This window comes from Triticum aestivum, chromosome 6A (genome assembly GCF_018294505.1).
Source record: "Triticum aestivum cultivar Chinese Spring chromosome 6A, IWGSC CS RefSeq v2.1, whole genome shotgun sequence".
NCBI classification, from domain to species: Eukaryota; Viridiplantae; Streptophyta; class Magnoliopsida; order Poales; family Poaceae; genus Triticum; species Triticum aestivum.
The window spans coordinates 505,512,856-505,584,944 of record NC_057809.1 but is presented as its reverse complement, the minus strand read 5'-3'; the positions used below and the strand labels follow the sequence as shown (position 1 = coordinate 505,584,944).

General features: G+C 46.5%; 2 protein-coding genes across 2 annotated transcripts; both read right to left on the bottom strand.

Annotated features, from left to right (window-relative positions):
- Nucleotides 1-49,598: 49,598 nt before the first annotated feature.
- Nucleotides 49,599-50,540, bottom strand: LOC123129664 (putative transcription factor bHLH086). Its single transcript, XM_044549736.1, has 2 exons — nt 49,917-50,540; nt 49,599-49,844 (listed from the first exon to the last, which is right to left on the bottom strand). The coding sequence occupies exons 1-2, from the start codon at nt 50,538-50,540 to the stop codon at nt 49,599-49,601; spliced, it is 870 nt and encodes a 289-aa protein (XP_044405671.1).
- A 17,634-nt stretch (nt 50,541-68,174) lies between these two features.
- LOC123130843 (putative transcription factor bHLH086) lies at nt 68,175-69,392 on the bottom strand. The gene is made up of 2 exons (XM_044550643.1): nt 68,681-69,392; nt 68,175-68,574 (listed from the first exon to the last, which is right to left on the bottom strand). Exons 1-2 carry the CDS (start codon nt 69,296-69,298, stop codon nt 68,335-68,337), a joined length of 858 nt encoding a protein of 285 aa, XP_044406578.1. The 5' UTR covers nt 69,299-69,392; the 3' UTR covers nt 68,175-68,334.
- Nucleotides 69,393-72,089: the final 2,697 nt, after the last annotated feature.

Genomic DNA, 72,089 nt, shown 5'->3' with positions numbered 1-72,089 from the left:
GACGTGATGAGATATAAATTGTTGTATGAGATGATCATGTTTTGTAAAAGTTATCGGCAACTGGCAGGAGCCTTATGGTTGTCGCTTTATTGTATGAAATGCAATCATCATGTAATTGCTTTACTTTATCACTAAGCGGTAGCGATAGTTGTATAAGCAATAGTTGGCGAGACGATCACGACGCTACGATGGAGATCAAGGTGTCAAGCCGGTGACAATGGAGATCATGATGGTGCTTTGGAGATGGAGATCAAAGGCACAAGATGATGATGGCCATATCATGTCACATATTTTGATTGCATGTGATGTTTATCCTTTATGCATCTTATTTTGCTTAGTTCAGCAGTAGCATGATAAGACGATCCCTCACTAAATTTAAAGGTATAAGTGTTCTCCCTGAGTATGCACCGTTGCTACAGTTCGTCGTGTTGAGACACCATGTGATGATCGGGTGTGATAAGCTCTACGTTCACATACAATAGGTGCAAGCCAGTTTTGGACGTGTAAAATACTCGGGTTAAACTTGACGAGCCTAGCATATACAGATATGGCCTCGGAACACTGAGACCGAAAGGTCGAATGTGAATCATATAGTAGATATGATCAACATAGTGATGTTCACCATTGAAAAATACTCCATCTAACGTGATGATAGAACATGCTTTAGTTGATATGGATCACGTGATAATTTAGATGACTAGAGGGATGTCTATCTAAGTGGGAGTTCTTAGTAATATGATTAATTAAACTTCAATTTATCATGAACTTAGTACCTAATAGTTTTTGCATATCTATGTTTTTGTAGATCAATGGCCCGTGCTACCATTCCCTTGAATTTTAATGTGTTCCTAGAGAAAGCTAAGTTGGAAGATGATGGTAGAAACTACACGGACTGGGTCCGTAACTTGAGGATTATCCTCATTGTTGTACAGAAGAATTACGTCCTAGAAGCACCGCTAGGTGCAAGACCCGGTGCAGGAGCAACTCCGGACGTTATGAACGTCTGGCAGAGGAAAGCTAATGACCACACGATAGTTCAGTGTGCCATGCTTTACGGCTTAGAATCGGGACTTCAAAGACGTTTTGAACGTCATGGAGAATATGAGATGTTCTAGGAGTTGAAGTTAATATTTCAAGCAAATGCTCGAGTTGAGAGATATGAAGTCTCCAACAAGTTCTATAGCTGCAAGATGGAGGAGAATAGTTCTGTCAGTGAACACATACTCAGAATGTCTGGGTAACATAACCACTTGACTCAGCTGGGAGTTAATCTTCCTGATGATAGTGTCATTGATAGAGTTCTTTAATCACTGCCACCAAGATATAAAGGCTTCGTGATGAACTATAATATGCAGGGGATGGAAAAGACAATTCCCGAGCTCTTCGCGATGCTATAGGCTACGGAGGTAGAAATCAAGAAGGAGCATCTAGTGTTGATGGTTAACAAGACCATTAGTTTCAAGAAAAAGGGCAAAGGGGAGAAGGGGAACTTCAAGAAGAACAGCCAGCAAGTTGCTGCTCAAGGGAAGAAGCCCAAGTTTGGACCTAAGCCTGAAACTGAGTGCTTCTACTGCAAAGTGACCGGTCACTGGAAGCAGAAGTACCCTAAGTATTTGGCAGATAAGAAGGATGGCAAAGTGAAAGGTATATTTGATCTACATGTTATTGATGTGTACCGTACTAATGCTCGTAGTAGTGTCTGGGTATTTGATACTGGTTTTTTAGCTCATATTTGCAACTCAAAACAGGGGCTATGGATTAAACAAAGATTGGCTAAGGACGAGGTGATGATGTGTGTAGGAAATGGTTCCAAAGTGGATGTGATCGTTGTCGGCACGCTACCTCCACATCTAGTGATACACATATTGATAGTATTGAAGCCAAAATATGCAAAGTTAATAATGATAGTGCAACTTATTTGTGGCACTGCCGTTTAGGTCATATTGGTGTAAAGCGCATGAAGAAACTCCATGTTGATGGACTTTTGGAATCACTTGATTATGGATCACTTGATGCTTGTGAACCATGCCTCATGGGCAAGATGACTAAGACTCCGTTCTCCGGAACAATGGAGCGATCAACTGACTTATTGGAAATAATACATACTAATGTATGCGGTCCGATGAGTGTTGAAGCTTGCGGCGGCTATCGTTATTTTCTGACCTTCACAGATGATTTGAGCAGATATGGGTATATTTACTTAATGAGACATAAGTCTGAAACAATTGAAAAGTTCAAAGAATTTTAGAGTGAAGTGGAAAATCATCATAACAAGAAAATAAAGTTTCTATGATCTGATCATGGAGGTGAATATTTGAGTTATGAGTTTGGTCTTCATTTGGAACAATGTGGAATAGTTTTGCAACTCACACCACCTGGAACACCACAGCGTAATGGTGTGTCCGAACGTCGTAACCATACTTTATTCGATATGGTGAGATCTATGATGTCTCTTACCGATTTACTGCTATCATTTTGGGGTTACGCTTTAGAGGCGGCTGCATTCACGTTAAATAGGGCACCATCTAAATCTGTTGAGACGACTCCATATGAACTGTGGTTTGGCAAGAAACCTAAGCTGTCGTTTCTTAAAGTTTGGGGCTGCGATGCTTATGTGAAAAAGCTTCAACCTGATAAGCTCGAACCCAAATCGGAGAAATGCGTCTTCATAGGATACCCAAAGGAGACTGTTGGGTACACCTTCTATCACAGATCCGAATGCAAGATATTCGTTGCTAAGAATGGATCCTTTCTAGAGAAGGAGTTTCTCTTGAAAGAAGTGAGTGGGAGGAAAGCCGAGCTTGATGAGGTAATTTTACCTTCTCCGGAATTGGAAAGTAGTTCAGGAAAGAAATCAGTTCCAGTGATTCCTACACCAATTAGTGAGGAAGCTAATTATGATGATCATGAAACTTCAAATCAAGTTACTACCGAACCTTGTAGGTCAACTAGAGTATGGTCCGCACCAGAGTGGTATGGTAATCCTGTTCTGGAAGTCATGTTACTAGACCATGACAAACATACGCACTATGAGGAAGCGATGATGAGCCCAGATTCCGTGAAATGGCTTGAGGCCATGAAATCTGAGATGGGATCCATGTATGAGAACAAAGTGTGGACTTTGGTTGACTAGCCCAATGATCAGCAAGCCATAGAGAATAAATGGATCCTCAAGAAGAAGACTGACGTTGACGGTAATGTTACTGTCTACAAAGCTCGACTTGTTGTGAAAGGTTTTTGACAAGTTCAAGGAGTAGACTATGATGAGACCTTCTCACCCGTAGCGACGCTTAAGTCTGTTCGAATCATGTTAGCAATTGCCGCATTTTATGATTATGAAATTTGGCAAATGGATGTCAAAACTGCATTCCTTAATGGATATCTTAAAGAAGAACTGCATATGATGCAACCAGAAGGTTTTGTCGATCCTAAAGGTGCTAACAAAGTGTACAAGATCCAGCGATCCATTTATGGACTGGTGCAAGCCTCTCAGAGTTGGAATATACACTTTGATAGTGTGATCAAGGCATATGGTTTTATGCAAACTTTTGGAGAAACCTGTATTAACAAGAAAGTGAGTGGGAGATCTGTAGCATTTCTAATATTATATGTGGATGACATATTGTTGATTGGAAATAATATAGAATTTCTGGATAGCATAAAAGGATACTTGAATAAGAATTTTTCAATGAAAGACCTCGGTGAAGCTGCTTATATATTGGTCATCAAGATCTATAGAGATAGATCAAGACACTTAATTGGACTTTCACAAAGCACGTACCTTGATAAAGTTTTGAAGAAGTTCAAAATGGGTCAGTCAAAGAAAGGGTTCTTGCCTATGTTACAAGGTGTGAAGTTGAGTCAGACTCAATGCCCAACCACTGCAGAAGATAGAGAGAAAATGAAAGTCATTCCCTATGCCTCAGCCATAGGTTCTATCATGTATGCAATGTTGTGTACCAGACCTGATGTGTGCCTTGCTATAAGTTTAGCAGGGAGGTACCAAAGTAATCCAGGAGTGGATCACTAGACAGCGGCCAAGAACATCCTGAAATACCTGAAAAGGACTAAGGATATGTTTCTCGTTTATGGAGGTGACAAAGAGCTTGCCGTAAATGGTTACGTTGATGCAAGCTTTGACACTGATCCGGATGACTCTAAGTCCCAAACCGGGTACGTATTTATATTGAATGGTGGAGCTGTTAGTTGGTGTAGTTCCAAACAGAGTGTCATGGCAGGATCTACGTGTGAAGCGGAGTGCATACCTGCTTTGGAAGCAGCAAATGAAGGAGTCTGCACTACAAAAAAAGACACATCCGTGACATTTTGGGCCGAACGAAATTTTTTTCTGTCATACTTATGACACTTCTATGACAATAATTGTGACAAAACACGGTATCATCATAGATGTGGTGGGGTCCTACTTTCATGACAAAAAATCATGACAGAAAATTGGCTTTTCTTCCTGGGCAGGTCGGAGACGCAACTGCATGACATTCTTTGGGCCGTCCATGACGGAAAAACCCATGGTATAAGTGAGGGACAGGAAAATATCGGGGTGTTCCCGTTTACGGTGGCTGGTCGGGGCCAAGCGATGCGCGTTTCTCTCGTACACGCACGCGCGTGGGTGCGAGGCGTTGGGCTCAAACTGAACCCAAGTGAGGCGTTGGGCTCTAAGTGAACCCGAGTGATTGCACTGCAGGCTACGCGTTACTGAACCCGAGCGATCAATCGATGGATGTTAACTGAACCCAATCGAGCGATTCCTTCGCTACTGCTGCTAACTGAAGCCGATCGATGCTGCCTCTGGATGAACAGTGAGCGTTGCTGGGGGTGGATGAATAGTTCCTGGTGGGGGTGGATGAACAGGACCCTGTGGTGTTGCCTCTGGATGAACAGGACCTCGATCGATCGAGCCGGTTGGGGCTGGATGAACAGGACCCCGTGGAGGGCAGGATGAAGAGGACCACCCCGTGGAGGGCAGGATGAACAGTAGACGATGGAGGGCTGGAGGAACAGTAGCCCATGGAGGGGTGGTTGAACAGGAGCCCGTGGAGAGGGTTGGTTGAACAGTAGCCGATGGAGTAGCGCGTAGTGGAGGCTGGATGAACAGGAGCCCGTGGATGAACAGTCGCAGGTGGAGGCTGGAGGAGGTCGACGGTGGATGAATAGTAGCCCGTGGAGGCTGGAGGGGGACGACGGTGGAGATGAACAGTATCCCGTGGAGTCCCATTTTGCGGAACGCCACACCCCTCCTGATGAACAGGACCCCCGTTTCGACCGTAGCGCTCCAACACAAGTCTGTTTCCTCCGTTTTGCGGTACGCCACACCCCTCCCGATCAATAGGACCCCTGTTTCGACCATAGGAGGTCTGTTTCCTCTGTTTTGCGGTACGCCAGACCCCTCCCGATGAATAGATCCCGTTTCACATGTGGCCGGTCGAACACAAGGCCGTTTCCTCCGTTCTGCGGTACGCCAGGCCTCATTTCCATCGGCTGTTCCGTCCAAGCCCTCCCGATGAACACGACTACGCATTCCGTTCCGACCCAGCCGGTTGGCTCCCCATGAACACGACGACGACGCTGTTTCTCCGTTTTGACCCAGCCATGTACACGAGCCCTGGCCGTACATACACGCGAGTAGGCGTTCGAGACCCCGCCCGTATGTACGTACGTGGCCGTATTTACTTTCTTGCACCCTGGCCGATGTACGTACGTGTACATGCTACGTGTGCCTCTACTACGACATGTGCGTGCCTCTACATCGACCAGTATGTACCTACACGTTCGCGACCAGAATGACAACGCTACGTGCGCTTCAACCAGGTGGGTCCCGACTGTCAGGCACTTCCTTGCGTGCGAAGATGTAGCTGGTGGATCCCAGTAGTCAGGGGGGTGAATCGTTTTTTTTGCCCGGGCGCACTTCCTTGCATGCGAAGATGTAGCTGGTGGGTCCCAGCAGTCAGGGGGAAATGTTTTTTTTGTGAAATACAGTGGCCCGTCCGGTGGGTCCTCGCTGTCAGGTGGAGGAATATTTATTCTGCGCGTAATAAGGAGGCACTTCCTTCCTGCGGCCGTGGACCCAGCTGTCAGCCTCTCCACGTATAGTACTCTCCCAATGGAAGTCGTTCCTTGACCATGTTGACCATGCCGCGCTGAGAGCACCCGGGCGGTGGATGACAGCGAGGCCTAGGAAGGGGACGACGCGAAGCCGGGGAAGACGCGGCAGTGGAAGCCCGCGCAGAGAGGAGTACGAGGGTTCACTGGTTCGGCTGTGGTGTGAGGCTGCCGTCGCCGCAGGGCCGGGCCAGCGGTGGGAATAGTAGGGGGCGGTGAGGCCTCCGCAGCAGCAGAGCCGGCCACGGGAGGCAGGAGCATGCGGCACGACCGGTGAGGGAGTCCTGGATTAGGGGGGTCTCCGGACAGCCGGACTATCTCCATTGGTTGGACTGTTAGACTATGAAGATACAAGATTGAAGACTTTGTCTCGTGTCCGGATGGGACTCTACTTGGCGTGGAAGGCAAGCTAGGCAATACGGATATGGATATCTCCTCCTTTGTAACCGACCTTGTGTAACCCTAACCCTCTCCGGTGTCTATATAAACCGAAGGGTTCTAGTCCGTAGGACAGCAATCACAACATACAATCATACCATAGGCTAGCTTCTCGGGTTTAGCCTCTCTAATCTCGTGGTAGATCTACTCTTGTACTACCCATATCATCAATATTAATCAAGCAGGACGTAGGGTTTTACCTCCATCAAGAGGGCCCGAACCTGGGTAAAACATCGTGTCCCCTGCCTCATGTTACCATCCGGCCTAGACGCACAGTTCGGGACCCCCTACCCGAGATCCGCCGGTTTTGACACCGACATTGGTGCTTTCATTGAGAGTTCCTCTATGTCGTCGCCGTTAGGCTTGATGGCTCCTACTATCATCAATAGTGATGCGGTCCAGGGTGAGACTTTTCTCCCCGGACAGATCTTCGTATTCGGCGGCTTTGCACTGCGGGCTAATTCGCTTGGCCATCTGGAGCAGATTGAAAGCTACGCCCCTGGCCATCAGGTCAGATTTGGAAGTTTGAACTACCCGGCCGACATCCGTAGAGACTTGATGTTTGATGGATTCGAGCCACAACCGGGCATGCAGCACTGTCGCGATGGGTATGACCTAGCTCTGCCGCCGAACAGTACCCCAGAGGCCGCGCCCGCATCAGCTTCGACCCTTAGTTCGAAGCCAACTGCGCCAATCGAGGATGGGTGGTTAGACAGCGCCTCAGGGGCTGCGGTCTCAACGGTGATCGAGCTGAACACCTGCCTAACCCTCTCGCAGCCCGTGACTCCAAGGTGCCGAACTCTTTCCCGGACTCCGAACCATCCGCGCCTCTGCCAATCGAATCCGATTAGGCTCCGATCATGGAATTCATCACCGCGGATATCTTTCAGCACTCGCCCTTCGGCGACATTCTGAATTCACTAAGGTCTCTCTCTTTGTCAGGAGAGCCCTGGCCGGATTATGGCCAATAGGATTGGGATGCGGACGACGAAGAAATTCGACGCCCACCCACCACCCACTTAATAGCCACTGTCGATGACTCAACCGACATGCTCGACTTCGACTCCGAGGACATCGACGGTATGGACGACGATGCGGGAGGCGAGGAGGAACCACCGCCCACAGGGCGCTGGACGTCCACTTCATCATATGATGTATACATGGTGGACACACCAAAAGAAGACGATGACGAGGAACGGAACGACGCACCGAAGGCTTGTTCCCTCGAGAAGTAGTCAAAGCGGCGGCGCAAGCGCCGCCCCAAATCCCGCCTCGGCAGAAATAACGATCATACAGACCCAGCGTTGGAGCAGGGCGAACCACTGCCGGACCACGACAATACGGGGAATCAAACTGAACAAACCAATTCTGTCAAAGATAATAGTCCGGACGACATAACGCCAGACAGGCACCCGGAGCAGCAAAATGCCCGTCAAAGGCTTGTTGCCACCGCAAGGAGTCTGAAAAAGCAGAAGCAAAGGCTCAAGGCTATGCAGGACACACTCCAAATCAGATGGAGTAAAGTACTCAACACAGCAGCGAAGTACAGCGACAATCGCCCAACCAAGAGCTACCCAAAGTGGAAGTTGCTACCTGAATTCGATGAGGAGGCCTCAGACCCCCCACAACCAAAAATCAAAATAGCCACCTGGCCGGATAGACGACCTCACGGCCAACATAGAGCGGCAAACAATGCCACTCACAAGACAATACGCGATCCACGCGAGGGCTCGCACCAAAAGGACGGCGCAACCAGATCCATCTATGGACCACGCAAGCGCGCCCTAGCATACAATGTAACACAAAAAACATTCGAACAACGTGGTACACCCAGATACAGGGGTGCCGTACACCCCCTATGTTTCACCAATGAGGTGCTGGACCATGAATTTCCAGAGAGATTCAAACCCGTAAACATAGAGGCATACGACAGAACAACCGACCCTGGGGTCTGGACTGAGGACTATATCCTCCATATCCATATGGCTCGAGGAGATGATCTCCAGGCCATTAAGTACTTACCCCTCAAGCTCAAAGGGCCAGCTTGTCACTGGCTTAAAGGCCTCCCCGAAAACTCCATCAGAAGCTGGGAAGAGCTCGAAGACGCTTTTCGAGCAAATTTTCAAGGGACTTATGTCCGACCTCCGGACGCGGACGATTTGAGTCATATAACTCAACAGCCCGGAGAGTCAGCCCGAAAACTTTGGAACAGGTTTCTTACTAAAAAGAACCAAATTGTCGACTGTTCGGACGATGAAGCCTTGGCAGCTTTTAAGCATAGCGTCCATGACGAATGGCTTGCCAGACACCTCAGCCAAGAAAAGCCAAGAACAATGGCAGCATTAACAAGCCTCATGACCCACTTTTGTGCGGGTGAGGACAGTTGGCTAGCCAGATGCAGCACCAGTGACCCCGGTACATCTGAAGTTAGAGATGGAAACGGGAAATCACGGCGCAACAGCAATAACAAACGCCGGAATAAAGAAGACAGCACGAAGAGCACGACAGTAAATGCTGGATTCAAAAGCTCTCGGCCAGGTCAATAAAAGCCGCCCTCTAAAGGCGCCAGAGACGAACTGTCCAACCTAAACAAAATTCTAGACCAAATATGTCAGATCCATAGCACCCCTGGTAAACCTGCTAATCATACCCACAGAGAATGTTCGGTCTTCAAGCAGTCCGGCAAGCTCAACGCCGTACACAAGGGGGAGGATACACCAAGCGAAGATGAGGATGAGCCTCTCAAGCAAGACACTGGGGAACAAAAGAAATTTCCCCCAGAAGTTAAAACAGTAAACGTGTTACACGTGATCAAGGGAAGAAACAAAATGGCACTCCCAGAAAAATATGCCCAAGGGCCTATCACCGCGGAGTCCTGCCACTGGTCGTCTCAACCGATCACTTTCGACCATCGTGATTACTCAGCAAGTATCCGGCGTGCAGGATGGGCTGCCCTGGTATTAGACCCAATAATTGATGGATACCACTTCACACGAGTCCTAATGGACGGTGGCAGCAATCTAAGCCTGATATATCAGGATACAATCCACGAAATGGGGATAGACCCAACAAAAATTTGCCATAGCAATACTACCTTTAAAGGAGTAATGCCAGGCCCAGGGGCTCATTGCACGGGCTCCCTGCTACTAAAAGTTATATTCGGCTTCCCCGATAACTTCCGTAGCGAACATTTAACCTTCCACATCGCTCCGTTCCAAAGTGAATATCAAGCACTACTCGGACGTGAAGCTTTCGCTCGCTTTAATGCAATACTGCACTATGCTTCCCTCACACTCAAGATGCCCAGCCCACGTGGCATCATTACAGTAAACGGAAGTACTAAGCGATCTTTGTGCGCCGAGGATAGTGCGGCTGCCTTGGCAGCCGCACACTAAAACGGCCTCACCAACTAAAGTATTTAACAGGTCATCACGACCTCGGACACGATTAGTCGAGTCCGGCACCGCTATATGTAATTTATATCGGATCAATGGTCACACCCCTATTACAAATACAAGGGGCTCAACGCGCGCAGACAAGTGGCAATTTTTACTCATCTTGAATTATATATGGTTTCTTTAAAAACTATCTTTTCGCACGACAACTTTTTCACCTAAGTTCCTCTCTTTTACAGATGATCATCGTGCTGCACCCGTCCAGGATACGGCACAACGGAGACACAGGCGCAGACGTGCAGCAGGGACCCGCTCCAAGGATTCTTTTTAGATTAAGACCCTGCGTAAACCTTTTTTACTGTCTCTTGTTGATACATATCCAACGAATTCTCAGCATAGTTGAGAAGGATGCTGACGTCTTGGCATGTGGCCACGTCAGCATAATGCACGTACCTGGACACAAGGGACTTCTTACGAAGGGCACTATTTAGGCCCGGTTTATACCATAAAGATCGAATACCATAGGGAGTGTTCGGCGTCGCGAGTTTGGCCTTATATGCATCAGCTCCAAATCATTGTCTTTGGGCAAATGTTGGGTTTGCCCGGCTCCTGTGTTTTGGTGCCTTACGTTCCGCTTTACCGGCTAAGGTAGCACCAGGAGAAGTATTGCGATTGTACACTGGTTCACCCGGACGAGCACCTCAGTATAGAAAGCCGAAAACTGACTGTCATGATATAGCGTGAGACTGGTCAACCACTCGATGACCTATCGGAATGTTAGAATTCCTCCGCCTTAACGAAGGGCCGTTTTCCGGCCAGGCATGTACGCACCCCGCGATCGGGAGAGTGCGGAGCCACCAGGGGCTATCTAGTAGCCCCACTGTCAAACTCCTATGGCTAAGTGAAAGTGTTAAAGCATTATAGTCTGGTTGCCTCGCTCGCTACGCTACCACCTCCTTAATAGGACCAAGACGTTGGGTTAAGTGTGAACACGCGTTTTTTTGCGAGCACCTCCGCATTATATGCGTGGGGGTTGAAGCCGACGGCTGCAATCTTTCAGGTTATACACATGTATACATAAACGGCCACACAGGAGGCATCATACTACTTTCAGGCAAAAGTATAAACATAGCCTTATAAAAACTTCATAAAAGCATTGTGTTTACAATGAGAATACATATCACTCAAACATAATAGTCTTCGAGCACTGGGCCTCTATCAAACGAGCACCCTCGAGAACCTCCTCGAAATAGTGCTCGGCAGCCACCCGGCATATGGCCGAACCCTGCGCCACAACAGTGGTAGCGTCCATCTCCGCCCAGTATGCTTTAACACGAGCAAGGGCCATCCGCGAGCCTTCTATGCACGCCAACCTCTTCATCGCATTAATGCGCGACACCGCACCAAGGAACTGCTGCACTAAGCTGAAATAGCTGTTCGGCTTTGGCTTTTCCGGCCATAGCTGATCCACAACAGACCTCATGGCGAGTCCGGACAACCTATTCAGTTCGGCCCATTCGGCTAGCTGGTCAGTCAATGAAAGCGGACACTCTAGAACGTGGAATTGCGACCAGAACAGCTTGTCCACTTCACGATCTGTCTGACCTTGGAAGTACTTGGCCGCATCGGCAGCACTCGCCGCTAAATCCATATACGCATCTGCCGAACTCCACAGCCGATCCAGAGGGGCATACAGTGGATCTTCGAACTTCCTCCGTAACATAAAGGGTTTCCCAGCCACAATATCCCCGGCTTGCCGCAGCTCCTCCTTCGCTCTCATAGCAGAATGGGTGTCTTTGTCCGCCGCCGTGGCCTTCTCAAGGTCCGTTGCCTTCGCTCAGTTTTCTTTTTCAAGGACCCGGCAATGGTCGGCAGTGTCTTTTAATTCTACGGCCATCTTCTCTTGGCTCTCGCAATGTGCGGCCTTCTCGGATTTGAACTCTTCGGCCGCCTTCAAAGCAGCGGCATTACTAATCCTTGCTTGTTCCTTGGCTCGGGCAAGTTCCGCCCGCAAGGTTTCCACGGTGGCAGCTCCATCTGCAGTCACAACATATTAAAGATACTGGCATCATGCTCCTCTTACTATGTGGCGTTCACCAGATAATAACACTTACCCTGTGCCTCGTCAAGCCTCTCGTTAACAAGCTCGATGTCGGCGTCTGCCGCATCCAGTTGTCGTTTTAATTTGGCAAACTCACTAGTCCGGCTAGCCACCGGAGCTTCCACCACCTGCACATAGGGGCAGTCTGGTTATTGCCTGAGAATATGATCCTCTATTTGCCGCCATTCTCGACGACAACTAGAATCTCAGGGGCTACTATCTACACAGGGCACACCTAACATGTGCAGTACTATCACATATTATCTCACGTACCTCAAAGCCTGTCAGTAGACTCATAAAGGCTTCATGTAATATGCTTTCGGCGGACGAGATTCTCTCCATCACCGTACCCATCAGCATATGGTGTTCTTCTGAGATGGTCGCTCGCCCCACCAACTCCCTCAGAACATCCGACCACACACCAGATGGTGCCGGACTCTTTTGTCTGCTCTCTTTGGGAGCCGGACGCTGGGGACTTCAGGGGTCTATGGGACTATCTTCTGGCCTCACCGGATCCGGAGAGGCCCTCCGCGATGACACTTCGGGGTCGCCCGCTTCTTGAGAAGAGGAGTTCGGGGCAGGCGTTTTGCTCTCCATCATCTCTGGAAGAAGATCCCCGAAGACGAGCTCATCTGAGAGGGGCTAAGGCCCGAACTGCAAGATATATGCGGTGGTTATTTTCTCAGAAAAAAAGATAGCATACCTTTACTATCAAAGTATTTTGGATCACTTACGACTCGTTGGAGGGCTGATCCCCCCGCGGACTTTGTGCGGCAAAAGCACCCCCCGAGGCAGGACCCTCTGTGGGAGACTTCTTCTCCCGTTTGGAGGCTTCGGGTTCCGGATCCTCGGAAGCAGTCCTTTTCCTCCCCCGGTTGTCCTCCTTCGTGGAGACGCTCATTCCCTCAGTTGGAACGGGCAACGATGGGGGCCCGCGTCCGCCCGTATTATCCCCCCCCCCCCGGTATCTTCCTTCAAGGGCTCCGGGCAAGGTGCGACCTCGAGCATCTTTTCCAATACCGGATTTTCCAAACCCTCAGGGAGGGGGGACAAACACCGAATCATCTTCACCTTTGTTAGCCAGTCCTGGTCAAAAAGCAAACTCTCAGAAATAACTTCGTTACGAATAAAAGACAGTGCGTTTGGCCAAGGGATTTCTTCCTTGTTCGGCGGCGCGGTTACTGCTCAGGCCCACGTCCTCGGTAATATTCGGACACTCTACTTGAGGTCCAAAGAATGACTTGTACATCTCCTCGTGCGTCAGGCTGAGGAAACTTTGAATGGCACGCGATCCCTCTGGGTTGAACTCCCACAAGCGAAGGGGCCGGTGTTTGCAAGGCTGGACTTGACGAACCAGCATAACTTGTATTACCACAATCAAATTAAAATCTCCCTCTAAGAGATCTCGGATGCGGCTTTGCAGTATAGGCACGTCCTTGGCTGGACCCCAGCTCAGACCTCTGCTAATCCATGACATCAGTTGTGGTGGGGGCCCGAGCGGAAAGCGGGGGCAACCGCCCACTTGGCACTTCTAGGAGCTGTGATGTAAAACCACTCCCGCTGCCATATTTCGGACACCTCTGGAAAGGAACCTTTCGGCCATGGAGCTCCTACCATCTTGCCTATTTATGCACCTCCGCACGCTGCATGTTGCCCCTCGATCATCTTCGACTTCACTTCAAAGGTCTTGAGCCACAAGCCAAAATGAGGGGTAATGCGGAGGAAGGCCTCACACACGACGACAAATGTCGAGATGTGGAGAAAGGAGTCTGGAGCTAGATCATGGAAATCTAGCCCGTAGTAGAACATCAAACCCCTGGCGAAGGGATCCAGAGTAAGGCCTAGGCCTCGGAGGAAGTGGGAGACGAACACGACGTTCTCGTTAGGTTCGGGAGTAGGGACGACCTGCCCTCGAGCAGGAAGCCGATGCGAAACCTCGACGGTCAGGTATCTAGCATCCCTCAACTTCTTGATGTCCTCTTCCGTCACGGAGGAGGGCATCCATCAGCCTTGAAGGCTGGATCCGGACATGATTGAAGATCCGGAGCACCTAACCTGGGCTTTGGGTGTTAGAACTCGAGGCGGGGGAAGGATTCGATTGAGCATGAGAGGGAAAAGCGAAAACCTTGACCCTTTATAAAGAGGGTGAATATCAAGCATCCTCTCCGTAGCCGTTTCGGACTTGCCTATAATCTAGGAGTCCTAGACATGGTTGGGTTACCCACGACCGCATTAATGAGAATCCCGTAATTGGGGGAACACGATCTCCGCTTCAACGAGACGTGTCAAGAAACCGCCTCACATTGTGTGTGGAGCTGGTTGAAAGAAACGGTTCGAATAATCACCGGGCCATGACATAACGGCATGCTGCCAAAACAATCCAGCAAATTAGATCTGCGAAAATATTATTCTCTCTATGGTGGAATGTGGGACTTATTTTGCAGGGTCGGACACTATCCTCGTATTCAAATTCTTCTGTGATGGAGAAGGAACCCGCCTTGCAATACCGAAGACAATACTGCGCGCTGGACTCATCGTCATTGAAGCCTGGTTCAGGGGCTACTGAGGGAGTCCTGGATTAGGGGGTCTCCGGATAGCCGGACTATCTCCATTGGCCGGACTGTTAGACTATGAAGATACAAGATTGAAGACTTCGTCTTGTGTCCGATGGGACTCTACTTGGCGTGGAAGGCAAGCTAGGCAATATGGATATGGATATCTCCTCCTTTGTAACCGATCTTGTGTAACCCTAACCCTCTCCGGTGTCTATATAAACCAAGGGTTCTAGTCCATAGGACAACAATCACAACATACAATCATACCATAGGCTAGCTTCTAGGGTTTAGCCTCTCTGATCTCGTGGTAGATCTACTCTTGTACTACCCATATCATCAATATAAATCAAGCTGGATGTAGGGTTTTACCTCCATCAAGAGGGCCCAAACCTGGGTAAAACATCGTGTCCCCTGCCTCCTATTACTGTTGGAAATATGCCCTATAGGCAATAATAAAAGTGTTATTATTATATTTCTTTGTTCATGATAATAGTCTTTTATTCATGCTATAACTGTATTATCCGGAAATCGTAATGCACGTGCGAATACATAGACCACAATATGTCCCTAGTGAGCCTCTAGTTGACTAGCTCGTTGTGATCAACAGATAGTCATGGTTTCCTGGCTATGGACATTGGATGTCGTTGATAACGGGATCACATCATTAGGAGAATGATGTGATGGACAAGACCCAATCCTAAGCATAGCACAAAGGTCGGTTAGTTCGTTTGCTAGAGCTTTTCCAATGTCAAGTATCTCTTCCTTAGACCATGAGATCGTGTAACTCCCGGATACCGTAGGAGTGCTTTGGGTGTACCAAACGTCACAACGTAACTGGGTGACTATAAAGGTGCATTACAGGTATCTCCGAAAGTGTCTGTTGGGTTGACACGGATCGAGACTGGGATTTGTCACTCCGTATGACGGAGAGGTATCTCTGGGCCCACTCGGTAATGCATCATCATAATGAGCTCAAGGTGACCAAGTGTTTGGTCACGGGATCATGCATTATGGTACGAGTAAAGTGACTTGCCGGTAACGAGACTAAATGAGGTATTGGGATACTGACGATCGAGTCTCGGGCATGTAACGTACCGATTGACAAAGGGAATTGCATACGGGATTGATTGAATCCTCGACATCGTGGTTCATCTGATGACAACATCGAGGAGCATGTGGGAGCCAACATGGGTATCCAGATCCCGCTGTTGGTTATTGACCTGAGAGCATCTCGGTCATGTCTGCATGTCTCCCGAACCCGTAGGGTCTACACACTTAGGGTTCGGTGACGCTAGGGTTATTAGGAAGACTTGTGTGTGATTACCGAATGTTGTTCGGAGTCCCGTATGAGATCCCGGACGTCATGAGGAGTTCCGGAATGATCCGGAGGTAAAGATTTATATATGGAAAGTTGTTAAACGGACTCCGGAAAGTTTCGGGGGCATACCGGTATTGTACCGGGGCCACCGGAAGGGTTCCGGGGGTCCACCGGGAGGGGCCACCCCTCCTGGGGGGGCCACATGGGCTGTGTGGGAGAGGGAGCCAGCCCTTGGTGGGCTGGGCGCGCCTCCCCACCTAGGCCCATGCGGCTAAGGCATGGGAGGGGGAAACCCTAAAGGGGGCGCCCCCCTAGCTTGGGGGCAAGCCTCCCCTCTTTCCCCTCTCCCTTTGGCCGCCGCCCCCCTCTAGGGTTTCCCCTAGAGGGCCGGCCCCCCTTGCCCCTTCCCCTATAAATAGAGGGGTGAGGGGAGGGCAGCCGAACCACAACTCAAGGCGCCGCCCCTCCCCTCCCCAACATCTCTCCTCCTCCGTACGTGCTTGGCGAAGCCTTGTCGGAGTACTGCTGCACCAACTACACCACGCCGTCGTGCTGCCGTTGGAGCTTTCTTCCTCATCCTCTCCTTCCTCCTTGCTGGATCAATATGAAGGAGACGTCGCCCGTACCGTACGTGTGTTGAACGCGGAGGTGCTGTCCGTTCAGCACTTGGTCATCGGTGATCCGAATCACGACGAGTACGACTCCATCATCACCATCCCCTTGAACGCTTCCGCACTCGATCTACAAGTGGTATGTAGATGCAAACTCACTCCCTTGACTCGTTGCTTAGATGAACTCATAGATGGATCTTGGTGAAACCGTAGGAAAAATTTTAATTTTCTGCAATGTTCCCCAACAGTGGCATCATGAGCTAGGTCTATGCGTAGTTCTCTATTGCACGAGTAGAACACAATTTTGTTGTGGGCGTGGATCTTTTCAACTTGCTTGCCGCTACTAGTCTTATCTTGCTTCAGCGGTATTGTGGGATGAAGCGGCCCGGACCAACCTTACACGTACGCTTACGTGAGACCGGTTCCACCGACTGACATGCACTAGTTGCATAAGGTGGCTGGCGGGTGGCTGTCTCTCCCACTTTAGTTGGAGCGGATTCGATGAAAAGGGTCCTTATGAAGGGTAAATAGAAGTTGACAAGATCACGTTGTGGTTATTCGTAGGTAAGAAAACGTTCTTGCTAGAACCCAATTGCAGCCACGTAAAAGATGCAACAAACAATTAGAGGACGTCTAACTTGTTTTTGCAGCAATTGTCATGTGATGTGATATGGCCAGAAGTTGTGATGAATGATGAATGATATATTGTGACGTATGAGATCATGTTCTTGTAATAGGAATCACGACTTGCATGTCGATGAGTATGACAACCGGCAGGAGCCATAGGAGTTGTCTTTATTTTGTATGACCTGCGTGTCATCGAAGAACGCCATGTAAACTACTTTACTTTATTGCTAAACGCGTTAGTCATAGAAGTAGAAGTAGTCGTTGGCATGACAACTTCATGAAGACACAATGATGGAGATCATAATGATGGAGATCATGGTGTCATGCCGGTGACAAGATGATCATGGAGCACCGAAGATGAAGATCAAAGGAGCTATATGATATTGGCCATATCATGTCACTACTTTATATAATTGCATGTGATGTTTATTATGTTTATGCATCTTGTTTACTTAGATCGACGGTAGTAAATAAGATGATCCCTTATAACAATTTCAAGAAAGTGTTCCCCCTAACTGTGCACCGTTGCTAAAGTTCGTCGTTTCGAAGCACCACGTGATGATCGGGTGTGATAGATCCTTACGTTCACATACAACGGGTGTAAGATAGTTTTACACATGCAAAACACTTAGGATTAACTTGACGAGCCTAGCATGTACAGACATGGCCTCGGAACAGGGAGACCGAAAGGTTGAACACGAGTCGTATGGAAGATACGATCAACATGAGAATGTTCACCGACGATGACTAGTCCGTCTCACGTGATGATCGGACACGGCCTAGTCGACTCGGATCGTGTAACACTTAGATGACTAGAGGGATGTCTAATCTGAGTGGGAGTTCATTCAATAATTTGATTAGATGAACTTAATTATCATGAACTTAGTCTAAAACCTTTTGCAAATATGTCTTATAGATCAAATGGACAACGCTCATGTCAACTTAAACTTCAACGCGTTCCTAGAGAAAACCAAGCTGAAAGATGATGGCAGCAACTATACGGACTGGGTCCGGAACCTGAGGATCATCCTCATAGCTGCCAGGAAACAATATGTCCTAGAAGGACCGCTAGGTGACGCTCCCGTCCCAGAGAACCAAGACATTATGAATGCTTGGCAGTCTCGTGCTGATGATTACTCCCTCGTTCAATGCGGCATGCTTTACAGCTTAGAACCGGGGCTCCAAAAGCGTTTTGAGCATCACGGAGCATATGAGATGTTCGAAGAGCTGAAACTAGTTTTCCAAGCTCACGCCCGGGTCAAGAGATATGACATCTCTGACAAGTTCTATAGTTGTAAGATGGAGGAAAATAGTTCTGTCAGTGAGCACATACTCAAGATGTCTGGGTTGCACAACCGTATGACCCAGCTGAATATTAACCTCCCTGATGAGGCGGTCATTGACAGAATTCTCCAGTCGCTCCCACCTAGCTACAAGAGCTTTGTGATGAACTACAATATGCAGGGGATGGTAAAGACCATTCCTGAAGTATTTTCCATGCTGAAGTCAGCAGAGGTTGAAATCAAGAAAGAACATCAAGTGTTGATGGTCAATAAGACCACTAAGTTCAAGAAGGACAAGGGTAAGAAGAACTTCAAGAAGGACGGCAAGGAGGTTGCCGCGCCAGGTAAGCCAGTTACCGGGAAGAAGTCAAAGAATGGACCCAAGCCTGAGACTGAGTGCTTTTATTGCAAGGGGAAGGGTCACTAGAAGCGGAACTGCCCCAAATACTTAGCGGATAAGAAGGCCGGCAACACTAAAGGTATATTTGATATACATGTAATTGATGTGTACCTTACCAGTACTCGTAGTAACTCCTGGGTATTTGATACCGGTGCCATTGCTCATATTTGTAACTCACAGCAGGAGCTGCGGAATAAGCAGAGACTGGCGAAGGACGAGGTGACGATGCGCGTCGGGAATGGTTCCAGAGTCGATGTGATCGCCGTCGGCACGCTACCTCTACATTTACCCACGGGATTAGTTTTGAACCTTAATAATTGTTATTTAGTGCCAAGTTTGAGCATGAACATTGTATCTGGATCTCGTTTAATACGAGATGGCTACTCATTTAAGTCTGAGAATAATGGTTGTTCGATTTATATGAGAGATATGTTTTATGGTCATGCTCCGATGGTCAATGGTTTATTCTTAATGAATCTCGAGCGTAATACTACACATATTCATAGCGTGAATACCAAAAGATGTAAAGTTGATAACGATAGTCCCACATACTTGTGGCACTGCCGCCTTGGTCACATTGGTGTCAAGCGCATGAAGAAGCTCCATGCTGATGGACTTTTAGAGTCTCTCGATTATGAATCATTTGACACATGCGAACCATGCCTCATGGGCAAGATGACCAAGACTCCGTTCTCCGGAACAATGGAGCGAGCAACCAACTTGTTGGAAATCATACATACCGATGTGTGCGGTCCAATGAGTGTTGAGGCTCACGGAGGATATCATTATGTTCTCACTCTCACTGATGACTTGAGTGGATATGGGTATGTCTACTTAATGAAACACAAGTCTGAGACCTTTGAAAAGTTCAAGGAATTTCAGAATGAGGTAGAGAATCAACGTGACCGAAAGATTAAATTCCTACGATCAGATCGTGGAGGAGAATACTTAAGTCACGAATTTGGTACACACTTAAGGAAATGTAGAATCGTTTCACAACTCACGCCGCCTGGAACACCTCAGCGTAACGGTGTGTCCAAACATCGTAATCGCACTCTATTAGATATGGTGCGGTCTATGATGTCTCTTACCAATTTACCACTATCATTTTGGGGATACGCTCTAGAGACAGCTACATTCACTTTAAATAGGGCACCGTTTAAATCCGTTGAGACGACACCGTATGAATTATGGTTTGGGAAGAAACCTAAGCTATCGTTTCTAAAAGTTTGGGGATGCGATGCTTATGTCAAGAAACTTCAACCTGAAAAGCTCGAACCCAAGTCGGAAAAATGCGTCTTCATAGGATACCCTAAGGAAACCATTGGGTATACCTTCTACTTAAGATCCGAGGGCAAGATCTTTGTTTCCAAGAACGGATCCTTTCTGGAAAAAGAGTTTCTCTCGAAAGAAGTAAGTGGGAGGATAGTAGAACTCGATGAAGTACTACCTCTTGAACGGGAAAGTAGTGCAGCCCAGGAAAATGTTCCTGTGATGCCTACACCAACTGAAGAGGAAAATAATGATGATCAAGGTACTTCGGATCAAGTTGCTACTGAACTTCGTAGGTCCACAAGGACACGTTCCGCACCAGAGTGGTACGGCAACCCTGTCCTGGAAATCATGTTGTTAGACAACGGTGAACCTTCGAACTATGAAGAAGCTATGGCGGGTCCAGATTCCAACAAATGGCTAGAAGCCATGAAATCCGAGATAGAATCCATGTATGAAAACAAAGTATGGACTTTGACTGACTTGCCTGATGATCGGCGAGCGATAGAAAACAAATGGATCTTTAAGAAGAAGATGGACGCGGATGGTAATGTTACCATCTATAAAGCTCGACTTGTCGCTAAGGGTCATCGGCAAGTTCAAGGGATTGACTACGATGAGACTTTCTCTCCCGTAGCGAAGCTTAAGTCCGTCTGAATCATGTTAGCAATTGCCGCATACTATGATTATGAGATATGGCAGATGGACGTCAAAACAGCATTCCTTAACGGTTATCTTAAGGAAGAAATGCATATGATGCAGCCGGAAGGTTTTGTCGATCCTAAGAACGCTAACAAAGTATGCAAGCTCCAGCGATCCATTTATGGGCTGGTGCAAGCATCTCGGAGTTGGAACATTCGCTTTGATGAGATGATCAAAGCGTTTGGGTTTATGCAGACTTATGGAGAAGCCTGCGTTTACAAGAAAGTGAGTGGGAGCTCTGTAGCATTTCTCATATTATATGTAGATGACATACTTTTGATGGGAAATGATATAGAATTCTTGGACAGCATTAAGGCCTACTTGAATAAGTGTTTTTCAATTAAGCACCTTGGAGAAGCTGCTTATATATTAGGCATCAAGATCTATAGAAATAGATCGAGACGCCTCATAGGTCTTTCACAAAGCACATACCTTGATAAGATTTTGAAGAAGTTCAAAATGGATCAGTCCAAGAAAGGGTTCTTGCCTGTATTGCAAGGTGTGAAATTGAGCTCAGCTCAATGCCCGACCACGGCAAAAGATAAAGAAGAGATGAGTGTCATCCCCTATGCTTCAGCCATAGGATCTATTATGTATGCCATGCTGTGTACCAGACCTGATGTAAACCTTGCCGTAAGTTTGGTAGGTAGGTACCAAAGTAATCCCGGCAAGGAACATTGGACAGCGGTCAAGAATATCCTGAAATACCTGAAAAGGACGAAGGACATGTTTCTCGTTTATGGAGGTGACGAAGAGCTCGTCGTAAAGGGTTACGTCGGCGCTAGCTTCGACACAGATCTGGATGACTCTAAGTCACAAACCGGATACGTGTATATGTTGAATGGTGGAGCAGTAAGCTGGTGCAGCTGCAAGCAGAGCGTGGTGACGGGATCTACATGTGAAGCGGAGTACATGGCAGCCTCGGAGGCAGCGCATGAAGCTATTTGGGTGAAGGACTTCATCACCGACCTAGGAGTCATACCCAATGCGTCGGGGCCGATCAAACTCTTCTGTGACAACACTGGAGCTATTGCCCTTGCCAAGGAGCCCAGGTTTCACAAGAAGACCAGGCACATCAAGCGTCGTTTCAACTCCATCCGTGAAAATGTTCAAGATGGAGACATAGAAATTTGCAAAGTACATACGGATCTGAATGTCGCAGATCCGTTGACTAAACCTCTCTCGCGAGCGAAACATGATCAACACCAGAACTCTATGGGTGTTCGATTCATCACAATGTAACTAGATTATTAACTCTAGTGCAAGTGGGAGACTGTTGGAAATATGCCCTAGAGGCAATAATAAAAGTGTTATTATTATATTTCTTTGTTCATGATAATAGTCTTTTATTCATGCTATAACTGTATTATCCGGAAATCGTAATACACGTGTGAATACATAGACCACAATATGTCCCTAGTGAGCCTCTAGTTGACTAGCTCGTTGTGATCAACAGATAGTCATGGTTTCCTGGCTATGGACATTGGATGTCGTTGATAACGGGATCACATCATTAGGAGAATGATGTGATGGACAAGACCCAATCCTAAGCATAGCACAAAGGTCGGTTAGTTCGTTTGCTAGAGCTTTTCCAATGTCAAGTATCTCTTCCTTAGACCATGAGATCGTGTAACTCCCGGATACCGTAGGAGTGCTTTGGGTGTACCAGACGTCACAACGTAAGTGGGTGACTATAAAGGTGCATTACAGGTATCTCCGAAAGTGTCTGTTGGGTTGACACGGATCGAGACTGGGATTTGTCACTCCGTATGACGGAGAGGTATCTCTGGGCCCACTCGGTAATGCATCATCATAATGAGCTCAAGGTGACCAAGTGTTTGGTCACGGGATCATGCATTACGGTACGAGTAAAGTGACTTGCCGGTAACGAGACTGAACGAGGTATTGGGATACTGACGATCGAGTCTCGGGCATGTAACGTACCGATTGACAAAGGGAATTGTATACGGGATTTATTGAATCCTCGACATCGTGGTTCATCCGATGACAACATCGAGGAGCATGTGGGAGCCAACATGGGTATCCAGATCCCGCTGTTGGTTATTGACCTGAGAGCATCTCGGTCATGTCTGCATGTCTCCCGAACCCATAGGGTCTACACACTTAAGGTTCGGTGACGCTAGGGTTATTAGGAAGACTTGTATGTGATTACCGAATGTTGTTCGGAGTCCCGGATGAGATCCCGGACGTCACGAGGAGTTCCGGAATGATCTGGAGGTAAAGATTTATATATGGAAAGTTGTTAAACGGACTCCGGAAAGTTTTGGGGGCATACCGGTATTGTACCGGGGCCACCGGAAGGGTTCCGAGGGTCCACCGGGAGGGGCCACCCCTCCCGGGGGGGCCACATGGGTTGTGTAGGAGAGGGAGCCAGCCCCTGGTGGGCTGGGCGCGCCTCCCCACCTAGGCACATGCGGCTAAGGCATGGGAGGGGGAAACCCTAAAGGGGGCGCCCCCCTAGCTTGGGGAGCAAGCCTCCCCTCTTTCCCCTCTCCCTTTGGCCGCTGCCCCCCTCTAGGGTTTCCCCTAGAGGGCCGGCCCCCCTTGCCCCTTCCCCTATAAATAGAGGGGTGAGGGGAGGGCAGCCGAACCACAACTCAAGGCGCAGCCCCTCCCCTCCCCAACATCTCTCCTCCTCCGTACGTGCTTGGCGAAGCCTTGTCGGAGTACTGCTGCACCAACTACACCACGCCGTCGTGCTGCCGTTGGAGCTGTCTTCCTCATCCTCTCCTTCCTCCTTGCTGGATCAAGACGAAGGAGACGTCGCCCGTACCATATGTGTGTTGAACGCGGAGGTGCTGTCCGTTCAGCACTTGGTCATCGGTGATCCGAATCACGACGAGTACGACTCCATCATCACCATCCCCTTGAACGCTTCCGCACTCGATCTACAAGTGGTATGTAGATGCAAACTCACTCCCTTGACTCGTTGCTTAGATGAACTCATAGATGGATCTTGGTGAAACCGTAGGAAAAAATTTAATTTTCTGCAACGTTCCCCAACAATTACCATCCGGCCTAGACACACAGTTCGGGACCCCCTACCCGAGATCCGCCGGTTTTGACACCGACAACCGGCGCTTCTTTGGATGGCTGGAGCAAGAAGACCAGAGGTTGAAGAAGCACTACGGCCGTTGGATGGACATCGTACGGTCACTGGAGCTAAAATCGTGCATATTAACTAAGTTGACAAAGCCCTCCCTCCCCGTCAACTTAGTAGGCCCACAAGTCAGCCTCCCACTATACTGGGTCCCAGCTAGCAGGGGGAGTATTCATTTTTTTGTGCGTGATAAGGAGGCACTTCCTTGCGTGCGAAGATATAGCTGGTGGGTCCGAGCTGTCAGCGGTGGGTCCCAGATGTCAGGTGGAGGAATCATTATTTTGCCCGTAATAAGGAGGCATTTCCTTGCATGCGGCCGTGACCTAGCTGTTAGCCTTTCCACGTACAGTCCACTTCAGATGCCTTCCGGTTGTTGACCATGTTGACCAGGCCGCGTCGAGAGCACCAGGGTGGTGGACAACGGCGAGGCCTAGGAAGGGAACGACACGAAGCCAAGGAAGACTCGACAATTGATTCCCATGCGGAGGGGAGTACGACTGTATGAGGGTTTACTGGTGTGTCTGTCGTCGCCGGAGAATAACAGCAGGTGTGGGTGAGTAGAGGGATGGCTAGGCCAGCAATGGGAGTACGGTGGGGCGGTGAGGCCTACGCGGCAGCACAGCCGGCCGCGGGGAGGAGAGGGCATGCAGTCCCGCCGGTGCTTGTTTGAGTGGCTGGAGTAGGAAGAGCAGAGATTGAAGAAGCACGACGGCCGCTGGATGGACATCCAACAGTCACTGCTTGTGTGTCAACCTTTTTTTAGGAAAGCCTCAAATCTGTGGAAAACATCATACAGCCCATCTGCCATTATTTCTAATAATTTACAACCCATTTGCTAATTCTTAAGGTTTTTTGGAGCCCATATTATTTTTGTTGCCATGGTTAAAAATTTATACAAAATTTTGCATATTTCGGTGCGGTCCGAACTGTTTTTAATCCCGAAATTTCGAGTCACGTTCAAACTGATTTAAAAAATAAATGTATATCAATAGAAAATCCAACAAATGGTCCACGCATAAAAATCAATGCAATTTAAAATCTCGAAATGAAAAAAAGAAATTTGAAACTAATTGCCGGTTTGATGTGTTTTAAAAATGTACAGCCCATTTCTCATTACTGATAGGCCATTTTCTCGGCAAGCCGAATGAAAGCTCTCCTCGTCTTAAAAGATTTGCAGCCCAACAGGCCTGACAAAGCGACCTACTTGGCAAATCACAAAAAACAGGGCTGTGATCATGGACCCAGCTGTCAGCCTCTCCACATACATTACTCTTCCGATGGCAGTCGTTTGTTGACCACATTGACCACGCCGCACCGAGAGCACCAAGGCTATGGACGACGGCGAGGCCTAGGAAGGGGATGACGCGGAGCCGGGGAAGACGCGGCAGCGGATGCCCACGCCGAGAGGAGTACGAGGGTTCACTGGTTCGGCTGCGGTGTGAGGTTGTCATCGCCGCGGGGCCTGGCTAGCGGTAGGAGTAGTAGGGGCGATGAGGCCTCAATGGCAGCACAGCCAGCCAGTGGTGGCAGGAGAAGGCGGTCTCGCCGGCGCTGGTTTGGGCGGCTGGTGCAAGAAGAGCAGCAATTAAAGAAGCAGTAGGACCGTTCGATTCAAATCCAACGGTTACTGCTGCTAGAATTGTTTGTTGACTAAGTTGACAAGCCCTGCATACACGTCAACTTAGTAGGCCGACAGGTCAGCCTCCCAACCGGTGCGCCCCAGGTATCAGTGGGAGGAATGATTTTTTTGCGTAATAAGGAGGCAGTTGATTGCGTGCGGCTAGGCCAGCGGAGGGAGTAGGGTGGGCCGGGGAAGCCTGCGCGGCATCATAGCGGGCCACAAGAGGAGGGAGCAGGCAGTCCCGCCGGCGCTAGTTTAGGCGGCTGGAGCAGGAAGAAGCACATCGGCCGTTGGATGGACATCCAACAATCACTGCTGCTAGAATCGTGTGTTGACTGACAAAGCCTTGCGTAAACAAGCCAGCCTCGAAATCTGTGGCATGTACATCCCATTTGCTATTATTTTTATAATTTTTACTCATTTTCTAATTCATATGGAATTTAGTGCAGCCCGTTTTCCATTTTTAGAATTTCTGCCCATTTTTTGGTCAGTACCAGGGTTAAAAAATTAACTAAATATGTCGGAAATTTTGAAAATTCACAAATTTTTGCTGGGGAACAAAATATTCTTAATCCAAAAATTAGTAGCCATGCTAAAACAAATTTAAAAATAAATTAGTACTATGTCATGTTAAATCCAATGAAATATGTATAGGATATCAGTGAAGAACAAAAACAAAAAAAGAAACTAATATCCCATTTGCTATACTTTTTTGGAATTTTTCAACCCCTTGTGATATTACTTTTAACAGACACTGACCATACTCTTTCGCCAGGCCGGAATGCATCCCTCCTCATCTTGAAAGATTTTCAGCCCGGTAAGTCAGAGAAAACAAATAGGCCTAGCTTGGGTATTCTTCAAAAAGAAATACTGGGCTACCTATTTTCCCAAAGAAAAAACTGCTGGGCTGGTCATGTTGTTAGATGGGCCACAGAGACCGCACAACCCAGTTTATAGCCTGCTCCTCCAAATTACTACTAAAAAAAGTTGTGCAACTCTGTCGTTAATTGACTATACGTTGAAAATGATGTGGGTCCCAGATATCAGCAGGGTGGATTAGAGTAAAAAAACGAGGGGTTCATCTAAGTAGTAAAAGAGGTGCTTGATTGTGTTCGGGAGTGGACCTGGTGGGTCCGTACTGTCATACTCACAACTACAGTCCTCTCCCGATTCACTATGTTGACAGGGACCGTTTCAAAAAAACTATGTTGACAGGGCCGGACGGCGGCGCCATGGCGAGGGCACCAAGGCGGAGGATAAAGTGCTGCCGCCAATGTGCTGGGCTGGGTTGGACACTCTTATTGAAAAATAGAAATGGATCGGATCTATTTATGACGTTGACTATGATTTGCATGGGTCCGCTGGTTGCAGGAATAAAATGCTGGGAGGAAGAAGACTGGTCGCTATCTTTGCCGAAGAATAATATCGACTGAATGTAACGACACTATCATAGGAAATAATATCCTCCTGTTAAATCATGAATTTAAAGAACTGGTGCATGAGCATTTAGCTTTATTTATTTATTTACTTATTTATGTTTAGGGGACCATGACCATGTACCTGGGCCGGATTCATGTGAGAGCCTCCCTTCCAGGTAATTATGGGCTTCTCTGTTGGGCCTTCATCAGTGGGCTGCATGTTATCAACAAGTAGAAAATGTGTTCCGTACAAAAATAGTATGCGCTACGTACGGTACCGGGCACTAAAGGATCAAACCGTGCAACGACTTCCAAAACATTGTGTTTGTCGTTCTAACAAAACATTTATTCAACCAACAGATGAAATATACTATTTGTTGTACATTGAAAACAGCAGCAGCAGCAACCAGGGCTGGGGGTGCAACAGAAGCAGTAAGCAGGCCAGAAGAGTGAAGACGCAGCTCTCTCTTCCAAACCAAACATCAGCCATCATTACAAAAGGGCTACCAAAAATGAACAAGTGTATGCATCAAACTAAATAAAGATCCTAATACACCAAATGTACGCATCTAACTAACTGGCTCAGTTAAATGTTACTATTCGTTAAGCTGTGGAGATTGGCTGGCGGCTTGTACCAGATGGGTGCCTGACGGGGGAAACTCCAGCCAGCATGTCGAAGTCTGATACTTGCGACCCTCTCTCCTACTTTGGGCTATAGAGCGTGGCGACACATATCAGGGTATGGTGCATGCAGAGACGCATGGTACGCTGTGTACACATAGTTTTGGCCGATGAACAAAACCGCGCTGCCATCATGATCCTTGCCGTCGGTTATCTCCTAGTTAATCGGATAATTCAGTCCGACAAACAGAGAGCGTGTACCAAGGCTACTTACCAACCTCCAGTCAAAAATTCCTGAAGGCCCAGAGAAGCTGGGATCCTGCTCAAAGACCTTGCAGTGACTGTGATTGTATTCCGCGAAACAACATGTCTGGTACGTGCGGACGATCATCAATCGTTCACCGTCGTCTGATCGAGCCAGGAACCACCTGCAACTGCCATGCTTCTTTTCTTTGAAAGGTTCTGGAATTAGGAAGGGTAGGGACACCAGGCGGCCTACAACATCATATCAAGTTGGAGTCAAATAACCCACAAAAAAAGTTGGAGTCCAATAAAAAGGGCTCTTAATGCAGTCAATCTGAAGAACAACATGTTATGAGCATGAATATGTTTTCAGTAAATGTTGACAGTAATATACGCAAGCCATCATGATATCATAGGAAAGTAACATAAAAAAGTTGGAGCCAAATAAAAAAGGGCTCTTTGATGTAGTCAATCTTAAGAACAGCATGTTATGAGCATGAATATTTTTCAGTAAATGTTGACAGTAATATAAGCAAACCATCATGATATCATAGGAAAGTAACATACTGCTGTAACAGCCATTTGTAGCGATGACTGGAGTAGGCCAGCAATATGTCTAGCCATAGAAGGAGTCAACAGCGTAAATGAAGCCCTTGTGTTCAATGGCATTGGAGAACCATGGAGGATGTATGATCCTGCGATGGACGTGCAGATTTATCCACTTACCACAGTGACCTGTCAGATAGGTGAGACCGTGGTTGAAGAACGCAATTAGCCTGAAGTCTTTATAATTCACAAATCTTGTGGGCACTTGGCATATTACAACCTTGAGCAAATCAAACTTGGTATCATGTTGGCTACTGTAAGATTCCGAGTATTCTGGGCCACGGTGCCAAAGCAGTGTAGTGTTAATCGAAGGAAGGGGGTCAATCGCCGGGTGTAGACCTCCACGAGCATCCAACTGTGGTGACCATGGATGAGCACCATCCAAGACGTATTCATGCTGACCCAGTACATACCGTTAATGGAGGGTGACGGGGATTGGATCACAGTAAAGGGGGTTGATGCTCACCACCCTACGATTGTTATGCTGTGTGACACGCTGTTTCTGAAGATCAGGCAGCATCAGCAAGCAAGGAGCTGGCTTAAAAAGCTCCGACCTGAGGGCTTTGAGTAAACGGTACAGCCCCGATGAGCACGCGGCGAGAGGCATGGTACTGATATTGTCCACACGCGAAACAATGAGCTTGGTTACCTCTGTGGGAACGAATTCCAGCCACTCTTTCAGCGGATGCTGCTCGGTTCTGCCATTGTTAGTGCTTGGGTTTCGGACGAGGGGGGAGGCGCCTTAGCGGGGATGGAAGAGCGGACAAAGATGGATAAGCGAATATGTGTTGTGGGAAGTGGACAGGTGATGATGGCTACAGCATGCCGCTTGACTTACGAGACACATACCAGCAGCGTAGGGTCATATCAAAGTCAGACAACTTGCTTGAGTGATCACAGTACTGGTACTCCCTACAGTACCTACTACTATTCCCTAACTTGCTTGAGTAGAGTAGTAGTGGAGTAGGAGTCGCTGGAGGATCAGCGCCGCCTGCTAGTCTCGGTGGAGGACGGCAGCGTCTTCCTCTTGATCGTGGCCACTGGCAAGGCCCGCATAGGCCGCCACCACGTATCTGTAGTGTGCGTCAGGGGCGACACCGCTAACGCTGACACTGACACGAGGCCGATGTACGGGTGCGTGCTCACTATTACTACCCCTTGGAGGTACATGGGCGGCAACACTAGCTACGTCAAGCTGACTTGGACTCTGCCGAGCTGGGACCTTCCCGCCGATGTGGACATGGAAGACGCATGGTATTATTTGACCCCCAACAATGTGCATGGGGACTCCAAGGAGGTCCACTTGGACATCTGCATTTCTAAGTTAAATGTTGATCACTAGTCTTCGCTCAATGTAATCCGTTGTCTAAGCATGTGGAGACTTCCATGCATGATCTTGCTCTATTGGAGTATCGCGCATGAATAAAAGTGTATCCATTTATGGTTTAGTCTAGAATCTTGCATGTATGAATTTTTACTACAGTACTGGTGAAAGACTTATGATGAACCATTTCTTACATATCCTCTGCCCCCTTCCAAGTCATCCTGATTTAATCCCTCCGTCTAGGTGTATAAGGGCATGGTTAATACTTAAATAGTATAGCCAACTGTTGACTATAAGAAAGTGCCATGTCATCTGTAGCCAACATGTATAACAATGGATACTCAAAAACTAATTCTTGAAGATCATTTCCTGCAAAGCACAATAAGAGTTATTTCTTCACAAGTTTTGGATGCAGGTTGAACAGTTGAACGCTTTTGTTTGCAAAAGATACTTTTTTATCTATTTCACCCGGATGTTTGTGAGCTCTAGAGATGAGATAATATCCGAACAAACCTATCGATACCCGTTACACGTGAGATGACCCCCACATCCTTTGTCAAATAAACAACTCCCCGATTAATGCATTTCACTCTTCCGTGGAACGCGGGGCACCTTACTATAGATTAGTATGACCAAAAATTGAACTAACATTATATATAGTACGATAAATGATGATGCATGTCACCTAAAATTATATCATTGAAAACTATGTTCAAATATGAATCAAACGATATTGTATTTGTTGACATGCACTAACATTTTGTTAGTTAAATCTTCAGTCAAATTCAATGGGGGATAAACCACGACCGATGTAGTAGTACTAGTGTAGAGGGTGGCGCTGCACGGGAGTCTCACCCCGCTCGTGATGCGGCAGTAAAGCCGTCATATCACAAAACCCAACCACTCTCAGTAATAAGTGGCCTGGTAAAATAAACGGACAACCAACCATCACATCCCTCCGTCTTTTTTGCATTTCATCTCTCTGCATTTACTTTCTCCGGTTCATCTCACACACTCGATCCCTAGCTACTACTCCTAGTATCCCTAGCTACTACTCCTAGGGCCAGTTCTTTTGGTGGCTTCCCCAGCTTTTCCCATAAGACTAGTCACAGTGGAGAGTAACATTAAGGCGCCTCACTCATTTATTTGGGCTTCTAAACTACTACTAGTAGTACCTCCATCCTGGTTTATTCCTCACCATTGTAATTTGTGCTAAATTTTGACCAAAGATTTAACTGATAAAATGTTAGTGCATGTGACATGCACTAACATTTCATTAGTTAAATTTATGATCAAAATTTGACACAGATTACAATGGGGACCAATAAACCAGGACGGAGGTAGTAGTTATGGGATTACTAATCTAGAAGCCTAAAAGAACTAGCCCCTGGTACTCCTACTAGTAGTAGTACTCAAGTTGGAATTCCAATTGCACGGCACAACTTGTTAGGCAAAAAATTCGATACAAGGTGTAGGAAGCGGTTTGGCAATTTGCATGCCTTTCCAACCAGTGAGATACTCCGTACAAAGTACGATAGAGAAATAACCACAGAGAAGGAAGCTAAAAGTAAACAATCAAACGAGCATTTTTGCATTTGTTTTGCATTGAATCGTTTCACAAGCTTGACTAGTGTTGTTTTTCTACTTTTACAAAAACCGCATCGTAATGTTAAAACGTGCATTTGCACGTACATAAGTAATAGTAGTACTCTCTCCGTCTAGGTGTAAAAAGGACCAGAGGGAGAATCATGCATGCGGAGTAGGCAAAAAAATTGCTCATTTATAGCCGGTCGAAGTCTCAAAGGGCGCGACCGCGCGAGGGAGGCGAAGGTCATGGGAGGCGCGACGGTTGACGGAATTAATTGAAGTTACACACAAGCCGTCATGGGCAGAAGCTATACCGTCAGGCCTACGATATGGGTCTAGTAGACATGACATCTAGTGGGTCCCGCATAGTTCTCGAGAACTCTTTGGGGGCTTGCAGCAGTTTATCCACCGGGCAAGCCAGCAACCCCACGCCGTTTGCACGCCCTACTCGTCCCCGTCTTCTACTAGTACAGTACCTTACAATAGTTCGCTCCAAGTTGTACCGTCCTTTCACATTACGGCAGTTCCACTAATCCTAACCCTCCTCCCAAATCCATGGCGTCCCAAATCTCCATGATTGGCGGTGAGTACAATGTTAGAACCATCACCGGCGATGAGTTCGACGTCATCTACACCCGTTCTTCCGCAACGGTGAAAGAATGCCTTGCTCGCTTCAAACGCATGTTCGAAAACTCAAATGATGAGTGGGTCACTGGGCTAGACGTTGAGTACACCACAATCCTGGGAAGCGAGAAGAAACTAAAGGAGGCAGAGAAGAAGAAGCCCGCCGTGATCCAGGTTTGTGTGCACGACTTATGCTTGGTCTACCACATATGCCATGCCGACGTTGAGTGTGAGGAATTTAAGAAGTTCCTCAAGGGCGGCCGAGTCATATTCGTTACTGTAGACTTTAGGAACGACAAGAAAATCCTGGGTCGGATAGGCCTCGTTGTAGGCGACCCCTTTGATCTCCAGACGGAAGGGCTGGTGTCCTCCTCTCAGCCTTCAATGCTGACCCTGGCAGCAGCCATGATTAATCGTTCGTACGCTAAACTAAAGAAACCTCATCACGAGTTTCGTCATGCATGGGAGTCAAAGACATTAGATGAAGATCACATCCTGTACGCAGCAATGGATGCCTACCTTTGTTTAAATATCTACAAGGGTTGGATGAAGAAGCAGAGCCCGGTGTTCGATTCAAGCAAAGAAGCGTCGGCGAAGAGGAAGAGGGACGAGGACAAAGTCGAGGACGTGGACTCGGACTCCGAGTAGGTGGCAGTGTCGTCGCTCATGCTGGTTCTACTGCAGTGTCAAGCAGACTACTACCTCCGTCTGGGATTATTGGTATGGCCGACCGAATCACCAGGACCAAGGCAGAGCGTAGGAGCATGCAAATTCCTCGATTCTTGTAGTTGTTAATTGGGCTTAGGCCTGCTGCCTTTGCATGCATTGGCTAGCTTCTACGCAAGCAACGGAAGAAGCACTGGTCCCGGGACAGATGCTTGCATGCAGCCAGCCTCCCTCACATGTAGCGACTGGCTCGTAATTAATGGAACGACAATCGATAGGAGCGGCCTAGTAAGAGCGGGTGCGGCTGTGTTTCTTAAGGGCCCTGTAAACCCGGACGGAGGTAGTAGTTTCTTAGTTTATTTTCAAGGGTGTGTTGTGCTAAGGCCCCAGCAGAACTATGTTTATGTTCTTTCTCGTTATTTGAACTCTTTAGTATGTACAGTAGTACTAGTACTATGTCTTACTACTATTCTTCTTGCAGTTGGTACTACTACTCGTATCTTCGTGTTCCTACTGTAGTTAATACGTTCGTACTAGTAGTATAATTTGGGTCAGTTGATTTGTGAAAGAAGTTCAACGGAGTGAAGGAAGAAGACGGCAGGGTGCCCATGATCTATCTTATGAGTGTTGGGTGTGGAATGCAGTTCGCCAGAAAAAATGGATCGTGCCCGGGGTTAAATGGATGGCGGGGGTCGGGGAGCATGGCGGTGGCACGCGGTTTAGGGTAGGGCTCGACGGTGGCCGCAGGTAGTTAGGCGTGTGGCGGGCTGAGAAGAAGAACCGTGCATCTATTTCGGAGGTTGAAGAAGCCCTTCTAGCCATCCATGTTGCATCAAATGGCTCACAAGAGTCGACTGGCCCAAATTACTCCTTCAGATTACAGGATCCACGTGGCATTCAAGGTCTCAAAGGTAGATTCCACATCCGCACCCGGTTTGCGGGCTCGACGCGCGTGCGACCGGCTTCCGTCGCGACAGCCATCATGCGGGCCTCCTCCGCGTGGGCGGAGACGACAATGACATGCTAGTTCCTCCTCGCCAGCATGCTGGAGCACGCACTCGTCCTCCTCTTCGCATCCTGCATGCATAGACGCGGCTCCACCAGCTGCTCGCATGCTTGGCAGCGTGGTGGCATCGAGAGGAGGGACTGCAGACGACGTGAGCGGGCGAGCCTTCGGCTTGGCGGAGACACGACGGTGATGGGCAAGAAATTGTTGGCCTGAGCAGGCGGGCACCGACATGTGCAACGGCGGCGGCATATTGATGAGTGCGCGTATGGGAACTTAGTTTAGTTTTATATAGGGTTGGTCAAACTTAAAACAAAACCGTACTAGTACACATAAACATTAGACTTAGGCAGCCCTTTTATTAGTTACCACAGCCATGATACGGAATCCTGTGTAAGCGCGTGAACCGTGGCCGCGCAGTCGATCGAACAGTGTGTCACCGTGTCGCGCTCGAAGGACATCTACCAAACCTTTTTGTGTGTGTGAAAACAATCCTCGAATATTACTCAACTTTTTTCCGGGAAAAGTTCTTGACGCTACAATATTTCCATATATTTGAATTTAGCTCCAGTTCGTGTCTATTTGGATTTGGACGTTTTAGGTGCGCCCTAGTTTTTTTAATACTGATGTTGGGGCTGTTTGGTTCCCAGCCACCGTTTGCCAAGCCAAAATTTGGCAGCCACAGTTTAGTTGGCATGTGTTTGGTTTTTGCCACACTTTATTGCCCCTATGGCCCACTTGTCATAGAGACAATGTTGCCACACTTGCCTAAGGTTAGTTCTTCAAAATGAGAGCCACAAGTTGGCAAGCCTAAGGGAATCTTGCCACACTTTTTGAGTGTATGTAATGTGGGACCCTAATGTGGCTTTCCTAAGGTGTGGCTTGAACCAAACACCCACCTAAGTTGGTCAAACTTGCCTAACCTTAGGTGTGGCAACCTTAGGCAAAATTAGTCTCAAACCAAACAACCCCTGTGTGTGTGACTGAGAGAGAATGTGGGTATGTGTCCATATGTGTGTTGTGGCGGATGGGCAATGTGGAGACGGTGTGCGTGTGATAGAGACATAGAGAGGTGTGAATGTGCAAATTATCATGCATGAGTGAGACATAGACAGATGCGGATACGATGTGTATACATGAGAGAACGGTCTTCTATTTTACTTGTGTGTGTGTGTGTGTGAGAGAGAGAGAGGAGCATCCATAACACAACAACCATCTCTCTCGATTCGTCCGTCCCTCGCACGATCGCATGTAACACATGCATCAACGCGCATATTTTGACACCCTCACCCGGCCCCTGCCCACCTCAAGGCCCACACATCGCTCTCTATCTCGCACGCACACATTTCTCTCCGTGAATACCCTATTTAGCAAGTAACTTTCCATCACATACACACACATTTCTCTCCTTAGGTTTGTTTTCTCTCAATATCTGACACACACACACACACAGACAGCACACATCACACACACACCCCTCCCCCGAGCACACAATTCATCCCCATCCAAGGTTATATGGCGACCACTCTCGCTTGTGCTTCTTTGCACCCCAGCATGCACAACACCTCAATCTTCAAAGAGGGAATCCAGGAGATTGAAGATGGCGACCACACTACGCTAGAGAATGTGGGGCCATTTGGAAGCAGGATGCTGTGACGACGGCTAACTGACTCCTCCCCCACCCTCTCTCTCGCACAAAATTACCAATCCCTCTCTCCCCCGCACAAATTTATCAATCCCTCAACCCACGAGATCCTTCCCCTCTCGTCCATGTTTTTCCAGCTCTCTCATCAAACATGTTGTCTCTTCTCCTTCCACCTGTACAGAATCCGGATGCACACGCATCTCACGTATATTACATGTCTCAATCTTTCTCATAGACCTAACTTCTTCCTCTCTCTTTCTCTATCTCCCTCTTTTTGTTTTGTTAGGTTTGTCTCCTACTCTCTCGTCCACATACATACAATCTTTCCCGCCCTATCTGCTCCATCTTCGCAAGCTCTCTCTGCACGTTTCATTCACACATTGGGATATGTTCAAAATGTTGCTTTTATAATGGCTGATGTAGAGTTATTGTTGGTTTTGTTGCATCCTACAAAGTAATAACTATGAAATGCATTTTGATTGTCATTTGACTGGGATTATGAGAGTTTGAGCATGTTGTGAAGTACTATGGACCTCATATACATCTTGGAATTCGACAATGATTGTAACTATTGAATTGTATAGACCATTACATTCGAAGTCAGTAGCCTAATATATTTATTTCACAATTTCAACAAATGATTAATTCGCTACATACTAAGAAAACAAATGTGTGCACCTTCCATTGTTATTTAAGTCTGCGTATTAGCACTGGTCAAAGTCAAGTTTAGTAAACTCTCAGAAAGTTTATAACAATAAATATTAACATATACAATAACAAGTAAATACCATTAGATTCATTATTGAATGTACTTTCACATCATACATATCTGTTATGGTAAATGTTTATATTTTTCTATAAACTTGGTCAAACTTTAGGAATTTGACTTCGGTCAAACCTTGTTGGAGATATGCCCTAGAGGCAATCATGTATGATAATATTTCCTATGTGTTTAGGAATAATAGTCCTTGGACATTATCAATGATGTGTATTAGCAAGTACATGACTTGTTCGTGGGACTATGCATTGTATGATGACTGTCCTAAAAGGTCCCTAGTCGAAGGGGATGTGCGGACGCGCAGCCAACTAGACTAGCATATGACACGGTCGATGGCTTGGTCTCACTATCCATGGAGCATTGGATGCTAACCGGATAATATGGACTTGGAAGGATCTGGTCGGATTCGACGTAGTCGGATCCGAGTCGAGATAAGGTCCGAGTCGGACAGACCCAACTATGAGACGTAGCGACATGTCATCTGTGAGTCTATAGTACAACATATGTTCTATGTCCTAAGACCTGAGTTGACGCATGTACTCGGGATGGTGACAGACTTGCTTTGGGCCGACCAAACGCTACTCCGTAACTAGGTAGTTATGAAGGTAGGTTTCGGGTTTGTCCAGAACCATGCTGCGAGACGTGGTCGAGCAAGATGGGATTTTCCCCTCCAATCAGGAGAGATATACTCTGGGCCCCTCGTGTGATCCGACCAGGATAAGCATGGCCATGTGACAAGGATTATGAGATAATCCAGTTTATGGTCGGCATCACTGGAACGAGAAAGAGGTCAGGCTAGCATAAGGATGACAGACTTGCCTTGAGCCCGACAACATATATCGTGTGGCAAAAGGAATGGAAGTATGATGTACAGGTTCGCCTAACCAGCTTCATAGTCTGTTTGGTGTTCGGCATGCCTTGCTAGAGGCCGCTACCAACTGTGCAGTTCGGCGACCAAGCCGGCTTGAACCTAAGGGGCCGCACGCTTAAGGGAAGGAACCTACGAGGTCGGATCTGAGGACACTGGTCGGATGTGATCCAAGCTGTATTTGGATTGTGGCCGAGTAGACTTATGGGCTTTAGGGTCCGTGTGAGGCCCAAGTGTTGAGCCCGCGATGGACGCCTATATAAAGTGGAGGTGCCGCACACTCACGCGGTTGATCGCTTTGGCGTTGTCACTAGGGTTTGCATGTGTTGCGAATAGACACCTCCACTCGCTGCCGGTTGTGTGATCGGACCTAGCAGTCCACCGCACGACGTTCCTCCTGCATGCGCAGATACCGTTAGAGGCGGTGCACTTCCGCTGCTCCGACGAACCTGTACGTGGGAACCGACTACCGGCTGTACGAGGGAAATCGGACGAGGAGGAGACGATCCACGCGGACGCGCTGCCCCAACTATTCTTCCGCTGCACGGCACTGCGCGTATAGTGGTAACGAACTGTGATCCATCTCCTGTAGCATGTTCTTGGTTGTTCTGCGCGTAGGAAAATTTCAATTTGCAGTCGACGCACCCTATCGTAGAACCCAACAGTGGTATCAGAGCAAGCATGCTATAGGATTTTGACTTAGATCGTATGCATATTAGATATGTGGAGGCGATAGATGAGATCTGTTGTTGTTGATGAGATCGGCTGTGTGCACGGTTGATGAGATCAACTGCACATGGGGATCGATGTGGCTATGTTTTCTGATGATCGGAGTCGATGAGGTCGTGACACAACCTACCCCTACCAGTCGGTATCCGCCATCGGGGTTAACAGTGAAACATAAATCCGTATCGGGGTCGCGATGTTCGATGAGATCGGTCAGATCAGAGAATTCGGCGTGATCGGAGTTCAGATGTGATCTGTGATTTCTGAAAACATCGGGCGCTGCCCGCACCCGTGAGGGGCGCTGCCCCTTTGAACCCCGCCCGCTAACCGGCTAGCGGGACCGCCGTGAGCGTAGCGCCTTGTATTTCGTACACGATCACTCAAACCGGTAGAATGCGATTCTACGCGTAACTTTATTTTGCAGGGTTTGTTGTGAATAGTATGGCTCATGTGTATGTGATGCATGTGTGTAAATTATACATAGCCTGCGTGTCATGTTTGTCAGACGGCAGGAGCCAAAGTGCTGTCATTTTATTGTATAACGACATGCTGTCGACTTATGACTCTATGTAAAATTCATTACTAGTTTTAGTATTTGGATAATAGAGATCAGGTCGGCGGCTTGGCGGCCCAGCGTGAGAAACAAGATGGAGTTTGTAGATGGTCATCGGAGTTGGAGCTGACCTGGAAGAACATCCATGAAGGAGCCATACTATTTCACAATATATGTTTTACTTGTGATTGTTATGCTTCTTTGTTTCTATGCATGTTAGAATGGTAGAAAGATCCCTCATGAATATCAAGTAAATTGCCATTCCCGATGTTGCACCTTCGCACGTCAAGTATGTCTAGTAGTGGGCTCATAAAATTGGGGTGCTGCTAGGTGTCCTTGAACTGAAGGGTTCGTGTCGGACACGGACATGCATTGCATTAGGTTAACTTGACAAGTCTATCAAAACGGTTTTGGGCCTTGTGGCAAAAGAGGTCGGGAGCCAGGGTATGAGATACCTACCTGACCGACAGGAGTCGTATAGAGATACGATTAGTAAGGAGTTTCTTAGCGGACAGGCATGTTGTCTAGCAGTGATGCTAAAGCTCACTAGTCACATGTGCTAGTCGGATCCTGAATCACTGAGAGTTTGCGGAGGGATGCTGACTTCATGGGAGTATTTCTGTTTAAGGCTAGAATTACTCTACATAAACACATTGCTTAGTGATTGCATATTTTTATGTTGTAGATCAATGGCACCACCTGCTCAACCCAACTTTGCATTGTAATCAATTCTGGAAAAGGATAAACTGAATGGAACAAACTTTACTACTTGGTATAGAAATTTGAGAATTGTTCTCAAGCATGATAAAAAGGAACATGTTCTAGAGGATCCGCTTCCAAAGGAACCTGCCGATAATGCTAGTACCACAACCAAGAATGCCTACCAGAAACTCGTTGATGAATCAAACGAGATCAGCTGCCTCATGCTGGCTAGTATGGAGCCCGATTTGCAGCAGCATTTCGAAGATGTTGGGGCTTTCGATATGATAGAGAGTCTCAAGAGCATGTTTTAGGTGCAGGCTAGGACCAAAAGGTTCAACGTCTGGCGATCCTTGATGGATTGTAAGCTGAAGGAAGGTGATCCACTAAGCCCGCTTGTGATCAAGATGATCGTATATGTGCACACTTTGGATCGGTTCGGCTTCCCACTCTTGGATGAGCTGGCTAGTGATGCAGTTCTGGGTTCTCTTCCGCCCAGCTATGGGACGTTCATCTCGAACTATCATATGCATGGCATGGATAAGAAGCTCACTGAATTGCATGGGATGCTCAAAGTGGCAGAGCGGGATAATAAGAAAGGCACGCATCAAGTGTTGATGGTGCAGAAATCGGCTAAGTTCAAGAAGAGTTGGTCCAAGAAAAGGGCTAAGGCAAAGGGCACGGAGATGGTAACCTCCGCCGCTGCGCCGAAGTCTGGACCGGACTCAAAGACCATTTGCTATCATTGCAAGGAAATTGGTCACTGGAAGAGGAACTGTAGCAAGTGGTTGCAAAGCATGGCAAGAAGGCCGGGAATGCTGCTTCAGGCAAAGGTACACTTGTTGCATATGTTATAGACATTTACCTTGTTGACATACCTAACAGCTCTTGGGTATTTGATACCGGATCGGTTGTTCACATTTGCAACTCGATGCAGGGGCTGGTAAGAACTAGGCGTGTGGCACAAGGGGAGATTGACATCAGGGTCGGAAACAAAGCAAGAGTTGCTGCGTTGGAGGTCGGCACGATGCAGCTCCAGCTTCCTTCTGGATTTATTTTGGAATTGAATAATTGTTATTACATTCCTGCACTTAGTCGGAACATTATTTCCGCCTCATGTTTGATGAGTCAGGGTTATGAATTCATTTCAAAGGACAATGGTTGTTCAATTTATTTGAATGGTATGTTCCACGGCTATGCACCCATTGTTGATGAGTTATTTATATTGAATCTAGAACAGGAACCGGTCTATAACGTGAATGTCAAGAGGCATAAACCTAATGAGATAAATCTGACATACTTCTGGCATTGCCGGCTTGGACACATTAGTCTAAAACGCATGAAGAAGCTCCATGATGATGGACTTCTAACTTCGACCGACTTTGGGTCGTTCGAGACATGCAAATCATGCTTGCTCGGCAAGATGACTAAGTCTCCTTTCGCAAAGAGTTGTGAGAGGGCATCCGAGCTGTTGGAAGTGATACACTGTGATGTGTGTGGACCAATGAGCACAACTGCCAGAGGTGGCTATCAGTACTTCGTGACTTTTACCGATGACTTGAGTAGATATGGATATATCTATTTGATGAGGAACAAGTCAGGGACTTTTGAAAAGTTCAAAGAGTTTCAAAACGAGGTTGAGAATCAGCTCGGTGAGACTATAAAACTTCTACGATCTGATCATGGAGGTGAGTACATGAGCCAGGAGTTTAATGATCATCTGAAAAGCAGAGGTATAGTACCTCAGCTCACACCTCCAGGTATGCCACAGAGAAATGGTGTATCAGAATGGAGGAATCGTACCTTGTTGGACATGGTTCGATCTATGATGAGCAAGTCGGATTTACCCTTGTCATTCTGGGGATACGCTCTATAAACTGCAGCTTTCACACTTAACAGGGTACCATCAAAATCCGTAGATAAGACGCCACATGAGATCTGGACCGGGAAGACTCCTAGTTTGTCTTTTCTAAAGATTTGGGGTTGTGAAGCATTTGTCAAGAAACTTATGTCAGACAAGCTTATTCCCAAGTTGGATAAATGCATATTCGTGGGATATCCGAGGGAAACCTTGGGGTATAGCTTCTACAACCGGAAAGAGAACAAAGTCTTTGTTGCTCGGAACAGGGTTTTCCTTTAGAAATAGTTTCTCAGTCGGGAAGCCAGTGGGAGGACGGTCCGACTCGAAGAAATTCGAGGACCACTCGGGGACGGCTCGGCTAGTGATGAGATCATACCGGAGTCGGTCAGGGAACCCGTAGTGGAAGAGGCATCGGAATCACGGAGGTCGGAAAGATTGCGCAAAGTGTGTGATGTATTGTTGCTAGAAAGTGATGAGCCGGCCACGTATGCGGAAGCGATGGTGAGCCCAGATTCCGAGGCATGGCTGGAGGCCATGAGATCCAAGTGAAAGTCCATGGATGAGAATCAAGTCTGGGACTTGGTTGATCCGCCGCCTAGCGTAACAGCCATTGGTTGCAAATGGGTCTTTAAGATGAAAACTGATGTGGATGGAAATGCTCAGATCCACAAAGCTCGGCTTGTCGCTAAGGGTTATGGAAAAGTTCAAGGAATTGACTACGACGAGACTTACTCGCCAGTAGCGATGCTGAAATTGGTGAGGATCGTACTAGCTATAGCTGCATATTTCAATTACAAGATATGGCAGATGGATGTCAAGATGACTTTCCTTAACGGAAATTTAACCGAGGACGTGTATCTGATATAGCCCGAGGGTTTTGTCGACCGACTAGCACTAGTAAGGTATGCAAGCTCAAGAGATCCATTTATGGGTTGAGGCAAGCATCTTGGAGTTGGAACATTCGTTTTGATGAGGTCGTCACTGGTTTCGGCTTCATCAAAAGCGAAGAGGACTCTTGTTTATACAAGAATTTAAGTGGGAGCTCGATAGTGTTTTTGATCTTATATGTGGATGACATACTACTGATCGGAAATGATATTTCAATGCTGAACTCGGTCAAGGAGTCATTGAATGGCAAGTTTTTGATGAAGGACCTTGGTGAGGCAATGTACATTTTAGGCATTAAGATCTATAGAGATAGACCAAGGAGGCTGCTCGGCTTAAGCCAGAGCACGTACATAGATAAAGTGTTGAAGCGGTTCAAAATGAGTGAGGCAAAGAAAGGGTTCTTGCCACTCTCACATGGTATAAGGCTAAGCGAGACTCAGAGTCCTTCGACATCTGATGAGCGAAGCAGGATGAGTAGGATTTTGTATGCCTCGACAATCGGATCCATCATGTATGCCATGATATGTACGCGGACCGATGTTGCTTTTGCAATAAGCCTAACAAGTAGATACCATGCCAACCCAGGTGAGAGTCACTAGGCAGCGGTAAAGACTACTTTGAAGTACCTGAAAAGGACTAAAGAGATGTTCCTAGTTTATGGAGGTGGGGAAGAGCTCATCGTAAGGGGTTACGCCGATGCTAGTTTCCAAACCGACAGAGATGATTGTCGATCACAGTCCGGATTCGTGTACGTCATGAACGGAGGAGCAGTGAGCTGGATGAGTTCCAAGCAAGATACGATGGCCAATTCTACTGTAGAAGGCGAATACATTGCGGCTTGTGAAGCTGCAAAGGAAGGTGTTTGGATCCGAAACTTTCTGGATGATCTTGGTATTTTCCCAGCCTCTGTAAAACCGTTGGACCTTTATTGTGATAATTCTGGTGCCATTGCACAAGCCAAGGAGCCGAGGAATCACCACAAGGTCAGAGACATAGATCAGAAATATCACCTGATATGAAAGATCGTAAAGAGTGGTGATGTAGAGTTATGCAAAATTCACACGGATGCAAATGTTGCGGATCCGTTGACTAAGCCACTTCCACAACCCAAGCATGAGGGGCACGTTAGAGCTATGGGCATTCGATGTCTATTTGATTAACTCTAGTGCAAGTGGGAGACTGTTGGAGATATGCCCTAGAGGCAATCATGTATGATGATATTTCCTATGTGTTTATGAATAAAGATGGTCCTTGGACATTATCAATGATGTGTATCAGCAAGTACATGACTTGTTTGTGGGACTATGCATTGTATGATGACTGTCCTAAAAGGTCCCTACTCGAAAGGGTTGTGTGGACGCGCAGCCAACTAGACTAGCATATGACACGGTCGATGGCTTGGTCTCACTAGCCATGGAGCATTGGATGCTAACCGGATAATATGGACTTGGAAGGATCTGGTCAGATTCGACGTAGTGGGATCCGAGTCAAGATAAGGTCCGAGTCGAACAGACCCAACTGTGAGACGTAGCGATATGTCATCTATGAGTCTCTAGTAGAACATATGTTCTATGTCCTAAGACCTGAGCTGACGCATGTACTCGGGATGGTGACAGACTTGCTTTGGGCCGACCAAACGCTACTCCGTAACTGGGTAGTTATAAAGGTAGGTTTCGGGTTTGTCCAGAACCATGTTGTGAGACGTGGTCGAGTAAGATGGGACTTGCCCCTCCGATCAGGAGAGATATACTCTGGGCCCCTCGTGTGATCCAACCAAGATAAGCATGGCCATGCGACAAGGATTATGAGATAATCCGGTTTGTGGTCGGCATCACTGGAACGAGAAAGAGGTCGGGCTAGCACAAGGATGACAGACTCGCCTTGAGCCCGACAACATATATCATGTGGCAAAAGGAATGGAAGTATGATGTACAGGTTTGCCTAACCAGCTTCATAATTTGTTTGGTGTTCGACATGCCTTGCTAGAGGCTGCTACCAACAGTGCAGTTCGGAGGTGATCTGAACTGCGACCAAGTCGGCTTGAACCTAAGGGGTCGCGCGCTTAAGGGAAGGAACCTACGAGGTCGGATCCGAGGACACTGGTCGGATGTGATCTGAGCTGTATTCGGATTGTGACCGAGTAGACTTGTGGGCTTTAGGGTCCATGCGAGGCCCAAGTGTTGAGCCCGCGACGGACGCCTATATAAAGTGGAAGTGCCGCACACTCACGAGGTTGATCGCTTCGGCGATGTCACTAGGGTTTGCATTTGTTGTGAATAGACACCTCCACTCGCCGCCGGTTGTGTGATCGGACCTAGCAGTCTGCCGCACGATGTTCCTCCTGCACGCGCGGATACCATTAGAGGCGGTGCACTTGCGCCGCTCCGGCGAACCTGTACGTGGGAACCGACTACCGGCTGTACGAGGGAAATCGGACGAGGTGGAGAGGATCCACGCGGACGCGCTGCCCCAACTCTTCTTCCGCTACATGGCACTGCGCGTCTAGTGGTAACGAACTGTGATCCATCTCCCGTAGCATGTTCTTGGTTGTTCTGCGCATTGGAAAATTTCAATTTGCAGTCGACGCACCCTATCATAGAACCCAACAAACCTAATATGCAGAGTTTACTAGTACTACTCGCTAGTTGCTTAGCCGAATCACCCAACACGCCACACGGGGAGTTCAGTGTCACAAAATTTTGAGGTCGGCGGGAAAATCTCCCGCGACCCTGATTCGAGTAGTGGGAAGTTACCATCATAGCCTTTGGAACAGGCCTACGGATGACAGTTGGTAGGGGGCTGTTTTCGTAACTTCAGGTTCACCCTACCCAGCCAACCCCACCCCGGCACCCAGAGTAGTACACCTGAATACTCCCCATTTTCTATCCCCACCACAAAATAGACTTCTCCACGGCACCACAGCCTCTGTGCTCCTCCCCTTCTACATCGGCGCACTCATCCACCGCAACGCATCTACCTCATCGACGACCTCGTATGCCGCACTGGAGCCGGTCCACCGTCGTCGTCGTACACATAGCCTCTTCCCCGGCACCATCTTCCATGGTCTCGGATCTGCTTCCCGGAAGCCGACGCCAAGCGCAAAAGCACCACCGTCGTGGACAATGAACTGACTCCCGTTGCTGACCATGACTCATAGAGGCCGCCGCGACCATCGTTCTCCTCCTCGATTGGTAATGTGTGTATTGAATCACTTAGCAGTACATGTGCAGTTCCAATTTTGTGCATACCTACCCTTCAAATTTCCTGGGTACTATTGTTCCCATAAAAGTAATTGGTTATAGCCTCCATTGTCCAACAGAATATCATCTTGTAATTGTGCGTCGCTCCTGTATCGCGCTGTGCTTGGGTAGGTATTTCATCTGCAACCAATAGTGTGGCAAATGATGGATAGTTTTTTAGAACTAGCAAGATGCACATGCGTTGCACGCATCAAGATGCATTTGTATGAGTAGTTTATCTTGTGGGAGAAAAGGATGAACGAGGGAATGCCTTATTTGCAAATGCGGAGAGGGATGTGGGTATCTTTTTGCAAAATTTCCACGGTTTCCTTCCTATCCTCGGATATAAATCGGATGGCCTATATTGCAGGATGGCAGGAACACCATCATCACCAACTCTATTGTTTATAAGAGTAGGGGAAAAGTAGAGAAAAAATAGAGAGTAGAGAAGTAGAGATAAATATAAAATATAAAATAAATATAACAGTAGAGAAGAGAGTAGAGATAGCAGAGACGTCGGGAAAGGATTGCGCGTGTGCAGGAAAAAGCGACCGGGCGTGCACTAGTTTTGGCGCGCGGCGTCCGGCGCGCTTTATAAAATCCAACGCCCTCCCATCGCTCTGTGCCTCGCCACCACTCTCTCCCTGCTCTGTGCCTCGCCACCGCTCTCTCCCCGCTCTTTCTTGCCTCACCGACGCGTCGCAGGGAAACTTGGGGATACCGCGCGTCCGCGCGCGCCCCTCCGGCGGCTTCTTCGCCGAGATCCTGTTCCGCGGGATGCACCTCGGCCTCGGCAATTTAGACACCGCCAACAAGGCCGCCCACGCGTACAACGCGGCGGCGTGGCACCTCCGATGGCCTCATAGAACATTGAACTTCCCCAATGTGTCAACGCGGGAGCGGGCGCAGGAGCTTGCGCCTCTGCCGCGGCTTATCACCGACCAGGATCGTCACGACAACCGGAGGCGGGAGCACCATATCGGCATCGCCAAGAAGGACGAGGAGGCCATGGCATTGTGGCACCAACGCTTCCCGCAGGACATCATCAACGAGCACGAGTTCTACGAGCAAAGGAGGGCGGAGAGGGATAAGAGGAGGGCGGAGCGAGCCGCCTATCGCGAGGACAAGCGTAGGCGAAAAGCAGACGCTCGATTCAACATGAGGCTAGGAGCAGCGTCGCCCTGGGAATCCGATGATGATCGGTATCTTCACGCCTACGGTCAGACGTCAGAGGGGGACATGACCGAGGAGGAGTCGGACGACAAGTAGTTGAATAATCTATCTTTTTTATCTATCTATGGCGAGAACTATCCTCTACTCTCTATCTCTACTTCTCGATCTCAGAACTGTAAACGCTTTTTTAAAGCGCCGCGCGTTGCGATTCTGTTGGAGATGCTCTAACATGGCAGACGAGTGCTTTAATGTTGCCCACAAGATGCGCGAGTATTACTGGTAGTATATTTTTCTTGCCATGTTGAGATTTTAAAACCACGAGTGCGAACATGCAGAGAAGCAATGAAGATCAAACACGGGATATTGGGGACATCTTCAAGGAGCATGGCAAGTTAAAGAGGAGCTACACCGAACCTGTAAAACGAGCTTTGGTAAGTAACACCCTTTCAATTACTTTCGTTTAGCCTCGTGTTATTCGATGTGTATATGTTGTAGTTTTTGTTTCTCTTAAGCCTCGTGTTCTTCAATGTGTCATAAGAAGAGTCTTAATCATCCTAATGCTTTTGCTTTTAGCTTGATGTAGGAAGTGGGTGTTCTCACCTTGTAGTCTGTTTTTATATATTTTTTCCTTTTGAATTCACTTCTCCCAGTTCTGTTTATCTGGCTTCTACTAAATGGATCTGGGTTGCTCTGAGTAATTATCTAAAAAAGAAGTAACTTCATGTCAGGATGCAGTTCCTGCGAGGAGAGAAGTATGGTCAACCTCGAGGTCATGTTTCCAGAATGAGGCTGGATTACACACAAGGTGCCAGTTCCCTAATGATGCTGGATTAGACACAAGGTGCAAATTCCCAGATGATGTTGGATTACACACAAGCCAGGTGGAGTCGTCAGCTGTTTATGTCCTCGTGGCTCTAGTAAAGGCTAAAAGAAAGCGTGCAGCAACCCTTGAGAATGCAGCTGAGTTCCTGAAGAAGCGAAAAGAGCAATCATATGCTCTCTTCACCCATGCCAAAGAAGAGATGAAAGAAGCCAGAAATAAGCTAGCAGAGGCAGAGCAGGCTAGGCGTCTCCTGCTATCTAAAACTGTTGTCAATACAAAATTTCCTTCATAGTAGCTAGGTTCAAATGTTTATCCAGTCAACATGCATGTTGTGATGTCCGTGCATCTACTGGTGTGGCACAAAATATTTTTTTCGGGTCATGTAATAACAGCAATTACATTCCAAACAATAACAGATGAAGCATTGGACATGGTATAGTTCACGCGCAAGCCCGGCATTCCAAGTTCAACTTCCACATCAAACTCATGTTCACATATATCTCCACATTCATACATAATGTCCACAACCATGATTCACTTCAAAGCCAAAAAAATTGAGGAGAGTTATGAATAAAGAAAACCCTCTAGTTCCTGCTACCAGTGCGAGCACAACAAGTCAAGACCATGCGTAAATAATTATATTTTGGTCACTTTTTGTGTTCTAAAATGACGGTCGGCTCACGGAAGGACGTGTTGCCGGCACACGCGTGGATTCAACGAAGGAAGGCAGGGCAGTCTGAAGCCGGTTGCATGCGGCAAGGAGGCGTGTTCAGTCGGGCCTGCAGCAAGTGGGGCCCTCTTGACCGGCGCGCCAGTTCAATGCCTGCGCTATGAGAGGTCGCATCCGTGTCAGAGCAATCACTCCCTCCAGTCTTTTTTTGTTTGCGTATAACAAAATCTCGTTTTCCATTCACATTTTACAAGTAAAATTCATGGACAAACTTTGACCCAAAAAATGATGGGGACTAGTAAACCAAAACGGAGGTAGTAGTTTTTTTAATCAAAGAAGGGTTCCCCCTTCCGATTTTCATTACTGAAAACCAACATCTAAATCTAAACATAGTATTTTCCCTAGAACTACTAGGTTCAACATCTCGCAACATAAACCCATACAACCATACGCCAAGGAGGTATGTAGTAGGTAGTACTATGAATTCCATTTTCGCTCCATACTAATCGTTCTAAAAACTACTTAGTAGTTATAATGTGCCATTGAAAATCGGAACTCTTAACCCCACTAAAAATGATATTTTAAACGTGGCTACTCGATCTGTGGCAACTGGCGAGCCACCGCCTCCAAGTCGTTCACCTGTGGTCCCGACCATCAACTCCTACGGATCAAATTATCACGCGAGCTGACTATTCCTACAAAGGTGTGCTCCACCACGTACCCGGTACCCGCAAATGCAGCAATCATGCACCTAGGGTTTTAGGGTTTATTTGTTAATGTTGCCTTTACGTAACACTCATGTGTGCGAGACAGCGAGAGACCGACTGCGTGCGTGCGCCTCTTCTCTTCGTATATGTACTCCACCGTTTGTCTGGTGTCCACAAAATTATAATAACTACTAGCAATGTGCCAATGCGTTGCCACACGAATTGAGTAGATTAATGCATATTCACCGATTTGATAGTAAAAAAGGTCTAGTTTTGAAATACATATATCACTAAAAATGTTATGTTTCACTCAAAATATATTCCTTTGGCGGTTTTGATGAGATAAGGGAGGAATGTTGTTGGTTTCAAGATTCGAGAAGTGGTATATGTCTAATTTCTACTATTACTAGCAAGATGCCCGTGCGTTGCACGGAACATCAAGATCTTGTGGGAGAAAAGGATGAAGGAGGGAAGGCCTTATCTGCAAATGTGGAGAGGAGTGCGAGTAAATTGCCATAGTTTCGTTCCTATCCGTCAGATATAAATAGGACGGCCTATATTGCAAGATGGCAGGCCTACCATTATCACCAACTCTGTTTTTTATCCCTACTCTTATAAAAAGCATAGTCGGTGATGATCGTGTGCCTCCCATCCTGTAATACAGAACATTTATAAAATGCAAGCTGCACATTTTCTAAAGAAATAGATAAAGATAGAAGAAACCTGTAAGCAAAACAGAAAAGTAGTGAAAAGAACAAAGAAAAAAAAAGAAAAGAAGAAACCACAAAACCGGTGAAAAAACAAATCCCAGAAAACCAGCTCAAAATGTTCGCAAAAGCAAAACCATTCAAAACCTAGAAAACCACGCAAAGAAACCAATGGATTAAACAAAGGAAAAAGAACGGAACAAAAAAGCCGAAAGCCCGGTGAAAAACCCCAAGATGGAAGGTCCAGAAACGTCCTAGTGTCAAAAACGTTACTCCCTCCTTTCATCTATATATGACCTAATGTGTTTTTCGAGGCTAATTTTGACCAAATGTTAGAGCAACAATATATGACATGCAACTTACACAAAGCATGTCGTCAAATTCGTATGTGAAAGAAGATTTCAATGATATAATTTTCACATTATGCATGTCATGTACTATTAATTTGTCAATAGTCAAAGACCGTTTTAGAAAACGCATTAGGCCCTACATAGATGGAAGGAGGGAGTATTATATTATTGGACGAAGGGAGTAATCACTATCATATCCTTGTACTTTCCGTGCATAGGCAAGCTATATAATCTGTTTTCCCTTTCTAGCCAAGTTCAGTTAAGCTGTCCCCTCTGCAACGATAAGATGGCGTCCAGTGCCTCCTTCACCTGGGAGATCTCCGGCGCCGTTCCCCCTTGCGCCGGCCAGAACTCGTCCGTTGCCAGCACCTTGACTTGCAGCTGCAGGAACTTGACGTAGCTGAATGCCTTCTCGAGCATGGTGACCATGTCGACCTTGGTCCCGTTGGGCACCAGCTCCTGCAGTGTCCGAAGCCGCTCGCTGATCTTCTCCCGCCGGGTCTGCAGGACACGGTGGTAAGTTGTTCAGATCCACCCAAGTCCCCAAGAGAATTCGAGCAGTGGCAAGCATACCTTCGCGGCGAGGCTTTGCGGGTCCCCCTTGGGAGAGGTGGTGGTGGGCGCCGCCGGCTTCGCCTTGCTCGTCTTCCTGCTCGCACCGCACGGCTTCATGGCGGCCCGCGGCTCCGCGTCCTGCACGCGCGCCGCGTACGATCGCTTCGAGGAACCGCGCGCCGGCGCCACAGCATCGGGCGAGCCGTTGGACGTGCTGGGGAACAGGAGCCCGAACGGCCGCCCTGCGCCGCCGGAGTTCTGCATCAGGCTGAAGCAGCCCGTGGTGGGGTCGAACCCTATGGTCGACGCCGGCCCTGCGTGCTGATCCTCGTCCATTGCGTCCATCCACGCGTCGCAGTCTGCCTCCTCCTGCGCGACCGCCTGGGCCGCGTGGCCCCGCGCGGCGCGGCCGAACGAGAGCACGGACGGCCCCGCGCCCGCCCAGCTCGCGCTGTCCGGCACGTAGGCGCTGGCGGCGCCGGCTGGCTCGTCGTGAGCGTAGGCGTAGCTCCCGTAGAGCCCCGCCGTGTCCACGCTTCCGAGCAGCGCGTCGTGGCCGCCGTAGCCAAGAACGTCGAATGCGCACGCCTCGGCGTCGAAGCCGCCGTCGTACATCACCATCGGCTCCCGCACTAACGCCATGATCACGATCACGTATGGTGCAACCTACCTAACCAAGATAGTGTCTCACTATATAAGCTCCTTGCTGTGTTCCCACAGTGGTTGGCAAGCGGCGGCGACTTGTGTGCTGCCTTCGCGCCATGCCGCCGGCTATATATACACGCGGCGGCGCACCGGCCCGGGCCACGGCGGGCACATGGGTGGGCGGGCTTAAAGAGGCCCGTACAACAAAACACCGGGCGCGGGGAGGATTATACAAAGTACATCTGCATTAAATGCTGGAGCTAGCTAGGTGATCGAGCTGCCGATCCTTCCCGTAGCTGTGCCCCTCTCCTCTGTTCCAGGAGCCTCAAGAACTCGCGCGCGCACTCAATACCGGGTCTCGGGCAATCGGGTTCGGTGGAGCCCCAGAAGGAATGCATGAAGGAAGGGAGGTTGTGCGGATCCAGCTGAAATTGAAGAAGAGGCGTGGCGACCCGTTTGGGTGGCGGGGAGGCAGGAAGCAGAAGGCGCGGCGGAGGCGATAGGCTCTCCCACGTGCTCCAGATCCCCGACCCCTCTCTTCTCATGTGGCCATGCGATTCAGCGGCGGGCCGGGTCAGCTAGGCAGGCCGCATATGCCGATTTGCCTTGCCCTCTCTTTATTGCGGCTAGGATGAAAATGGAGTGAAAACTTTCCGTTTTTTCGAGAAAAAATGAAAACAGAGAGGAAATATGAAAACGGAAATGAAAATTTGCAAAATAAAAGTGGAAATAAAATATTTTATACGAAAACGAAAACAAAAGCGGAACAGTGTTTTTCGGTGGAACTTGCATGAAAATGGAACTTTCTGTTTCCGTGAATATGGAATTTCTGTTTTTACAATAGACTTATAGCTACTTGTAGCCCGACCATCAAAGGTAACACAATGACACAATTAGTAGAATGGTTCTAAAACCCAACTTCTACTACAACACATGTACTCAGCTTGACCCTATGCACAATTGTCTGGTACTACTACAATACTATGCTAAGTTGCTATTGTTTTGTAGCCGTGTTAACAACCCATTAAATTTGTTTGTTTTTGTGTGTATCTCTTTATGATTCAAGGGGTTTTTAAAGTTCCGATCGATGCCTATTTTTGTTTCCGTATCTGCTTTGTATTCGTTCCGTGTTTGTTTTCGGTAGTATCTGTTTCCGTATTTATTTCCGGTGTTTTTGTATTCGTTTCTGCTTCTGCAAAAAAATATGAAAACAAATATGATAGTGCTCAGTTCCGTCCGTTTTCGCTCTGTTTTCATCCCTAATTGCGGTCATGCAATACAAATGGGTTTTCTACATTACTACTCCATACAATGTACCAGTGCGGAAATCCCTTTTGGAGCTTGGGCTCCAAATTCAAATTTGAAATTTCATTAAAATTCAAATTTGAAATTTCATTAAAATTCATATTTTTACATTTCAAAAAAAATCTGATACTATTCATGTGTGTAAATTTCTAGTTCAAAATACATTGAAATGAGGGCTGTGCGGAAAAGACAAATCTGGGGTTGTTTAACACATGATACTATTCATCCTCCCAGGCCATGAATTTGTCTTTTTTATACAGGTCGCAACTCAAGGTATTTCATCATGAATTTTTAAACACATGTCAGTTACATCCTTACATACACACATATTTTTTTCAGAATTTTTTAAACCATAAAAGTTTGAATTTGAATTTTTCAGAAATAAAAGCCTTCATGGAGATCGGCCTCAAAACGCCTTTCTTGTACCAATGCCTTGATATCCTGCTTGGTTCATTCTTTTCTTTCAAGAACATGTAGAGCCACGAACCAACCTGTGGTTGATGGTTAGAGGGACAGTGGTATCCCGAGCCAACCAGAGTTTAATTCCTGGTGCTCGCATTATTTCTGAATATATTTTAGGATTTCCGGCGTATGTATGAGCGCTTGCGTCTGTACTGTGTTTAAAAAAAAGAACACATAGGGCCTTTGCTAGTCGTTCGTTCCTTCAAGTGAGAAAAGATTGTAGAAGCGGTGCATCGGTGTCGCCAAGCTATGAACATTCATCTTTCTTTTTTACCCGCAAAAAACATTCATCTTTTAAAATAATTGCCCTTTATTGATATTTTTCTTACACCAGTACCAAGTACTACTTCCGTCTTGGTTTATTGGTCCTCATCGTATTTTATACCAAATTTTGACTATAAATTTAATTAATAAAGTGTTAATACACGCCATAAAAAAATGCTCCCTCCCTCCGGGTTTATTAGGCTCCCTTATATTTTGTGCTAAAGTTTGACCTATAAATTTAACTAAGAAAGTGTAAACTATATGTCAAAAAAATTATATTGTGAGATAGCTCTTTTAAATACGAATCCAACAATACATTTTTATAGCATGTACTTTATATTTTAGTAGTCTATAGCTGGTCAAAGTCTAACCCAAAATACGAAGGAGCCCAATAAACCCGAACGAAAGTAGTAATATCATTGAAAACTACGTTTAAATACGAATCCAACGATATAATTTTTTGTGACATGCATTAATATTTTATTAGTTAAATCTTTGGTCAAAATTTGACACAAAATATAAAGGAGGCCAATAAACCAGAACAGAGGTAGTATAACCTGTAATAAATAGATGCTTGCCTAGTATTCAATCGAAAATGTATACAACCAACCTATTCGAAAACCAAAGACAAAAAAAAACCACATAGACATAAGGCGCCAACAAGAAGTAAGAGGAAAAAAGTTTAAAAATTAGAGGAAAACAAATTCTAGCAGGGTCTCTGATGGTCAGCTCTAGAGGTGTACTCCCTCCGTCCTTTAAAGAGTGTATTTCTAACTTTTTTGGAAAGTCAAACTTTTTTATGTTTGACTATACTTATACAATAATACACCAATATTTATGCCATCAAATTAGTTGCATTCGATTCATGATATAATATATTTTCATCATATACCTATTTGGTTTCACAAACATTGATATATTTTTGCACAAACTCGGTCAAACTTTCAAATAGTTTGACTCTCCAACAAAGTTGGAAGTACACTCTTTTAAGGACGAAGGGAGTACACAACACCGTGACAACACTAAGAGCATCTCCAGCCGTTCGCCCCCCTCCCCCCAGGGGCTAGAAAAAAGCGCCGCTTGGGGGCGAACCGGCGATATTTTTGGCGTGGGGGCGATCGGTTTCCCAGCAGCCGCCCCAAGGTCGGCCCCAGACGCTCTTTTTTAATTTTCTAAAAAACATAATTGGGCAAATTTTGGCAAACACCTCATACATCCGGTGATATTTAAGCGGTTCACAGTAATAAGTCTACTAAAAGGAAGAAAAAAACGGTCGCGCCTACATGCCGAATAACTCGCTGAACACGCCGAAGTCACCGCCGTCGTCGTTCTTCTTTCTTTTCCTTCACGCGGCCGTCCCTGCTGGACCCCTGCCCGGGGTCCCCCTGGCGGACAGGTTTGGCCGGCGGCAGCACCTCATCATCGTCGTCGTCGAGAGCAACGGCGCCTCCCTCGTCACGGCCACGGCGCCGAGCGGCGATCTCCTCCAGGGCGCTGGCGCTGGCGCTCCATCTCCGTCCGCGCCCAGTCCTCCAGCGCCCACTTCATGGCGGCCTCGTCGCCGAAGGCGGTCTCATCGTTGTGCTCACGCTTCCCGAGGCCGAGCCCCGGCTCTGTCTTCGCCATGATGAGGCGGGAGGCTGGACCCGAGGAAGCACCACCGCCCTCGTTGATGACGACTCCGCGGTTGCACCGGCCGAGCGGCGTTTCTACGGGCTCAGCCTTGACGCTGAAGAGTGTCGGCGACCTGGAGGAGTGGGAGGAGGAGGGGGAGGAGGAGGAGGACCCGCCCAACATCCTCCTCGGTAGCCATGGACCGCAACTCTGGCGGGGGACCGGGGCGGCCGGGTACGTCAGTGACGGAATGTTGCCGCCCTTGAGGCACTCGAGGACGGTGTATAGCGTGCGGCCGGGGCGCCCTACCACATGCGGCAGTCGTCTCTGTTGTTGCGCCCCCTCACCAGTGGCGTGTTGTTGATGGAGGCCAGTCACTCTGCCTGCCGGTGTTCGAAGTACGCCGCCCACGCCTTGTGGTTGTCGGCATCGTACTTCGGGAGGGCTCGCTCCACCTCCGACAGAGACACCCGCACACGATCGATCTCGGCCTGGAAGTAGTGGGGGTGCTTGACGTCAGGCAGCAGCGGGACGGGGACGTCCCCGGCGCTGAGCCTCCACTGCCCCGACGCGCGCATGTCGGGAGGCGCCGGGTAGTTCGCTTCATGGAGGAGATGGGCTTCCCACTCGTGTAGAGAGCGTCGGCCGAAGCCATTGGCCGCCGCCCCGTCGTCAGGGAACCTTTCGCGCATCATCTGTGCGTGCACGGCGTGAGAGGGAAAGAGAGTTCGGCGGCAGCGGTGCCTGTGCGTGCACGAGGAAAGAGGGGGGCTGCGAGCAGGTTGCGTCCACCGGCGAGGCAGAGGCAGCTTATATAGCGGCCGGGGCGGCATTGTGTGTATGCATGACAGGAAGGGGCGCGTCGCCTCACCGCGCCCCCCGTGAGGAATCAATGGAAAGCTGACCGGCAACAGTCTTGGCATTGATTCCCCGCGAGAAACCGAGGCGATGAGGATGACGTGGCATGGGGGTCGCTGACTCGACGGGCCGCCGTCCTTTTGCGCCAAAAACTATTGCCCGGCTCCCTCGGGCGCCCCCAGCGCGCCGGGTTCGGCCTGGGTCTGCCGGCGCCAGTTTCGGCCCTAACCGACAAAAATTGGGCTCCTGGGGCGCGACTATGCCGGTTTTTGGCGCCGGTGCTAAAAAATGGCCATGGGGGGCCTGTTGGGGCGCAGCTGGAGATGCTCTAACAGCAATGGAATCATTACATCAGCAACACAACGAGCAAAGTTTAGAGTCCCAGCAAAGACTCTAGAAAAGAAAACAACACCATGGAAATGTAAACCTATCTAAAGTCCCAAAGAAGATTCCTGCTAGGCAATCCTAAGTAGCTCGCCCCACCTTTGATCTAGGAGTCATAGGCATTCGAGTAATAGAGTTGCTTGAGCATCGGAACACATGAACTGCAATTGACAAACCAAAGAAATAACCACACCCAGGATCCACTTAAGGCTTTGCCATTTACGCCTTGAAATACAAATTCATTGCGCAAACACCATAAGCCCCACAAGGTGGCATATATAACAAAATTAATTGCATCATATTTTCCTTTATGCCCTCCAAAAAGAGTTCAATGAATCAAATGAACATGGAACAGTAAGTTCGCATCGGAGAACATAAAGTTGCATTGAAGAATTAATTTTCCTCTTATGAAAAAATGACATCGTTCCTCTAAAGCCAAAGTGAAGGCCAGAATAAGAGTCCTCAAATTAATCATTTCAACTGTTTACCAAATATTTTAGAACTGATTCGAAGAGGACATAAGTTAATTAGGTGCCAGGCCTTGGACGAGTAAATTGCAGTAAAAAGAATTTTTAATAGTCCCACTATGATCGCAGAAACAACATTTTGAGAGGGAGCTCGGGAGGTGTCAGGCAGGAATAGAACTCATCGGCGGTAGAGCACACCGTCCTATCCCCGAATTTGTGCGAGAGATGGGGATCTTATTCCTCATTTCCTCTTCCTCTTCATATTTACATTATTTGTCCTACAAGTGATGCCTTCTCATTCCTTGAAGATGTCAATGTTGTCCATAGAAGGAGGGCCATGAATAATTGGTCTTTCTAGAGAAGCTAGTAGGTGGGGCGGCAGTTCATACAAGGTGGGACAACTGTATTGCGTGAGAACATTGGTGCACACTTGGCAAAAAAATACTTAGTTATAACTAGGTCAATCAGCAAAAGATAGGAGTAACTAGTAAAAATAGTTAAACTTATTTTCTTTCATATTTTGTTATAACCCGTTTTATCATTGTAAGTACAATTTTAGCCGGTATATTTATTTATCATGCTTGGCAAAAGTTTTCTTTTTCTATCTTTTATGACTCATTCGGTCAACGTATGAACTTAATTAGTAGATTTATCTATTACACTTAGCAAAATTAACTACATTTTATAATTCTCCATAACTTATTCTATCAATATACTTCTTCAACTAATAGATTTCCCATTACAATTAGCAAGATCAATCACATTTTTACCCTTTTATAACTCATTCTGCTAACATATTATTTAAATTAGTATAGGTGTATATTACAGTACACAAAATTAACCACATACTGTTGCAACAAAAATTTAATATTAGACTTTTATCGTCATACAATTTTGACATTTACCGTTATATTATACATGCATGAGCCAAAAATCACAACTTTTAAGGAATTTTAGATTAATTAATTCTTTTCAACACATTTTTATTTAAACATTATTGAAGTGAATATTCCTAGTATGAGAAAGAAAAAGAAAAAAATCACAATTCTCCATGGATTAATTTTATGCATTAGATGATCTATATTATATATTTGCAGGTTGGCGTTCATTCTACTTTACTTAAAAAATGTTGGACCATATGGTTTAACAAATCTCTTTGTAGAGGTTTCTAGAGCAAATGAATTAATATGTTAGACTAAAAATATAATATAAATTGCTATAAAAGGTATCTAAAAGTGACACCATAATGACATGAAACAATAAAAAATTATAGATATGTCTGAGACTTATTAGTAACATTTTTGCGGGCGGAGATAGGCACTTGATGTACAAACTATCATGTTCATGTTAGTACCTTTGACGTAACCATGACTCATGGGATGTCTGTGGTCTTTGGGGCAAACGAAGATGTGCCTAATCCAAACCTTGAGATGGGCCTGGCCGAGCGGAGACATGTCAAGTATTTTTCTAGGATCATATTTTCTTTAGTTTAATCTAAATAAACAATGCAATTTCGGTAGTCATTTTCTGTTTCAGTTGGGAAACGTCGGATGTTTGGAGGATTGCAAGTGATCAAGGGACGGTAACTAATTGTTATGAAACATAGTAGGAAAAAATCCACCCTACGAATCAAGTTCCCAGGAACAATATGAAGATGCATATGGGTTAGATTAGATTGTTATCAACTTGGTGTTGCAGCAGAAGAAGACATGGTGAAGTGAGGTGATCCAGATTCCCACAGTTAGGTTACACTTCCCAGCCGCGACAATTTTGTTCCTTGAACCAATCCGTAGATCGAGCACCGAAAGCATAGTTCCTCTGTAAGTATCCACACATACCGAAGTAGTGGTTCAGCAAAGCTTCGCCATCCAGAACGAAAGATCTATCGAGAAAACTAGAGAGAGAAGCAGCCTAGCGGTGTCTAGATCAACTAGAAGCGAGAGAGAAACGGAGCGCAGGGCAGCAACGGGGCAACCACCAAGGGATTTGGTGTTTCCTAGGAGTTGCCCCTGCCCCTGTATTTATATGCAGAAGCCTGGGGTCGCAAGTTTGGGACGGGGCCTCCTCAAAGTCGGTTCAGATCACGAGTAGGAGTCCTCCTCGAACTCTTGTAAGCAATGCCAAAGGCCCTATCGTCTCCAAAAATGTCAGGACTCCTTGTGTTCCTTGCTTGGATCCAAGGAAGCCCTTTAGGCCTCCTTTGGTTCATAGGATTGGAAAATCATAGGAAATGAGATGACATGCATCTCAAATCCTATGCATAGAAATAGAAAAAGAGATACCCTTTGATTCACACCATAGGATTTTTTCCATTGAGTCTAGGCTAATGTTTGTTTTCCTATGAAATGTGGAGGATAGGAAGAATTCCTCCATAGGAATAGGATTTCATTCTTACAAACCAAAGAGCTCTGAAGGAATTTTTCCTATAGAAATCCTATCCTATGAAAATCCTACAAAATTCCTCCAAACCAAAGGAGGCCTTAATTTGTGCACCGTCCTAAGGCCTTGTGGGCCTTGCCACTTGGCCTATCCAAGGCAGTTGCGCACCAGGAACCCTCTAGAATTATCTGGAAGGTTCGGGAACCTTCTGAACACCCCCGAAGTTTTCAGGACCCTTCCAGGACCTCCCAGAACCTTTTCGAGAACATCCAGAACACTCCTGGAACTATCTCAAACTCTTCGGTGCCCATTTTTTTCATTCTCCTTTCTCCTAGTATTCTAACAAACCACTAAACATTAAGTGTGTGACCCGTAGCTTCGGTAAAGTAACCTTCTGGTCCATGATCAATAAAGGAACTGTGGACATCCATATTACCCCTATACCCACAAGAAGGATTATCGAGTGAACCGTGATGGTGTGCTATTCCTTTCGCTTCACGATACTTTACAAAACCGATGAGTGATATAGCAGCATCTCCGTGACTCAACACATGATCACCACGCTAGTTTTCTCGCTATCAGTTTGTTCTCTTTTCTTGTTCGCGAGCTCGGGCATCCCCGTGAGCATGCCATGTTTTATCTGACAAGAAGATACTGGATACTGTGACACCGAGAGGGCCCTATTAATATCTCTCCATCGTCAGTTGAGCAAATAGTCTCATGCTATCTAGTCCCTCATCATACTTTTTCGATGAACCTCCAAGATGCCGTTATGATCACCCTGTTGAGGTTGACGTTTGACGAACCTCAAAGTGTATCGTTGAGTATGGAGTGACTCGGTACTCTCATGGTCTAAGTAATTGTGCATCTATTAACATTCTCTGCGTTATAAACTATAAACTTGTTAGGATATAGGATCTCTTAGTGTAACACACAACTTGGATCAATTCATCAAAAGTTTTCTTCTAAGATCATGACATCAAAGTTGTCGACATCCTTTGTTACACTTAACTTATGCCCATGATGAGGAAAACATAAGCATCATGCAACACTTGAGCTAGTATTAGATGCGAGACCCGAAATCTATTTACTGTTTGTTATTGCACATGTGCATATGTGCTTTCCTCCGAGCCTCGTGGTTATTTCAAACTTGAGAACTGCTGCAGTTATAGCGTAGAACATAAATGTTAGTTACAAACATGAAAATAAATAATAATTTTTTATTGCCTCTTGGCATATTTCCAATAGTCCCTCACTTGCACTAGAATCAATAAACTAGTCAATGTTATTGCACTTTACACCTATGGCATACCAATGTAAAATATGCTTCGCTTGTGGTATAGACTTTGTCTAACGGATTTCAGATTTGTGTGTATCTTCACATATCCACGCGTCTTCATGCTTTCACAAATTTTACGATTTATGTGGTCTTTGCTTTGTATATATTTGAATCACTGGTAGGACCTTTGATTCCCTAGACCGAGCTAGGGAGTCACTATCCTCATTAGTATTCCAGTGGCACAAGCCATCTTGAAAACATTCCAAGTTCATAAATGAACTTATCTGATCCAACACCCTCCATTGGCGCTTCTCAAGTGACAATATATTAGCTTTTGTTACAGAATTCACCACAATAAGCCGTTTTGGAATAATTTCAACTCATTGCACCACCATTTCATGTATTACGCAACACCCTTAATTGAAATTGAAAATCGCTTGGATCACCGACAAAGACTACAACGATGTAACTTCTCATAATCCTACATCACTTATGTAACTACTTACAACGATATCTTCTTTATCTCTTTGTGCGAGAAACATGCCATTAGTCCTACTTTATTTACTTATAAACATTTTTACTGTTGTCCTATGTTCAATACCTTGATCACTTTAGTAACTTACTCACAACTTATTTAGAGTACTAGAAATATATGGTTGTTTTACATACCATGGACTACATGATTAATCCAAACAAAAGTGTGAGTGAAATCTCAATCATGTATCTTGCTCATCAATGTTTTAGGGCATCTAGTCTTGCTAAGACTTCTTTTCATATGACCTCAGCAAGAAACTCTTCTTGATGTTTTCCATGCCAAACCACATTTAGTATCTTGTCAATATAAATTTTGGCTTAGCCCTATTGGGCACTACTATCTACATAGATTACTATGCCTAATACCAAGGCTGTGTAGCCGAAATCTTTCCTTGAAAAGCTATTTTCAATGAAGTCCTAATCGTGTCAAGAAAAAAAATTATTTTCAATCAAGAATGTGTCATGCACACAAAGTATAAGAAATATTTATTACGCTCCCACTTAATTTCTTGTACACACAAGCATCTTCGCTTTCGTCGATGAAACCAAACTCTTTGACGATTTCATCAAAACAAAGATTTGAACTACATTATGCTCAGTTCAATCCATTCTTGGACCTTTGAAGTTTAGCACACTTAGGCCCAGTTCGGTAGTCCGCCGGCTCCAACAAATACGAGGATCTGCGGAGCGGGTGTTTCCCCGCTCCTTTATTTTCAGCTGAAGCTAGCCCCGCTCCGGGAGTGGAGTTCTGGAGTGGTGAGACTCCGAACAGGCCCTTACTAACATCCTCTGGATCGACAAAATACCTTGGAATATACCATATATATTTTCATTGTTATATTTCCATCTCATGAAAATCCTTGTTGGCGTCCATCTGTAATAAGTCATAGTTGAAATATGTGGTAATTGTAGTATAATCTGAACTAGCTTTAAGCAACGCTACAATGAGACAATCTTGCTATAGTCAACTCCTTGATTTTATCATTAATGTTGTGACACTCCAGTCTCCTCAATAGTTGCTCATGGAGCTTTCAACGACAAGTTTTTGCTTCAGCCGTAGTCGGTCTCGCAGGTTAAATTTATGGTTAAACTTATATCTCGAAAAACGCGGACACAGTACATGATGGAATGGAGGGAGTACTTAGTTCCATCGTCTCGACCGTCAATCTCCTATGCAACCGCCATAGTATCATGTCTCACGGGTTGTGGTAATTCGGTGGGACATATAATTACATAATGGTAGCATATCAGATTAGAAGGATCCTACGCGGCGTACAGAGCGAAGAGAAGTTACGGGACAGGATGCATGGGATACCGTTAATCCCTGACCCGGATGCTGGCTAAACCTGCAATTCTCTCTGATGTTCTTACCGATCTGCCTGCCCGTGACACCACAAATTTAACCCGCTGTCCCCCGGCCCTGCGTGTTTGTTTAAGCGCGTGCGCACGCCCTGTGATTAATGCCACTGTCTTATGATGACGACTGCATCCGCGCTTGCCGTTAATGCTGTAAATACTCTCTCTCTCTCTCTCTCTTTCTGTGTCAAGTTGATCTGTCTCTCTTAATTGCGAGTCAGCCGGAACAGCAAGCGTGCATGCACGTCTACGTGTCAACGGCGGAGCTAGCTGGGGTTATTGTTGGTTTGGATCTATCCATTGATTGACATGATTAACTCAATCCATGTAGTACATCCGATTCAGTGCTGATTTAATTCGGAGGATCACGGAGCCACATGCCACCCCTGATTTCCCATTTACAGCGATCTCAGTGGCTGCTACTCGTTCCGATTGATTTGCTCTAGGTTAAGACATGACAACACATAGCCCAAGCCGCGGCAAAGTTAAGAGCAAGTACAATAAAGTGACATAAGCAGATTATATTCGATAGTTGGCTGTATTATTAACCATGATCTAAGTAGTAGTACTGTACGAGTATCTGTGCTGTTACTAGGGCATGAGTATGTACGCACGCCGGTCGATCTAGAGAGTTGGGAAATGAGTTTTACTGCAGGGTTGTTTGGTCGGACAACAGCGTACGTGTAGATAGCTACTCCATGCAGCATTATTGTCAACTTGGCATGCATATCCCTTGGCTCATGCTTGATGGATCGACGAGGGATTGGGCAATTAATGGCGAGCGTGCCCAACCCAGCCAGGGTTTCTCTCTCAACTAATCCGCGCACGTGGAGTTCATTAATGAGCGTGGGGCCAAGGACCAACCAACTAACCGCTCGAGTATACATATATACTCATAGTTTACCGATTTCGGCAGCCGGCCGGCCGGCCGGATGCAATGAGATCGATCGATTAACAGTGTCACCGAACTAGCTCTGTTCTAGGATCCTCCCGTGTAAGCATGTTGCACTCTCGACTCTGAAGAATAGGATTCTCGCATTGCCTGCCTGCTATGCCACCCCGAGGAGAGGACGATCGAGCCGACCGCCTGACAGTTAACTACCGCAGCGTGCGTGCGGGCCAACCGTTCTGTCTGCGCTGCGCATCACACTCTCAACCGTTCTATATTAAGCATAGCGTCCATTAAATTCGTCCAAATGATTGTTCTGCCCGCACACGTGCACGTACGTGTCTTTTAACTTCATCCGGCGAAAGGAAGGCGATACATAAGTTGGCTGTTGGGGGAGTGTGTGTAACTAGACTAGATCGATAATGCATGGGCGTACGTACGTGTTATACTTCCTTTTGAAAAAAAAACGTACGTGTTCTACTTTGCACCACTGCTGCAGGAGTTCTTTGGCCGTGGGGCATTGGGCCTTGTGTGTTCTGTTGGAACTTGGATTCCTGTAGTGCATTTGCTAAGCTACGGGAAAATTTGGAACAGTCATAGAGGTGGTCCAGGGCAATATATAAGCCAATAATGGAGGGTGCAAGTACATTCCGTTTTCAAATTTGAAGAATCAAAGCATGCACGTAAATTTTGTATTTGTTGACAAAAGGCTCCCAACACGTTAACACGCCGAATCTGTACTTTTGGATAGGATTTAAAACTGGTACTGTACGTACCATGGCCTGGTTGGCAATATGAATTGCCACTTTCCCGAAGCGGCACCTGCATTCTCGTTTTCCAATTGTTTCGAGAGTACGGTTTGTACTTCGAGATACTCCATCGCACTGGCAGCTGAGTTGTCACCAATTTTAAGGGCATCTTCAACAGTTGTAAGATAGGAGTTGGTAAATTTGCCACCTAGGACAAAATGATAATGTGGCATGTATTAAATGTGAAAAAAGAGCAAAGTTGTATGTAGATTAACCAACAACCTTTGCACAAACTCTAAGATAAAATAAAGAGCAATCATATTTATTTTCTCACCATCTATTGAATAGCTTACATACAACCCATTGAAATAGTTGTATGTGAGCTTGTTGGTTGATGACATGGACATTTTATCAACAAAACTAACATACAACTTATTAGAGATGCCGTAAGTACTCCATCACATTGCCCTAGCTAGAAGCCACTCTGTCCTGACTGATGGGATAGAAAAAAAATTGTTAGACCTATCGATGAGCTATGACTTAATTAGCTGATTAATTAAAGAGCGAGTGAGCATGGAAGCACCACAATAATTGACGCCTTGGAGGCAGCGAGTGAGATAAAGGTAGGATGGCAATTTAAAGGGAGTTTGCGGAATCAGTTGCGTTATATTTTGATGAAGTTAACGTTTTGCTTGCATTCATCCACAAAAATATGGCCATGTGCCTCCTTCTGCGAATAAAGGCAAATTTTTTTTTTGATATTTCTAGTTTTTTAACATGAAAAATACTCATATTCCTACAATAAATTTTTACAGCTCTATTCTATATCAGTTGCAAAACCGACACGGATGTTTTTCACGTTCTTGGGATATAAATCTTTTTTTGCGAGAGAAATTTCCAATATATTCATCAATCATGGCAGTACAGAGAACACAAGAGGTAATAAAAATTACAACCAGGTCTATGGACCACCTAGCGACGACTACAAAGACTGGAGCGAGCCGAAGGCACGTCGCCGTCATCGCCCCTCCATCACCGGAGCCGGACAAACCTTGTTGTAGTAGACAGTCGGGAAGGCGTCGTGCTAAGGCCCCAAAGGACCAGCACACCAGAGCAGCAACCATCGCCAATGAAGAGAATTGTAGATCCGAAAGATCAAACCTGGAACCACGCAAACGAAGACGAATAAAAACTGGATCCAAATAGATCCACCGAAGACCGGCACCGACCGAATCCGATGGGATCCGACGGAGACATACCTCCACACATCCACCAACAACGCTATTCGCAACATCGAGACGGGGATAGGACGTGGGAGACATTATTGCTACCGAGGGACGTCGCCGCCGCCACATAGCCCTAACCAAGACGTTCAACCTAGCAAAAATAAGAACGGGGACCCTCCCGCTGGCGGGGGGCCGAGATCCTCCACACCTCCACATGCCAAACGCCATTGGAGGCGGGGCGTATACGCGGCGGCACCGACGGGAGGAGGAAGGAGACGTTTTCGCTGGTGATTTTGCAACCGTTAAGATTTCATAAAATTCGAGAAATGTAATCTTGGAATGATATAAGAAATGACAACAACTATATTTTTTCTTAAAAGATGATCATTCGTGAATGTGGCTAAAGATATAAAAGGTAATGTATTCATCTTGTCTTGTAAGAACATGAAAATGATTATGGTAATTGGTATGTAATAACTTTTTAAATCCTTTTTTAGGTTCTCACTTTAAAGTACTTCGAACAGCTAACAAATTGAAGACCCAGGATGCGAGACCATACTCAAAATCAGGTACGGTTTAGGATTAAGAATGTTAGAGAATTCAACAGGTTCAAGTATAGTTGGTTCTATACATATTTTTCTTCTGACGAATTGTGTTCAATCCATGCATTATGCAACTACTAGCTAGGGGTTGCATGTATCTGCCACCACTCTCCCTTTAGTCTTTCTCAAGTTAAAAAAACGTATGGAACTCCAAAGATCCAGAATCATTACTCAACTATAAGAGTAAACTTAGCAGGAAAAAAAAATGCGTATGTGGAATCTAACACTTGGGCAAGCTGATAAGATTCTGTCGGCTTGCATGAAAAAAACGCACTCATATGTCCCGCCTGCGGTAACGCACAGGATCATTGAAATGCCGCTCATGATCGAGAGCTTTGGCAAAGTCAGCTACAGCTTCATTAGCTAGTGGGGCTAGCTTATTTGGGGCTCATTTAAGGCGATAGTAGGTGTACAATGCATGTAATTGGTCAACCTAATATTCTACTGGGATGATTTCTAATCTTTTGATGCCACAGCTGAACTGTTCGAAGAAGCGGCAGAATATAGAAGGAACGAAACTGAAATGTTTTCCTCTTGGATCGATCTTTATCAAAGGAAAAAAGAAATAATGTCGGCACAATTAATTTTGGCATAACTAGAAGCATGGGCTATCATCTACTCACTCCGTTCCAAATTACTCGTCACAGAAATGGATGTATCTAGAACTAAAATACATCTAGATACATCCATACCTGCGACAAGTAATTCGGAACAGATGGAGTAATTGTGAATTAGTTTTGCTAGTTTTTGCATGATTGGTACGGAGATCAAGTACTCTCCTCGTAGTTGTGCATCCAGAGTTAATCGCGGATATTTTTTCGAAAAGGGGGTTGATCCCCGGCCTCTACATAGAAGGATGCATACAGTCATATTATTAATAAGCAAAAGGTTTAACATAAGTCTTCAGGTCTTAAAAATGAAAGAAAAAAAGCTCACAAAGAGCTAACAAAATAACAGGATAGCCACAATTGGCCGGCATAAAAAAGATAGGAAACACTAAATGCCTATTCTATTACATGACCGTCATCCAAACCGGTTTAAGATAGCCCGAGCTACCGTCTCCCATCGGATAGATCCAGTAACCATACGCTCCCTAGCCTCCGTCGGAGTGAGTAGCGGCCACATACGGATCAGTGATGTGGCTCGGAAAATAACCTGCAAGAAATGAATATTTATTGTTCTGTTAAAAACCAAATCGTTTCTGCAGTTCCAGACTGCCCATAATAAAGCACATACTCCTACACGGATGTGTCTCACCATTTCGGAATCTATCCCGTCTAGCCACGTCCCAAATAACGTGTTGATAGTACTCGGAGGAGTAATGCTAAATGCTATGTGGACCGATCGCCACAAATATTTTGTCAAAGGGCAGTCAAGAAAAAGGTGTTTGATGGATTCACCACGATCACAGAAGCTACATGTTGTAGATCCTATTCAGTTGCGTTTTGCCAAATTATCCTTAGTTAATATGACTTGTTTATGGACAAACCACATAAACACTTTAATTTTCAAAGACACTTTGACTTTCCAAACATGTTTCAAACGAGGAATAGAGCTAGAGTCGATAACATCCAAATACATGGATTTAACCGAAAACTCTTCATTCTTAGTTAGTTTCCAGCGCAACTGATCGGGCTATTGAAATAGCTAAACATCCATCAATCTTCTCACAAGATGGAGCCAGACTTCTCAATGGTTTCCCGCTAGCGTCCCCCTAAATTGAATATTAAGAGGATTGGACTGTAATACTGTTGCAACGTAAGCGTCTCTTCGCTGAACAATATTATAAAGAGAAGGATATTGGAGTGCAAGGGGCATCTCCCCTAGCCATGTATCTTCCCAGAATCTCGTGGTAGTACCATTTCCAACTACAAACCTTGTCCTGTTGAAAAAGACTGATTTTACTCTCATCAGTCCTTTCCAAAAAGGCGAGTCAGCCGGCCTCACCGTCACCTGGGATAAGGTTTTGGATTGAAGGTACTTATTACGCAGAATCTGGGCCCATGTGGCATCCATCTCTACAGATAGCTTATACAGCCACTTGCTGAGAAGACATCTGTTCTTCACCTCTAAATTTTCAATGTCGAGGCCCCCTTGGTCTTTCGGCCTACAAATGATATCACATTTAGCGAGTCTGTACTTTCGTTTTAGTTCATCGCTCTGCCAGAAGAAGCGCGATCTATAGAAATCAAGCCTTTTTCGGACTTCAACTGGTACCTCAAAAAGGGACAAGAGAAACATAGGCATACTCGTGAGAGCCGAGTTAATGAGAATTAGTCGGCCTTCGTATGACATAAGCTTGCCCTTCCAGCAACTTAGTTTTTTCTCAAATCTATACTCAATGCACTTCCATTCTTTGTTAGAAAGCTTGCGATGGTGGATTGGTATCCCCAAGTATGTGAAGGGTAAGACCCCAATTCGCACCCGAACAATTGTTTCTATCATGTCACATAAATACAAATCTAGTTTCGACATTGGGCTTGAAATTGCCATGTGCTTTCGAAGAATTTGCCATAGAAAACGTTCACAATTACGAAGCCCCACAACGAACGTTCGCTCGCTATTGGGGTTCTATTTAATTAACTGTAGAAAGAATATGAACCTAAATTTTACAAAAAAACTTAGTATTAACAAAATGTTAAACCTCTCTCGCTCTACATCACTGCATCAGATCAAGTACATATACATAACCCAGCCTAGTTCCCTAGTAAAAGGGTACAAATTGGCGAGAGTAAACAAGAGGATGTACGTTTGCATATGCCGGGTGCAGACGTTTGGTTTCTGGGTGTATATACACTCAGGAATTGGAAAAATATTTAGTACTCTCTCCGTAAATTAATATAAGAGCATTTAGATCATTAAAGCCCTTCGTAGACTAAATAAGAGCATTTAGATCACTATTTTAGTGATCTAAACACCCTTATATTACTTTACAGAGGGAGTAATTACAAAAAAAGTCAAAAAAGTTTAGAAACATTTTTGGAATAAACTTCACTTTCTTATACACGCGTATGTAATTTTTCATCGACCAAAACCCACCGTTGACTTCTGGGCAAAAAGAAACTAAAATTATTGGTATATACTCACACTATTGGGTACATGACACTATTCACACTATTTTGACCAATTTTTTTGTTTTTTCGCCCCGAAGTCAATGCAGGGTTTTGGTTGACGGAAAATTACATACTAGTGCTAAAGGAACTTAAGATTATTAAAAATCTGAACTTTTTATTTTTATTTTTTTCTTCTAATTTCTGAGTGTATATATACCCAGGAAAGGGGTATTTCCCTGCATATGTCTCCTTATTTATCTTCGAACGAGGTGGTTCGTTGTTGATTAATCTCTACCATATCCTTATACGTTTGTCGCGGAGGCTGAGCCAAAGCAGTTTCTCCTTTCTAGCTACACTAGTTCAGTTCAATTCAGTTGCCCCTCTGCGACGACAAGATGGCGTCCAGCGCCTCCTTCACCTGGGAGATCTCCGGCGCCGTTCCCCCTTGCGCCGGCCAGAACTCGTCCGTCGCCAGCACCTTGACTTGCAGCTGCAGGAACTGGACGTAGCTGAATGCCTTCTCGAGCATGGTGACCATGTCGACCTTGGTGCCGTTGGGCACCAGCTCCTGCAGTGTCCGGAGCCGTTCGCTGATCTTCTCCCGCCGGTTCTGCAACACGGAATGGTACATTCACCGTTCAGATCCTCCGAAATCCCCAAGGTAACGCAATGAATTCGAGCAGTAGAAAGAAGTGCCGTTTCGGTACCGAATTTACCTTTGCGGTGAGGCTTTGCGGGTCTCCCTTGGGCGAGGTGGTGGTGGGCGCCGCCGGCTTCGCCTTGCTCGTCTTCCTGCTCGCACCGCACCGCTTCTTGGTGGCCCGCTGCTCCGCGTCCTGGTCCTGAACGCGCGCCGCGTACGATCGCTTCGATGAACAGCGCGCCTGCCCCGCGGCATCGGGCGAGCCGTTGGACGTGCTCGGGAACAGGAGCCCGAACGGCCGGCACGCGCCACCGGAGCTCTGCGTCAGGCTGAAGCAGCCTGTGGCCGGGTCGAACCCTATGGTAGACGCTGGCCCCGCGTGCTGGTCCTCGTCCATGGCGTCCATCCACGCCTCCTCCTCCGCGATAGCCTGGACCGCGTGGCCCCGCGCGGCGCGGTCGAACGCGAGCACGGACGCCCCCGCGCCCGCCCAGCTCGCGCTCTCCGGCGCGTAGGCGCTCTCGGCGCCGGCTGGCTCGTCGTGGGCGTACGCATAGCCCCCGAAATGCGCCGCCGCTTCCAGGCCTCCAAGCAGCACGTCGTGGCCACCGTAGCCGAGCGCGTCGAACACGGAGGCCTCGGCGTCGAAGCCGCCGTCGCACATCACCATCCGCTCCCGCACTAACGCCATGATCACGATCACGTAGCGCTACCTACCTAGTAGTTTCTGAACCAAGATAGTGTCTCACTATATAGGCTCCGTGCTGTGCTCCCACGGTGGTTGGCAAGCGGCGGCGAGTTGTGTGCTGCCTTCACGCCATGCGCCGGCTATATATATACATGCGGCGGCGCACCGGCCCGGGCCACGCCGGGCACATGGGTGGGCGGGCATAAAGAAGCCGGTACAACAAACAAAACACCGTGCGTGGAGAGGATTATACGAAGTACATCTGCATTAAATGCTGGAGCTAGATAGGTGATGGAGCTGCCGATCCTTGCCGTTCTCTGTCCCTCTTCCCTGTGCCAGGAGGCCCAAGAACAAATACCGGATCTCGGGCAATCGGGTTTGCCCACTCGGTGGAGCCGCAGAAGGAATGCATGAAGGAAGCGAGGTTGTGCGGATCCAGCTGAAATTGAAGAAGAGGCATGGCGACCCGTTTGGGTTGCGGGGAGGCAGGGAGCAGAAGGCGCGGCGGAGGCGACGGGCTCTCCCACGCGCTGCAGATCCCCGACCCCTCTCTTCTCATGTGACCGCATATGCTGATTTGCCTTGCCCTCTCTTTATTTGGCCATGCAACGCAAATGGGTTTTCTACATTTCCTACTCGTACAACGTACCAATGCTTATACTATCCTGCTTTACGCATTCTTTTCTTTCAAAGGACACGTAGAGCCACGAACCAACCTGTAGTTGGATAATTAAGAGAACAATGGTATTCTCAGCCCATCAGGATTCAAATCCTGATACTCATATTTATCCTGAATTTATTTCTGAAATTCCGACGATGCTTTTCAGTGAAAGAAACGTTTTCATTGACTACGAGACACCTATAATGACTTCGTAAAATTGCAAGATAATATGTCAGCTCAGTCTCTCGGAGGTATTCATAAAAATAGGATGTGCATATATGCATTCATAGGGATGAGTGCATGCGCGTATGTATGAGCGCTTGCCTCTGTACTGTGTTTCAAAAAAAGGAACACATAGAGCCTTTGCTAGTAGCTCCTTGAAGTGTGATGAAAAATATTGTAGAAGCAGTGCATCCGTGTCAATAAGATATTAACATTCATCTTATTTGCATTGCCCTCTCTTTATTGTGGCCATGCAAAGCAAATGAATTTATTACATACAATATACTAATGCCTTGATATCTTTCTAAGTTCATTCTTTTCTTTTAAGAACACGTAGAGCCTTTGCTAGTCCTTCGTTCTTTCAAGTGAGAAAAGATTGTGGAAGCGGTGCATCGGTGTCACGAAGCTATCAACAATCATCTTTTGCTTTTTTACATGCAATTTTTTTTAGCCTTTTTGACCTTTTATTGATATTTTTCTTACACCGTTATCAAGTATAACTTGTCGTCAATAGATACGTGTCTAGTATTTAATCGAAAATGTATACTAATACATTTTCAATGTATCTATAATTTTTGCTTTTTTCATGATGTTACATTATTAATCTTGGATGTTTTATATTCATTTTATAGCAACTTTATATCATTTTTTAGACTAAACTATTGACATAGTGCCCAGTGTAACTTGCTGTTTTTTTGCTTATTTTTTACTTTGCAGAATATCCCTATCAAACGGAGTCCAAACGCAGCAAAAAAATTTGGAGATTTTTTTGAGCAGAAGACACCTTGGGAGCCAAGAAAGCACCTAGGAGGAGGCCGCGGGGACAACAAGACACCAGGACGTGCCAGGAGGCCCAGGTGCGTCCTGGTGGATTGTGGGGCCCACAGGGGTCTCCTGCATCGTCTCTTTACCCTATAAATTCCCAAATGTTTTAGAAACCCTAGGGGAGTCGACGAAACACAATTTTTTCGTCGACGCAAATTCTAGAACCACGAGATCCAATCTAGAGCCCTATTCCGACACTCTGCCGGAGCGGAACACGTTCACAGAGGGGTTCATCATCCTCATTGGTCCCTCTTTGATGATGCGTGAGTAGTTCACCATAGACCTATGGGTCTGTAGGCAATAGCTAGATGACTTCTTCTCTCTTTTTGATTCTCAATACAATGGTGTCTTGGGATCTATTTGATGTAATGACTTTTTGCGATGTGTTTGTTGGGATCCGATGAAGTTTGAGTTTATGATCAGATTTTTATCCATGAATATTATTTGAGTCTTCTTTGATCTCTTATATGCATGATTATTTATAGCCTCATATTTCTTTTCCGAATCTTTGGTTTAGTTAGGCCAACTATTTTAATTTTTCTTGCGAAGGGAAGAGGTGCGGTGGGTTCGATCTTGCGGTGTCCTCTCCCACTGACAGAAGGGGCAGCGAGACACGCATGTATCGTTTCTATTAAGGATAACAAGATGGGGCATATTCCTACATGAATAGATCCTGTCCACATCATGTCATCGTTCTTATTGCATTACTCCGTTTCTCCTTAAACTTAATACACTAGATGCATGCTGGATAACAGTCGATGTGTGGAGTAATAGTAGTAGATGCAGGCAGGAGTTGGTCTACTAATCTTGGACGTGATGCCTATATATTGATCATCGCCTTGGATATCGTCATAATTATTTGTTCTTCTATCAGTTGCCCAACAGTAATTTGTTTACCCACCGTGTGTTATTTCTCGAGAGAAGCTAGTAATGAAATCTACCGGCCTCGGGCATATCTTTTATCATATTTGCTTTCTGATCTATCTTTTGCCATATTTATTTTCAGATCTATATTTCCAAAAACCCAAAAATACCTTGCAGCACTTTTTATTTATTTATTTATTTTACGTTTTATCGAGATCTATT

Excerpts from the sequence above, each read along its gene's own strand:
- LOC123129664 (XM_044549736.1), bottom strand. The coding sequence starts at position 50,540 with ATGGCGTTAGTGCGGGAGCCGATGGTGATGTACGACGGCGGCTTCGAC. Across the intron at positions 49,845-49,916 it reads CGCAAAGCCTCGCCGCGAAG|ACCCGGCGGGAGAAGATCAG; the intron begins GTATGCTTGCCA and ends CGTGTCCTGCAG.
- LOC123130843 (XM_044550643.1), bottom strand. The coding sequence starts at position 69,298 with ATGGCGTTAGTGCGGGAGCGGATGGTGATGTGCGACGGCGGCTTCGAC. Across the intron at positions 68,575-68,680 it reads CGCAAAGCCTCACCGCAAAG|AACCGGCGGGAGAAGATCAG; the intron begins GTAAATTCGGTA and ends TCCGTGTTGCAG.